Source organism: Camelina sativa, chromosome 17, assembly GCF_030686135.1.
Source record: "Camelina sativa cultivar CO46 ecotype springtype chromosome 17, ASM3068613v1".
NCBI lineage: Eukaryota > Viridiplantae > Streptophyta > Magnoliopsida > Brassicales > Brassicaceae > Camelina > Camelina sativa.
The window spans coordinates 31246787-31318875 of NC_141896.1; the positions used below are offsets into that span (position 1 = coordinate 31246787).

At 39.3% G+C, this 72089-nt stretch overlaps 1 protein-coding gene and 3 non-coding genes across 4 annotated transcripts; 3 read left to right on the top strand and 1 right to left on the bottom strand.

The window, feature by feature from the left end:
* Positions 1-15167: 15167 nt before the first annotated feature.
* LOC104757989 (triacylglycerol lipase OBL1) lies at positions 15168-20824 on the top strand. Its single transcript, XR_002036181.2, has 6 exons — positions 15168-15609; positions 16070-16263; positions 16631-16664; positions 19180-19315; positions 19422-19893; positions 20376-20824. It is a non-coding gene; the product is annotated as a triacylglycerol lipase OBL1 (transcript).
* A 5406-nt stretch (positions 20825-26230) lies between these two features.
* Positions 26231-27271, top strand: LOC147924552 (uncharacterized). Its single transcript, XM_087496832.1, has 2 exons — positions 26231-26895; positions 27070-27271. Exons 1-2 carry the CDS (start codon positions 26231-26233, stop codon positions 27269-27271), a joined length of 867 nt encoding a protein of 288 aa, XP_087352958.1.
* Positions 27272-43819: 16548 nt separating this feature from the next.
* On the top strand, positions 43820-43925 carry LOC147924553 (small nucleolar RNA R71). The gene has a single exon (XR_015587921.1). It is a non-coding gene; the product is annotated as a small nucleolar RNA R71 (small nucleolar RNA).
* An 18637-nt stretch (positions 43926-62562) lies between these two features.
* Positions 62563-62669, bottom strand: LOC147924554 (small nucleolar RNA R71). The gene has a single exon (XR_015587883.1). It is a non-coding gene; the product is annotated as a small nucleolar RNA R71 (small nucleolar RNA).
* Between the last annotated feature and the right edge of the window lie 9420 nt (positions 62670-72089).

The following is a 72089-nucleotide window of genomic DNA, read 5'->3' on the forward strand; positions in this document are numbered from 1 at the left end:
GTACACGATAAGTTGCATCGAGTAATACCTCGAGTTGTTCATATCTCACTTGCATACTCGATCACCCCACTCGATCCTGTACTCGATTGCTTGCATCGAGTGCTTAGGTCGTGTGGTTTACTTGTTTATATTCTTTTATTTTGTTTATTTTAGGATTGTTAGAACCAAAACCTTAATTGCTTGGCTTGACTTGTATTGTACTGATCATATCCTTCCTGCTAGCAATACACAACCATTTGGATTGATAACCCTTTGTACTACAACTGCATAGGGAATTGATATCCTTGGTGAAAACTAGTCTATCAGTAGGATTGATGAAAATGTTCCCTGAGGTTGAATCATTCTAGACAACCCATCTGCTGTTGTATTCTCCACTCCTGGTTTATACAGTATGTCAAAATCATAGTTCAGAAGTTTGATCAGCCATTTTTGATAGTCCATGGTTACTTCTCTCTGCTCTAGTAAAAATTTCAGACTTTTCTGATCTGTATGCACCACAAAGTGTCTACCAAACAAATAGTATTTCCACTTTTAAATGGACGAAACGATGCCCATCAATTCTCTCTCATAAACCGGTTTGAGTTGTTCTTTAGCTGACAACTCATGGCTAAAGTATGCAATTGGTCTTTTATTCTACATTAGAACTGCTCCCAAACCAAAACCTGATGCATTTGCTTCAACTATGAAAACCTCCTCAAAATTTGGTAATGATAATACAGGAGCCGAAGACATCACTTTCTTCAACTTATCAAAAGTCATTTGTGCTTCTGTACTCCACTCAAAGTTATCTTTTCGCAGAAGATTTGTTAGAGGTCTAGCGAGCACATCAGATCCTTTAAGAACCTTCGATAGTACCCAGTCAACCCCAAAAAACCTCTCAATTCTTTCACAGACTTAGGAGTAACCCATTGAGTCATCACCTTTGTTTTTTCTGGATCAGTAGAAACTCCTTCGTTTGAGATGATATGATTCAAATAGTCGACTTGTTATTGTCCAAACAGACACTTCTTCTTGTTGGAAAATAACTGGTTCTCCTCTAGTATTCTCATCACGATCTCCAAATGTTCTATGTGCTTTGCCAAGGAAGAGTTGTAGATCAAGATGTCATCGAAGAACACTAATATGAACTTCCTGAGGTATGGTCGAAATAACTCATTCATCAGAGCCTGGAAGGTTGTCGGTGCGTTTGTTAGACCAAATGGCATAACAAGAAATTTGTAAAGGCCGTCATGAGTTCTGAATGCCGTTTTTGCTACATCTTCCTCTTACATCCTGATCTGATGGTAACCAGCTCGAAGGTCTAACTTGGAGAACATTACTGCACCGTTTAGCTCATCTAGTCATTGATTAATCATTGGAATAGGGAATTTATCTGGTACTGTTACTCGGTTTAAGGCTCGGTAATCAACACAAAATCTCCAACTACCATCCTTCTTTTTGACTAAGAGAATAGGGCTTGAGAAAGGACTTTGACTTAGTCTTATAATACCAAAATCAAGCATCTATTTCACCATTCTCTCCATTATCTCCTTCTGCGCATGAGGATATCTGTAGGGTCTGACGCTAATTGCGTTATTCCCTGGTAAAAGATTGATCGCATGCTCTCTGCCTCTGATCGGAGGAAGGTCTATTGGAATAGCAAATACCATATCGAATCTTGCTAACACTTCTTGAATACCACCATCTAAAGGTTTTATCACCTGAATCACCTGTTGGTTTTATAGAGCAACTTGCACTCCCTTCGTGTTCACTGTATAACCACTGGACAGAGATTTCAGAAACATCTTGGATATTTCCAAATCTGATTCTCCTCTGATTGTAACTATCTTTTCTTTATATAAAAATGACATCTCATTCTTCTGCCAGTTGACTTGGCAATCTCCCAATGTACTTAGCCAATAAACCCCTAAAATGATGTCAATCTGTCCTAGCTCCAAGACAACAAACTCTGTAGTGAATTCCAAGTTTTGGATTGAAAAGCATACCTTCTCACAAACTCCCAACCCTTGAACTAATATGTCTGTTCCCAGCTTAACTGTCAAATTCGGGTCTTCTCTACACTTCAATTTTAGTTTCTTTACTGCCGCAGGTGATATAAAGTTGTGGGTGGCACCACTATCCAACATGATGATCACCTCTGATGCACCCACCGTACCTCTTGTTTTAGTTGTTGAGGGAGATGAAATTCCTATGTATGAGTTGAAGGATAATGCCATACATTCTCCAACTGGTTCTTCAATACACATACTCTCCGTATCAACTCCGTTATCCTCTACCACCTCCACTTCATATCCATTTAAGATTGTTAAAACCCTAAGCTCCTTATTTGGACATTTGTGATCTTTAGAGTATGGTCCATCACACTTAAAACATATTTCCTTCCTTCTTTTCTCATCTAGCTCTGCACCAGTGTTATGTCTCCTTGGTCTCTGTTCATTTCTGTTTATTTGTCTGTCATTTCCTTGTGTTAAGTCTATAGTTATCATATTGACTTTCAAGTATTATTGTTGTGGCTGTAGTTACTCTTATAATAAGAAACGTTTGAATCCTTAAGTTCTTTGTCGACTATTTGCAACTCTCTCTTAACCACTCTTCGCATTAAACTATCTTCCATAGCTCTTGCTTCAGCTATCATTTCTGAGAGATCTCTAAGTTTCTTCATGTGAACCAATTCTTGCATTTCCCTTGTCAATCCATTCAGAAAAATTCTCTCAAGTTTCTGATCATCTAATCTTGTTACTTGTGAAGATACATCTTCAAATCTCTACACATAATCTGATATAGAACCTGTTTGTTTGATGCAAAACAAACTTTGACTTGGTCCTCTAATCTTCAGATTGCCAAACCGTAGCATCATAGCCCCCAGCCCCTCGAGCTATCGGTATTCAGGGGAATCACCATCCCCTCAAGAGCAACAAGCCTTAACGTCTATAACATCTCTCGACCAGAAGAACCCTCGTGGTCCGAGTATAACATTGCTATGTTACAACTGCCCACTAAACTTCTAATATCCAACTGGATTACCCACCAAACAGAGAAATATCTTGTCCAGCTGCATATGTCCACCCATCCGCCTCTCTAGGATTGATACCTCTCGAGAAGAATCTCTTACCGGTCATCTACAACTGCTCCATCCTCCTAACAGATGGAAACTCCTTAACATCTGCAGCCCTCGGCTGCACCCCACCACATGCGGCACAACTAAAGCCTGCACAGGTACCACTCTCGGTAACCGCTCCAACAGCATCCCAACAGATCCGCCTGCTGCAACCCCACACCTGGGTTCCCAGCACGTCTGGCATGCTCACCGGCTAACCCCCCTCTGGTCCCTCCTGATACACTTGCGACCCTCTGACGTACCTCCTCGTGGAACTCTGGACCACACACTCGTTGGCCTCGGGAACCCGCCCAACAACGACCACGACAACGCCCACGTCCACGACCAACAACTCAACCACCTTTAGCCACTGCTCTTCCAAGAACAGAGGCTAAAAAGCATAGAAACAAACCAAAACCAGACAAAGAAACATAACATACCGTGGAATCTCATTGAAGGCTAAAAGAGGATGTTCTAGGACTCCATGCCACACAAAATTGACTAACTCACATAATCAATCAAAGCATGCATATCCACAACATCACAACAGAAACCTAGTGAACCCAAACCTAGAACCGTAAGGGCTCTGATACCAAACTGAAACGACTCAACCCTTTTTTTTTAATAAATAATAAATCTAATAATAATATTAATCTAAATTAGTAGTCCATACCCACTAACCACCTAACCATAAACACACAATAGCGGATAACATAACCAATATCATTAAACAAATAAATATCCAATACTCAAATAACCAGTATTAATTCATAACAATTAAACCAATATTCCAAACAACATGAATCATAGAACCAGCAACCTAAACCACATTCTAATGACTCAACTCTAGCAACCTAGTAAGCCAGACAACATCCAATCGAGTCCCTAGAACATCCTCCTCTTCATCGCCTTGATTCCACGATCACACTTTGCCTTTACCTGCACCACAAACACAAATTTAGATGCATGAGTATTTTATAAACACTCAGTGAGACATTCATCCCATCTACTGGGCTATACACACAAGCAACTGAGATACCAATGTCCAAAACAATCAACAAACAAAGCATACAAACCAGGAAACAACACATATTCTCGCTGGAAGGGAGGTATCGACAGACACCAGCCAAGTGTCGACCGACATTGGCTCTTGGTTTCGACCGACACTACCCCACAGTGTCGACCGATGCTGCTCACTGGTGTCGACCGACACCCTCCTGGTGTCGATCGACACTACCTCTGCAATCGCGTTCCGCTCGAAGCTGAGAGTCGAATCTCGCTTCCTAACACCTCCAATCCATCTAATACTCAATCCCAAAGCCATATGAATCTGTAGGAACCCTATAGCAACCCAAACAAGCAAGAAAACACAACAAACAACACCAAACAAGCAAGACAAAGGAGATCTCTGACTTAGATAAGCCATGGTCATGCACTCACCTCTTTGCTGGAAGTTTATGACCAACAATGAGGAATCGCTCACTCCCAGCAAGCTTCTAGCACCTTCCTAGCTCCAGATCTCCCAAGAACCACCAAGAAATCTCACCAATCTCCCAAAATCTCAAGAACAAAGTTTTCTCTCTTTTCTCTCAAAAACAAGAGAAACGGCGACAAACACAACTTGCCAAAACCCTTCTAGTTGACAAAACACTTAAGTATCTCGGTTCAATGGTTTTCCGTAAACCAAACCGGTCCAAATCGATAATTAAATCGAACTGGTCGAACCAGAAATTATTGGTGTCGATCGACACCTATCCCCAAAACTCATATTTTGGTTCGCGGATGTTACAATTCCGCTCTGGTCACGGTCTTTGCATCTTCGAGGAACCATCTTATCTTTAACCCTACACTCTTAAATTCCACCTTGGTTCTGCACCAACCAAGACCTAACTCCATAATCCATGGAATCTCCTGCAAGGTTCTAGCTCAAACCGAGATAGTTGGCCAAACCAACTGTGCAACTTGTCACAAATTAGTCCATACAAAACCTCCATATCAACACCCGATTAGATCACAAACTAACCGTGCAATTCGAAATCCCTATCGTTGAATACAGAGCTTGTAGGCGACAAAGCTCCCCACAAATTTCAGCCAGATCAGACTCCGTTTTGTCTTTCAAACGGTGCCTCGCAGCAACCATCCCGGGCAAGTTGGGCGATCCCTCTACAGGCCTGCAATCATGGATGTTTTTTATTTTATTTTCTTAGTGTATCTAATGGTAATCATAACTCATAATAAGTAAGCCATTGTTGGGTAGGTTCATTAAAGTTGGCAGTTTCTTTTAATGAAATGTGTTTCGTGAATATTTTCTGTTTGTTTTAAGAATAAAAAAAAACAACGGATGAGGCGTTAAAGACAATTAGTGGTGTGGTGAGATTAAGTGAGGCCTTTCCCATGACAATAAATAATTACTTAAAAAATTACGGATTTTAGTGGTACAGCGAGATTCAGTGAGGTTTCTCGTGTTTTGGTGTAGAGGTTGTAATTATACAATTATTAGGTACACTTATACCCCGATGAGACTAGTGTATTGGTAACATTCTAGATGGTAGTTCCAAAAATTGAAGGGAAACTTGGGAATTTGTGACATATATAAACCATATTTTGCTTTAGTCGAGGCCGTGTGGGGTTGTTGCTCAAAGTTGGTTCCAAGTGAGTCTTGTTTAGAAAGTTTGTTTCTATACAGTCCATGACATGCCAGCTTCACCTCGAAAATGAAGGAATATGATTCTCTAAATTTGAATACTCATAATGATGTTAGGCCATATAATCTATGATAACTCCTAGTTTACTATTTTCTCTCTCTTTTGCCAGTGGAAAATGCTACAAGTCTTCTTCTTTCCTAGATTATCAGTACCAGCATAAGCTTCTCACAGCAGGAGAAAGATCTGCACTGAGCAAGATCTCTTAAAACCTCATCTAGAGAAAGCTACTGGCTCTGGATCCAACACTAGTGTGGTATAATATTTCTATCCAAACCAGACACTCCAATAGTTCCACCAATAGAACAAATATAATTAATTTTTGTAAGTTTCAAACATCCTCTGGCCATTGTTGGTGTCGGATCATGCATGCAGGATCCATGACCCGGGGAAGGATGTCCACATGGTTTCCACATCATAACGTCGGAGGAAAAAAGGGGGCATGCAGCCAAGCAGGTCATCAAGAGTTCGGACATGCGAGGTCGAGGGAGTTATTAGAAGCCCAAAGACGAGCTCAACGATTAGAGGTCCATGAAAGACCCATAAATATTCGAAGTCAAGACGTTATGACACTGAAAGTAGGATCGAAACGGATTTATCTAAAGGAAATCAAGGAATTAATAATCCGAATTATTTCTCTACAATGTACGTATTAGGAATGATAGGGAGGTTTCAATCGTTGGGGTTTCGAATACAGTTTGTCTTTATACATTTTATACGGTTCAAAAGCATACTAAATATTTTAAAGATACGTTCTAGATTTTGTTCTAGAGATTTTTAACCCACAAACATCCTACCATATTAATTAAGAAGTACAAAAATAAAAATAACTTTAAAAGCACCGAAGCTTTTTAAGAATTCATGGTGTATACGCGTTAAAATTCTTTAAATGTGAGGCAATCTTTGATTAGTGCCGGTGATTCCATGGAATTCATCTTAGTGGACGAAGCTGTATGTTATTTTCCATATATAAAAATTAAGGTTTCCTTCTCATTATTGTTTTATTAAACATCCTACTAAGATGAATTCCATGAAATCACCGGCAAACATCCTACTATATTTAATTGAGAAGTACAAAAATAAAAATAACCTTGAAAAGTGTAAAATTTTACATACAAATAACATTAGAAATTATTAAATAAAGGCTAAAACTGTTGAGGGTATAAAAGATAATTAATAATTAATCATTTTATTATCTTATTATTAATCAGTAAAAATGGGGGGTTAGATGTATAATCAATTGACTTAATTAAATCTATTTACTAAATCTTTATCCTCTTAACCAAAAAAAATCTCATAAGATATCCCTTTAACAAAAAATCTCATAAGATTGAACGATTATTTTCTTAACCGAAAATGAGATTACACTCATAATATTTTCATAATTAAAAATAAGAACATACTCATAAAAAACAAATACAGTATTTAGAAAAACTACTCACCACAATATCACTAGAATACGATCCTAACCATATAATCACCCTTAATCCTATAAATACAGGAGTCTATTCTGTTTCACACCATCATCAAATCACACATACAAATATTTACTAAAAAACTTAGCTACAAACATGTTAGCCTTGCCATTACCTTTCACACCTTTGAAAGCACTGAAGCTTTTTAAGAATTCATGGTGTATACGCGTTAAAATTCTTTAAATGTGGAGGCAATCTTTGATTAGTGCCCGTGATTCCATGGAATTCATCATAGTGGACGAAGCTGTATGTTATTTTCCATATATAAAAATTAAGGTTTTTTTGCTTTATTGTTTTATTAAACAATTTCTTTTCCTAAACATATAAAAGGGATGATAGGATGGGCACTGACCTTAAAAAGGATTTAATCAAAAAATTCGAGAATGGAGCTTCTGAATTTTTAATCACAAATCATTATAAATAATATAATGACAAAATAAATTATTATAAATTTCCATAAAATACTTGTTCAGTCTGCGGTCTACCGCGGGTTAATACCTAGTTATTTATAATTAAGTGGTCAGATCCGGTAACCACAGCCATTATCCCAAACTTAGGACAAAAAGAAAATTCGACAACTCCTCTAAGAACATGATGAAAAGAAAATCCTTGCAATCCGGTCAAACAAGTGGGACGCTCATCAAGATCTTTATGTCGGCATTCACATCAACTCAGGAGAATACATTGCAAATATGGATAACAAGTAGCAACAACGGAGAAAAAATAATATGATAAACAATCCTGCGACCTCAACGATTTTCAACTGGATCAGGGAGATTAGGAACATTAGAAGGCTACCACAAATAAAATTTCTTATTTAGAAAGCCATGAAAAATGATCTACTTGATGGTGAAAATCTGAAATCTCTAGGTGTTAATCATTCAGGTCTTTGCTCTCACTGCACCCAAGAGGAGACATGCTTACACTTAATCTTCCATTGCAACTTCGTCAGCCAAATGTGTAACAAGCACCTTTTAAACTCCACTTATCTCGTCACGGATCTCAAGTCTGAGAATGAGAACTGAATCCTCAAATCTTTTGACCTGATTACCGCCTACAAGAATTAAAGAAGGGTCCTTAGTCTTGTGGCCATCATATGGATGCTTTAGTCTTGCCGAAATAAACGAATATTTGAGAAGAAAAAAGTGGTACTGTGCATAACTGTTAGTGTTAAAGTGTCTAGTTCGACCTTATGACCTTTTTGAACATTTTAAAATCTTTTTCATTACTTTTTAGGTCCAAACTTTTTTTTGGAGCTTGCGGTATAATCGAGACCGGCTCTGGATCAGAGATGACACGGTTAAATTATTTACGGCTGATGCAGCTTAGCGTGAGGATCACTGTGACGCAGAATTCAGATTGATCTTTTAATTATATTGTTATCTTTTGAAACCATATAGACGGGGATCATCTGTAGCTCAAAAAGTGAGCTCTCCTACTTAATTTTGGATATTATAAACAGGAAATTATCATCCCAAATAAAATAAAAACGTAAAAAAAACAGTAACATACACACAACCAGTTATCAAACACATAAAATACCCATACGCTCAAATTAATAACGATTGTAGTGTGTAGATGGCTAGATGCTATATCACACACAATAAATGCAAATCTCACCCGCAGATTCATTTTCAATTATTAGTCGAAACGGAGAGGTTTGGACGAATTCACGTGGTTCTATAAAAATTTGATATTTATATGAAAATTACTAATGACACGTTATCGAACACCAAATGGAAATTACTTTTTTTATAGCTCTTTTCCTTTTTTAGCTTATTTCTTTGACTTTTGATATCTTTTAGTTACATAGTGAGAATGACCTAAGTTAACTCTTAACTTTGATCCTGCATACTGACAATACTGTATATCTTTTGAAAACTTATTTTCAAAATTTGATAAAATATTATATTCTTCAATCTTCATGCAACTTCACAACGGTAGTGAGTAAAAACAACGTTTGCCTTTATAAAATAGTACACGAGTTTCCTTTTCATTTTTGATCTCTTCTAAATATTTTCATCGCATATATAATAACTTGAACTTTTTTCTAACACGAACGAAAATCATTTAATCGACTCATTCTATTTGGAAATGTAAGATGACATGTTATATCAATACAATTGCACTAATATTACTATTATACTGTATTTTTTAGCTAGGTTGTTATCCCTGTTTTAGAAATCACTAGGCGCTAGTCGGGCGGTCGGAGTGGGCTTAGCGCCTAACAAGAAAATCGGAGATTAAACGTGGATTAATCGGGGACTAGTTTTAGGGTTATTTTACTAAATTAATAATAAAATAAAAATATATAGTATTAAATATATGTATAGTTCTGTTTATGTTAAAATAAAAATATCAAATAAAATATAAAACTATAGTACTGTCTTTAAAATTACGGTAAACACATAAAAACGTAATTTTAAAAGAAAATTTATGATTTTCATTAAAAAATTGTACATTAGTTATTGTAAAACATCACAAACTCTTAATTTAAATGTCTAAATAACAAAAAAATACATATTTGATTTTTATTTGACTCTAAATATAATCATTATATACAAAATTAAGCAGAAAATAATCGGATTAGACGGTTTATAGTCAAATTAGACAGATAAAATTGGATATCGATGCTAGGCGTGGATAAGTCATTAATCGAGGCAGAAAGGATGGGCCTAACGATTTTGCGGGGTGTAATCGGTGCTAGGCGGGGATTTTTAAAACAGGAGTTGTTATTGTAATATACATTGGTGATATATTATCAAATCATTTATTTTTAAACTCTTATTATGCATAGAAATCGGAATATTACAATTATCCCAGTAACTTCATATTTCTTAAAGTCATAATGATATAATTACCCTCACTCATTGAGTGCCAAAAAGGCAAAAACTACACCCTCGACGATGTGAGCCCAAATGTCGCTAAACGTTTTTCAAGTTATTCTCTTAAATATACATTCCAGATAATATTAATTAGTTGGATAGTTGAAAATGATCATATTAAACGGCTTCAATTAAAAATATCCCAAAATCTTAAGATGGACGTAAAACCTTAATAAATTGATCCAAAAGTGGTTTGGTTTCCGTTCGGTGCAAATATCTTGATATAAAATTCAATCCAAATCTTACAAAATTTCATTCCAAAACCTACTTGAATCCACCAGCTGATGGCTGGAAAACGAGGGTAAAATCACTACAACTATGGCCGGTTCATTCAACGGAATGATAAGATGCGACTAAAAAATCTGACAAACAACGATAGTTTAGTTTTAAGTTTAGTGTTATTTCTTTTTTATAAGTTAATTTGGGTTTTGTATTTCTTTGGACATATTTATTTGTTTATTAAGTTTGGGCTTCCAAATCAAAGTTAAAAAATATAAATTTGAGGGTTTTTCAATATAGATTCAGCATAATTAAATAATATGTATAATGAAAATATTATAAAAAATGTGCTCTTAATTTAGTGGTCTCTGTGCAACTACACTTGTTGCATCTGTCAATCGTCGGAGCTGATTCTCTAGTATATATATAATTCAAATACATATCTGAGCATCAAATTTCTATTCAGCCTAATCTTTTAGTATATTATAAATTCAATATCTCTCAACGTCAAATATCTATTAAGTTTATCTAAGAACAGTAAATAAAATATATTTAGTTTTATCAAAAAACAAAATATAACTTATCTTGTTTCGGTGGCAGCGATTATAAAATCCTACATGTTTGGTGACATGTCAAGTGTCTCGATGATAAAGATTAGAGTAGTAGTGGATATAAGCTTTTTAGTGAAATAATGCCACCCAAATCTCGTCAAAAATCGTATATATAAGTTTATTGGTACAATGGTCAAAACTAAAATGTATAACAATTTCTTACGTATCCGAGAGATGTTACGGTTGATCAGATGTTATTAGATGTCTGTTCACAAATTTGGAATTATATATACGTTTTTAAAATCGTGCCACTGTAGATTAATAAATACAAATTTATCTGAGTTGTTGTGCAAATATAGTGTCATAATCATGTAGGTAAATAAAACTTGCGGCTTTATTCTTTCAAATATCGATATTTGCATTAAGTAAAGTAAAGTTTGGTCGAATTCGTATATACTCCCTCTGTATCATAATAGATGATTTTCTAGAAAAAAAATTTGTATCACAAAGATTGATTTTCTGTATTTTTTACTAATTAATGCTAAGAAATTGTAGTTTTCAAGAATCATTGATTGAGAATTTAAATTTTAATGAATTACTATTGGTTGATAGTTATGAAAATATATTTTTATAAATAAAAATGCATTTATACCTAAACATTCAATGTTTTTCTTAATTTGTGTGAAACTCCTAAAAAATCATCTATTTTGATACAGAGGGAGTACCTTATTGTGTTTTTCCAAGGCCCTTTAAACCGTGCTAATTAATGATATAGTTTGCTGATTTGCTCTCTAATGGACAAAACTCTCGTCCTATGCTCTTTCGTTGTTTTCAACCCATCATTTTTTTCTCGTAATAATATTTTTCCTGGGGATAAGTCCTCGGGTGTTTAACTAAAAAAAAAAACCATGAATTTTCCAACCAACGAACAAATTCAACATTTCAAAAGTAATACTCCTTCTGTTTACTTTTATTTGTCCTTTTAGAGTTAATTTTTTGTTTGATATTACTTATCGTTTTGTATTTACGATATTTTTTATAAATCAAATTTTCAGTTTTATCCCTAATTTTTAACTTATGGAGTAATTACTTATATCAAATGAAATAATGTAGTATAACAGAAAGTTTAATTATTTTTTTAATATGTGTAAAATTGCCTTGATCGACAAATAATATAAAACAAAAAGCATATATGTGTATATGTATATAGAGGATACTGTTGAATTTGTAATGGTCATTATTTAAAAAAACGAGGCATTTTCTATTCAACTAAATTAATCCAATTTTTATATTAATTTTATAACTTTTCTTAGAAAATGGAAACTATGCACCAACACAAATCAATCTATTTCGTGATTATTTGGGTGAGCATGGATTTCATCTTGATAATTTAAATCAAATTATCAAATATATCATACTATATTAATTGAGAAGTACAAATATAAAACTAACTTTAAAATGTGTAAAAAATTACATTCAATTGCCATTAGAAAAAATAATTAAGTTTAATTAACTAATTTAAATAAATATAATTAATTAAAAATAAAAAACACTTACGGATCAAATATTAAAAAATCTAAAAAATAATTTTCTCTCTTTAATAAATTATGGACGAAATTACTAGTTATTTTTTTTAAAAAAATATATAAACCAATCAGAATTTTAAAAACTAAGAATTTATATCCAAGTATACAATACTATTATTTTTAATAACTAAATTCGAAGATTTTGTTAAGTTTTCAAATTATGATTCTCCTATCATCTTTATTTTATTTTATTTACAAATTGTTTGGAATTTTCATATAATATTTATAATTTAAAATGCATATTTTTTTCTGCATATGTTGTGATTTGATTTTTTTTAAAACAAAGATATATTATTTATTGTATGAAATGTGTGTTTTAATTTCCACATTGGCAGGTTGGTAAAACTAAATTTATATAAATAATAAATTAATAATTTTTATTTACTCACAATTATAATATTAAAATTACTATTTTATATTTCACATAATAATGATGCAAATATAACAACAAACAATATAAAACTGTAATAATACATCAAAAATAAAATACTATAATATTCTAAAATAATTAGTATTCAAATAGACTAATAGATTTACATAATAATTTTAAATAAATATTATCTCAAACAAAATAACTTTAAAAAAACAATAATTTTAATTATTATATTATAAATTTTTTAAAAAATGTTGACCCGTGCTTTAAACACGAGATATATCCTAGTATATATGTATATGCATATACATTTTTAACCTAATAAACGATAACTGAATTTATTACATGTGATGTGAGTGTGACTTAGAAAGAATTTTCATGACTTTGTGTTTTTAAAAATCTTGCTGATTTTTAAAATCATAGAAAATTAGAAAGTAAAAATGAAGGATTCTATAAGAGATTGTTTAGGAAGTTATTTTAAATCTTGCTGATTTGTGTTTCCTAATCTTGTAAAATCTTTCATAAAATCTTTCAAAATCTTTCTATTTGATGAAAGAGTTTTCATGACTTTTGTTATGAAGGAAATGATATAAAATCCTAAACCAATAACACCAAACTTGAATTCATTAACAATCCAAGATTCTTTAGTTTTAATTGAATAACATAAAACTTTTAATGACTTTATAAGACTCTTAATCCAATAACACTAAATTTATCAAGATTTTAGATAACTTTTTACAAATCTACAACCAATAACACCAAATTTTTAAAGAGTTTTTAAAAGTCTTGATTGAATAACAACATATTTTACATAACTTTTAAAGTCATTAAAATTCTTTCTAAATCCTAAACCAATAACCCCCTAAGAGTACCATCTCCATCAATGGTACGTTAAGCATATTTTAGCATAAAAAGAAAAAAATAAAATATAAAGAGGAGAGAGAAAGATATGTTTTTTTACATGAAAAGAGAGGAAGGTTTTTTGGACATAAAAAGAGAAATGTAGTTGACAAAAAAAAAAAAGAGAAATGTGGTTTTTTGTTGGACATAAAAAAAGAAATGTGATTTTTTTTTTAACATGAAAAGAGAAAGTTAGATGATCTTCTTAATTAAAACTTCTAAAATACCAATAAAAAATCTCGATACACATGTCAACATATATATGGTTCAAAAACAAAAAGTATGCCTCAAAATTTAATCTTCTAATTAAGATACCTATTATATTGTTATTATAATAAAATCTTAATATTATTTTGTTCGGATTTAACAGTATTTTAATAATATATTTAATACTATAGTTTAGTAATATAATTAAATTTGAAACTGTAACAATAATTGGATCAGTTATAAATGAACAAGTGGCAAAAGAGGGTATCTAGATAAAGAAACGACTGTTTCTCTCTTTTTCCAATTTTACCATTCTTCCTTTTTAATGTTAAGATACCCCTTTCAAAAACTGACGGTGGAGCTGCCCTAACCACCACTACAAGGTTCCGGTCAAATCGAATTTATTTAATGCGCAGTTAAAACGCCGACGAGCATTTTTACCAAAAAAAAAAAAAATTCTTTCCAAATCAATTGAGTGTTCACAAAAATGGTCGGTAAAAAGTGAATATTCAAAGTGATGGGCTGTTAGCTAAGCAAAAGAAATGGGCATGGCTGCATGGGCAACCATGGGCAAAGAAAAGGAGTGTTCGTTTTCACTTTTGATTTCAATTTACTAGTGCCTCATGATAGTAACAAAGTCATCGTTATCCTATGTCTATTATTATTTCATTTTACAACAAACATACATATTATAACCAAAAAGATGGTTTTGGGGTCAAAATGGAAATCTAATCATTATGTCAACAAGTTTTCACACTATTACAAGCTAAGGCATAATTTATACGAATATATTGCAGACAGCTGCCACCAATGCTATCTTACGCAGATCAATCTGATGTAGCAGCTTAGGTTATATCTTCATACAGATAATAGTAAAATCAATAATAATTCGATCGATAGTAGTCAACTTCCATGTTCCAGAACTAGTAACTCGCACATATGAATCATGTATGTGTGTTATATTATCTTACCGACCAGTTTTTCACTTTAATCGGACATTTTTCGTTTTTTTTTTTAAAAAGACAGAACGATTAGGTTTAAATGTGAATCGATCATTTTTATTTAAAAAATTAATTCGCACGTGAAAAACAACTTAGGCTTTTTTTTACCACACGGCGCTGTATGATTGGCTCTACTATAAAGTTAAATAATAAAAATATTATGATCCTAATAATTACTAGCACTATAAATACGTAGCCACACTCTAGGTTGCATGACTCACAAATCAACCATAGTCACTTATTCTTTCTTCTTATTTTTGAGCAAATATTGTTTCTTCCTTTCATATTGTGAGAATGTCGAAAACCAATATGAAAGTATGCAATAATTATTTTCTGGTCGATCCGACCAAAGCAAGTTTTCTTGATCTCCTTCTTCTTTTGTTCTCCTCCAACCTGACCAGCGCAAGATTCATCGATTCTCCTCCGGACACACTCAAAAGTTTCCGGAGAAGTTTCACGAGTCGATGGATCATTGTGTTGGCCATTTTTCTACAGAAGGTTTTAATGCTCTTAAGAAAACCCATGGCAATCCTAGGTGGTTTTCTAACGTATTCGCTCAATCTTCTTACGGCAAATGGTGGCTTCTTCAAGATGATACTAAACCTTTTGACAGGTGAGAAATCTAACAATATAGTTCACCTTTACTTCTACAGTTTTTTTTCCCTTCCTTTTCGTGCATATGATATAAAGTATCCCATTAGATATGTAAAATCATTCCAAAGATTTCAAGGACCAAATTATATAGAGTTCCACATATTAATATTCCCCATGGACTTTTGGACAAGGAGGACCAATGACACTAATTACCTCATATCAAACGGATTCCAGACAGACCGAAGATCTCTACATGCAAGACGCTATAGCACATATCAAAACCCAAAAAGATTTAACAATACTTAATCAAGAACTTAGTTTGGTTAAAAAACAAAAACAGAGTTTAATCTCCTATAAGATCTTAAGATTACTATTTAAATCTTGAGACAAACTAATCCAACTATTTTTGGTTTTTAATTTTGTGGATGGTGTTTCACAAGTATTTTTACAGGACTAACTCAGGCTCGAACTTGTTACAGGAAAGCTGGTGAAGCCTGATAAATCATCCGCGGCATATACGTCGTTTATAGGATGCTCAGATCGAAGAGTTGAACTTGACGAGAAGATAAATGTTGGTACCGTCGAATACAAGGCGATGCTATCAATGATGGCTTCTAAGATCGCTTATGAGAGCAAACCTTTCATCACTTCCGTCGTCAAGAACACTTGGAAGGTTAACTTCAGTCTCCTCTTCTTTTAATTAGGGTTATCTGTCTTGTACTCTCATCAGTATAAATAATCCTTCTTATTATTGAAGAAAATTAAATATAAACAAAAGTTACAGCATCCATAAAGTATAAAAAGCTAATAAACTTTTTCATTCTCTTTCTTATCATAGAATCACAAATTAAGGTTAAAACTCTCAGCAGCTACATCTCTTTGATGATCTGTTTTTTTCTTCCCATATACAAAAATCTTTGCGTTTTGTTTCTCATGGCTAATAATCACATTAAATTATAACCACGGTAAATTAATGTACTTTACTTTCATGTTTGTTTTACGTCTCACTCTCACTGTGTGGTTTCTATCCTGTGATGCAGTTGGACTTGGTGGGTAACTACGACTTTTACAACGGTAAGTTAAAAGCTAATTTTTTTTTTTTTGGGTACCAGCTATGCTTTATATTTCTTTAGGAAATGTTATTATTTTCCCATTTCAGAGTAAGATTTCTTTAGGGCACTATCTGTGTGAGATTTTGAATTAATTTAACTTCTTTCAGTTTACCGTGGTTATAAATAATTAAAGCCAGTTAAATCAATTTAATCATCCATATAGAAAACACATACACAACCTTGAAGTTCTACGTAGGACAAGCATACTCGTAGTAGGGTGAAAAAAAAAAAGAGAGAGACGTAAAGTAAAAACTTTTATCAAAGAAAAGGAAAGAAAAATAAAAGCAAGAAGTAAAGATCTTTCAGTTTTCCAATGAAAAAAAAATCATATAAATGCCTTTCATTTTCTCAATTTTGATAATACGACAGAAACAAGTCTACGAGATCATCATCATGATGCTTATAAATGTCAAATAGCCAAATAGGTCTCTCTATGTTCCATATCGTGTTGTACAAAAATGAATGCCAACTATGCAAGAGACCCTACTGATTATAAATGTGTCATCTGTCGGATAAATAATAGATGCATATTTAATGAATGTAGAATAGAAATAACAATTACAAGTGTCTTCAGTTTTAGTGATAGAACTTTTTTAGATTGCATTTAAATTAACCATCTAAACAAGTTTACTATTTAAATTAATAATATAGTTAAAATAATTCTAGATTAACTCATTTTCTACGAGTACGTATTTGTTGGAATTCCAGTTAAAGTTTAGGAGGCATAAATTTTAATTAAGATTAGGAGTAAGTCAATTACTGTGGGACTAAATTTATCAAAATTTGAAGATGTTTATGTTTTACTTAAAGATGTTTAAAATTTAGATCTGAGTATCCACGGATCTAAAAAGATAGTATGTATATTTATTTAGTTTATAACTTACATACATATTCTACAAAATTTAAACTTGATTTATAATAATATACCGATGATGATAGTAAAATTTCTTAGTGGGGATTATTTATTTAAGATTTGAATAGAGTTTTAAAGATTTTAAATGTTATGTAAAATTTGTTGTTATTAGATGAAGATTTTGTTAAACTCTGTTAAATTTCAGTGTTATTAGTTTGTGATTTATAAAAAGTCATTTAAAATCTTAACAAATCTGAGTTATTGGATTCAGACTTTTATAAAGTCATTAAAAGTTTTGTGTTATTCAATTAAAACAAAAGAATTTAGGATTGTTAATGAGTTCAATTATTATGTTATTGGTTCATGATTTTAGACATTTTCTTTACAAAATAAAGTCATGGAAAGTATCACAAAAATACAGGGATTGTTTGGAGGACTTTACAAGATTTTATAAAACTAATCAACAAAACTCTCTAGCAATCTTTAACAATCTTTCACTTATTCATTTATCATGATTTTGTTGAACTCTTCAAAAATCTGCATAAATCTCAAACCAATACCACCCCTTAGGCTATATAGTCTTTTAAAATTTAATATATATATATAAGTGTTCGCTAAACTTTAGTATTTAGTATATTAAAAAAAAAAATTTCTGAATATTAGAAGTTTATAATTTTTTTTTTTCAAAATTTTAATCTCTGCATAGAACGTAAGAACTTAAGTTTACATATTATTTTAAAACTATGTTTATAATTTTCTTTGTTAGTCTGGTGCATCTGTGGCTAATTTTCTTTGTTGGTTGTAATTTTTGTTAAACCTTTTTTTTTATCATGTCTTAAGTATTCTCAAGAGAACAATTATAAGATCATCAGCAGCCCAGCAACCCAATAAAGGTTTCTTCAAAAAAAAAAATTATTATTTTAATCAAATATGTATATTTATTATGTTTTATTAATAACAACCACTAAAATGTTGATAACTGTCTATATACGCTAAGAAACGTTGCTTGGTGAAGTAATTGAAGAATCGATTCTCTTATTTTTCCCTTTTCTTATTATTATATTAATTTTTGTGAGTAACTCTGGTGATTAATATTTATCACTGCCTTCAGATTCAAAAAAAAAAGAGAGAACAAATATAATAAGAATAAAACTGGTGACCCAAAATCTAAGTCACGTGTTTTGTCCGAGTTTAGCAGCTAAGATTCTTAAAGTCAAATGCTGCATGATAGTAGTTCGATTTTTTTTTTCGAATATTATAGTAGATCAATTTTACAGAAAAAAGGAAAAAATAAAATAGTAACTTTTTCTCTTCAAAATTAATCGTTACTTTAACGATTAAACAAAAAAGTTATATATTGAAAACATGCAGAGGAAATATATGATTAACGTCAATCAATATTTCTTTTTTTCCATGCAATTATTGATTCTAAAATTCTTGTTTCTTTTTTTTTTTCTTTTCTAAAAGATCTTATAAATGTTACTATCTTTTCTATTCCTACAACATCAAATTTACTTCTCGATATATATTTATGTATTTATGCATAACCTTGAAATAGTTTATTTGAATATTTAAATAACATTTGAAAAATCCCTAAATTCTAAGTTTGTATTTCTGTGGTCAGCTTTCCAAGAAAGTAAATTGACGCAAGCCTTCGTGTTTAAGACGTCGAGCACCAACCCAAACCTCATCGTCATCAGCTTCAGAGGAACTGAACCTTTCGAGACTGCTGATTGGTGCACTGATCTCGACGTCTCTTGGTACGTACTATATATACGTTCTATATATAGGTCTACATTAATACATAGTTACTCTTATTAATATATATATATATATATATATATATACTTCCAAATTTTAAATTAGGTACGAGATGAAGAACGTTGGCAAAGTCCACGCAGGGTTCTCGAGAGCTTTAGGCCTCCAAAAAAATGGATGGCCCAAGGAAAACCTAAGTCTCCTACACCAATATGCTTACTACACCATCAGACAGATGCTTAGGGACAAGCTTGCCAAAGACAAGAACCTTAAGTTTATTCTAACAGGTCACAGCCTCGGGGGAGCACTAGCTGCTCTTTTTCCGGCGATTCTAGCGATTCACGGTGAGGATGAGCTGCTAGATAAGCTAGAGGGAGTCTACACGTTTGGACAGCCACGTGTAGGGGATGAAGACTTTGGGGAGTTTATGAAGGATGTCGTGAAAAAGCATGGGATAGAGTATGAGAGATTTGTCTATAACAATGATGTTGTGCCTAGAGTGCCTTTTGATGACAAGATTTTGTTCTCATACAAGCACTATGGACCTTGCAATTGGTTCAACAGTCTTTACAAAGGAAAGGTAAATTAAAGTAGCCTCAATCCAATTATTTGTTTTTTTCTTGCTAAATTATTTAAAAAGACGTAGAAAAAAAGAGAGTGAATATTTAAAGTTGACATGAAGAAACTTTAAATTTTTTTTTTTAAAGAATTGTCCATTTTCACATGAGATTGACATGATAGTTTCCTAATTGTCTTTTTCTTTTAAGAGAGGAAATTAGGCAATATTTTTTACTAAAACTAATTACAATGCGGTCCGTATTTTAAAAGGTTAACAAAGTACGTACGTCTGTAATTAAATCCTAAACACTCTCTATATATAAAGCTATATGTTATGAATCCAAAAATTAGATCCTAAATCCGAAAACTGTATTTCTTATTTTTTTTTTAATATAGAAAATAGTCTAATTTTTAGTATACACGTTTTTAGCATTTTTTTTCTAGATTGTTCCTTTTCATATTTATTATTGGTGCATAATTATGAATGTTTACGCTGGTTATTAGGTAAGAGAAGATGCACCGAATGCGAACTACTTCAACTTGTTGTGGTTAATACCGAAGCTGTTGATTGGTTTGTGGGAGTTTATAAGAAGTTTCATATTACAGTTTTGGAAAGGTAAAGAGTACAAAGAGAATTGGATGATGAGATCGGTTAGGATTTTGGGAATAGTAATCCCTGGCGGCTCTAACCATTTCCCATTTGACTATGTCAACTCCACCCGTTTAGGAGGCTTGGTTCGACCTCCTCCTACTACTACTACTCCTGAGGATAAACTTGCTCTCATTGCTTGAATATTGCAAATTGAATAATCCTATCCACTTTATCTGCTCTTAATGAGTTCAATAATTGTACAAGAGCTTTAATTTATTATCTGTTATATGTCTTGTGTATATGTGTGAGTTTCTTTATACCATATGTATGTTGTTAACACTATATATCTACCTTTCTTCAAGTTCTGAATTAGAATAAGATAGAACCAGGTACAAAGTAATTCTCATGGATTACACTGTCACCTTTTGTTTATTTTTTTAATGATAAGGGCACCACACTATCTCCATTTAATTTCGTTTTCCTACATACAATTTCTAAGCTTTGAATCGAGTGATTATACATAAATAAAATAAAATAAAAATCATCTAAAAATTTGCATTCATTTATTTTAACCCCTGGTAATGGTAATAAAATTGCACCTGAATCTTGCAAGATTGATTAGAGAATAATTTTTTTTTTTGGGTGGCAAATAAACTATAGAAGGTCATGTCCTGGTCTCCTTGAGATTCTTATCTTCGTTAGATGCCTCTTATATGTGGTAGATCTTTCAATGAAAAATTGATGTATATATGCGATATGCCTCTCTTTTTTTGGCTAAAAATGCGATGCCTCTTTTATGTGGTGGACTGGTGGGTCTTACGCTGACATGATGCCTAATGAATATATGCATGGCGTTACAATGATATCTATCTAATTGTGGAATCATCCTAAATTATTACAAATTTCATTTCACATATACACAATAGAAAATTAAAACTAAAATGTAATGATCGACTCTAGACTTTAGTCTTGATTGGTAAGGCGTGTAGAAAATGCGTATAGCACTTTCGTCTATATTTTTAATTACTGCTTCGAATTCAACTAATTATGATGTAGAACATTATTTTGTTTTGACTTTTTGACATCCAAATTTCCACATCACTCAAGGCTCTGAGTTTTTTTCTTTTTTTTTGTTCAGATGCGTCTTTGCTGTGTGGTAGATCTTTCTAACTCTCTCCGTCGTTCTCTCACATTGCCATCATTTCGTTTTTTAAACAAAGCTATATATTTTTGTTTTTCAAATAAACTATACTCTTATGATAAACTTTCGGAAAGTCTAAAAACATTAACCAATTAGATTTAGACATTTTGTCATCACATATATAAGAAATTCCAAATTCAAAAGGATTGCTTTGATCTCTTTTTTTTTTTGGGAAAGGTAAATAAAACATCTCTTTATCCTCAAAACTAAATTAAGCAACAAATTAATAATAACAATCCGAATAAATGCGACCAATAGTTGTGTTTTTTCAATTGTACATTTTGAATATTTTCTGAAAAGTCGTGATGGATCATTAGAACGGTTATTTATGAAAAGTTATAACTGTTCACTGTAAAATTGTGTTGATTGGACATTTGTATCTTTTAAAATCTATATATTCGTCTGATTGAACTGTTTTCATTTTTTTGCCATGACACAAAATCAACTAAAATTTAAATCTCAACGATTTATACATTTTTCTAAATTATTTTCTAGCATTCATTCTTTTAAAAGTCAAGAAATTCCTCTAATTCTTGATTTAACAAAAGTTTTTTGGAATATGAATGTAATTTACATCTTTTAGTTTATTTTAAATATAAAAGTTTAATGAAAATACCTATAGTGTTTTTTCAAAATTTAGATGGATTACATAGTGAGTTTTTGGATTTGACATTTCAATATATTTAAATCCAATCTGAATAAGTGCCACCAAAAGTTATGTTTTTTCAACCGTACCTTTTGAATAATTTTTCTAAAAAATATGTAGAAAATTTAAATTGTATATTTTACAAAAAGTTGCGATTCTTCATTGTAACGGTTTTTTTTGTAAAGTTGCAACTGTTCATTGTAGAGTTGTGTTTATTCGAATATTCGTATCTTTTAAAATTTAGATATATTTATCTTTTTGAACTATTTTCATTTTTTTTTCATGACACAAAATAATATAAAATTTCAATATCAACAGCTTCTACATCTTTCTAAATTGTTCTCTGGCATTCATTTTTTTAAAAGTAAAAATATTCCTTCAATTCTTGATTTAACAAAAGCTTTTTGGAATGACGAATCTAATTTACAACTTTTAGTTAATTTTAAATATAAAAATTTCATGAAAATACTTAGAGATTTTTTTTCAATAGTTAGATGGATTATATAGTGAGTTTTTGAATTTGACTTCTTAATATGGTTATAAAGATGTTTTCTATTTAAAAACAGTTTATATGGGTTATTAGGTGAAATCAAGTGCAGACACAACATTTGCGATTTTTCATAGCACCTTTTTATAATTATTTTTTTAATTCAAACCGCTGTATCTGTTTATTGTAAAGTTGTGTCTCTTCACTATATTTTATTTATATATTTTCATCACAACTTTTCGGTCTAATAGGTGTATCTATTTAAATAGTCATGTCTTTTAGTCCATTTTATGTTGAATCTAAATAATTAAATATCTAATATTCAACGTTATTCTATAAACTAATTAAAATTTTAGAAATGTTTTTAGCAATAGAGAAATTTAATACAACTTAATATATAATTTACAGTTGCGTCTATTTTTATCATAACTTTTTGTTAAAAAAATATTTTTATATTTAAAAATAAGAATAACAATCTGAATAAATACGAAAAACAGTTGCGACTTTGCTTAATATTTTTTTGTAAGAAAATTGTTTTACCTTTTTTTTAAACTCAAACAGTTGTATCTGTTCATTTCAGAGTTGTGTCTTTTCACTATATTTAATTCATATTTTTTCATCACAATTTTTCGTTCTAAAAATCCAAACATTTAAAAACCCGCATATAACCGGAAAAATCCAGCTTAAACCGGCTAACCGGCAGTTGAACCGGCGGTTTGGGTTAATTCCAAGCACTAAAATTTTAACTTAGACGAGTTTGAAGATTGTGATGCAGGTACCAACTAATATAGTAAAGCAATTATGTACTTTTTCCTCCATCTTTGGATGTGGGAAGACATATATTATTAAACTGAAGATGATTTATTGTTTTGTTTCTATTGTGATTTTCTTTTCTCCTTCCAATCTCATTTTTTTTTTGTTTTCCTGTAAACACCAATCTCTATTTTCGTTTGGATTTACATAATTATGTATGGAAATTTATAATTATGTTTTAAAATAAAACCAATGTCAAAAAAATATTAATAAAAAACCAAAATATACATATATAAGAATAATATGTATTGAAATTCAGTAAACTTTTGACCCGCGGTCGGACTGGATTGACCCAGTAACCCAGTGACCTGGAAGACTTTCCGGTTTTGCTTTCCGGATTGGGTTTAAAAACAGGAAAAATGTCATAAAAATCCTCAACTTTTAAATTTGGGACATTTTAATCACCAACTTTCAAGATGCCATTTTAATCACAAACTTTTTGTTGACTTGACCATAAAATAGCAAAGTTCTGTTAACCTTGCCATTTTAGGCACGACGTTTATTAAATCCCTAATCCTATAAAGAAAACCCCAAATTCTCTCTATAATACCAAAATCTCTTGCAATCTCTCTATTCCGATGAGTTTAAGTTCAAGCTTTGACACATCTGGTTGCATCGGTGAGTGTGGTGTGTCATCGATGGTGTAGAGAGAATTTAGGGTTTCCTTTCTAGGGTTATGTATTTGTGAAATTGGAATCAATTTGGGGATTTAGTGTCTTCAATTTGGTAAACGATGTTGTTTTTGGTGTTAAAAACGTGGTTGTTTATGCTAATTGGTAGCAGATAACCTGCAATTTACTCTGTTTTCTAGATTTTTAACAGAGAATAAATGACGTGTCTAAAACGGTGAAGTCAACAAAACTTTGCTATTTTATGGCCAATTCAATGAAAACTTTGTGATTAAAATGACATCTTGAAAGTTGGTGATTAAAATGTTCTAAATTTGAAAGTTGAGGATTTTCTTGACATTTTTCCCCTTTAAAAACATTGCTTTTTCATCAATAACTAACAAATCAATCCTTGAAACAAATTTTCCGTTTTTATGTTTAATCTAAATAATGAGAAATTCCTTTAAATACCACTAAAAAGGTTTTTTTTCCAAAAATACCACATTTTAGGTTTTTTTTCCAAAAATACCACAAAAGTTTTCTTCCAAAATTACCACAAACAAAAAAAAAATGAATTTTACGGATGTAGAATTATTATTTTTTATGTTTGGGTTGAAAAATTTAGTTTTAGGGTATAGTTTTTAGGGGTAGGGTTTAGTATTTATAATTTAGGAATTAGTTTTTAGTATTAGAACTTTAATTTAATTATGTGGTATTTTTGGAAAAAATACATTTTAGTGGTACTTTTGGAAAAATAAACTAAATTGTGGTATTTTTGGAATAAAAACCTATTTTAGTGGTATTTATGACAATTGCCCCTAAATAATTTGAATATTTATATCTAATATTCAACGTTATTCTATAATCTAACTTAAATTTTAGAAATAAGTATAGCAATATAGAAATTTAATAAAACTTAATATAGAATTTATAGTTGCGTTGTATCTATTCATCGTAACTTTTCATTAAAAATTATTTTAATATTTAAAATTTATACTTCTTCCGTTTCAAAATATAGGATGTTTAAGGTAAATGCACACATATTAAAATAGTTTGTTTTTCTTTTAAAAATTATCATATATATTTAAATTAAAAAAAAATCAACTAATCATAAAGATGACTGTAAAAAAAATGATTACAGATTATTAAATATATATTAAAATTTGCATGGAAAATTACAAAAACATCTTATACTTTGAAACTAAAAAGAGAGGCCAAAACATCTTATATATTGAAACGGAGGAAATATTATTTTGTTTTCAATTATATTTATTTAATAAAAAAATTATATTTACTCATTACAACCATTAGTTCAATATTCTAAGTTAGGATTATTTTGTCATAATAATTTTTTTAATTGTAGTTTTACCATAATTCTTCATAAAAACTTATATTTATAATAAATTAAATAATATTTTTTTTTGCAAAGTTGCATCTATTCTACATAATATTTTTTATTATAAATTTTCATATTGATCGTTGTGTTTTTTGTAACAGTTTATGTTTAATGTTTATGTATTCAAACTATTTTATTACATTCAAATGATTTTATAATGTATATTTTTAAATTTATTTTATTTTTTTTTCTAAAATACTTCCCCCGCGATATCGCGGGGGATCTGAGTCCTAGTATTTACAATAATATTAGCTAATTATAACTACAAGGTCAATTAGTTTTCTTCTATCTTTTTTTTTTTTTGTCATCTGGATTTTCCATTCATATAAGAAAGGATTACATAAGTATAGCTTTGTAGTGTAATCAAAAGCTACTACGGGAAAGTGATTTAAACAAAATCAACTTAACCCTCCAAAAAATAGGCTATAACATGAAAACACGAAGATTACCGATTCTGGTAGGGAAAATGTGCGCTGAAATCTGTTCAGTAGTTGGATCAACCAACATGGGGATACCACCTTTGGCTTCCCAAAGGATGATGCCAGATAAGTTTGATGGCAAATCTGGATTCAAAACGTAGCAAAACAAGATGCACTACTACTTGGCCAGCATGAATATGGAAAGATACCTCACAGAGGATCCACCAACGCTTCCACAAGGCGACACAGATGTGTTAGTGGTTGGAAGTATGGATAGTTGGGCTCAAGGAGACTATTGTTGCAAAGGCCAGATTTTGAAATGTTTGGTCAATGAACTGTATGACCTCTACAATATGTACAAGACATCAAAAACATTATGGCTGGCTTTCGAGAACAAGTACAAGACTGATGAGTCTAAGATGCAGAAATTCTCAACTACAAAGTTTCTAAACTTCAAGATGGTGGATTCCAAGCCAATTATGGAACAAGTGGAGGCTCTTCAACACATCTTTCAAGAGATAGAGTGGGAAGGTATGTCGATCTGCAATGTCTTCAAAACGAATTGCTTGATCGAGAAGCTACCACCAGACTGGTCGGATTTCAAGCATTACCTTAACTTTAAACGTAAGGCAATGTCTCTTGATGATCTCATCCGAAGGCTGAGGATTGAGGACAACAATCGTGGAGCTCTTTCAAGTGCTCAAAACCAGGGGCATGATGTAAATGTAGCTGAGTATAAAGCCAAGCTGAAAGGCAAGGGAAAAGGAACCTCTATTCCTCATAAGGCTTTGACGGTATCATCTACAACAAACTTCAAGAAGAGCAATCTTGAGAGGAAGTCCAAAGAAGTGTCATCATTGTGGCAAGATTGGACAAAAGGCTGAAGTTTGCAAAAGCAAAGCCAGAGATCTCAAGAACCAGGCAAACCTAACCGAAGAAGACATGGTTGCGGTGGTTACTGAATGTAACATGGTGGCAGAAATCCAGTGGAGTGGTACTATGACACTGGTGTTACCACACACATATGCTCTGATAGGACCATATTCACCACCTACATGCAGAACAAGTCAAATGAGCAGCTTTTCATGGGCAACACGGTGGTGTCCAAGATTGAAAATAAAGGCAAAGTAGTTCTGAAGCTAACTTCTGATCGTGAGCTCACCCTGGAGAACGTGAAACACGTACCTAACATGCGGAAGAATCTTCTCTCTGGAACAGTGCTAAGCAATAATGGTTAAAGTTAGTTCTTAAGAAAAACAGAGTGTATTTCGGAAAGGGTTTTGTTAAGGGTGGACTGATTAACATGTCTGTAATGACCTTCCTCCCGAAAAATGTTGCTTATGTTTCTCTTACTGAAATGAAAGAAAACCCTATTGCTTACTTGGTTGAGCCATTTACTACTTGGCATGAACGTTTAGGACATGTCATATATAAAACAATGCGAAAAATGCAAAACTTGAATTTAATTCCAAAACTCAAAACTAACCAAGAAAAATGTGAAGTGTGCATACATGCCAAACTCACTAAAACTCCATCACCACGCGTTGAAAGAACAACCGAACCTCTAGGTTTAATTCACAGAGATTTATGTGATTTAAAATATGTGCAAACTAGAGGCGGTAAGAAATATGTGATTTAAAATATGTGCAAACAACCGCTCCCTACTCGCCCGAATCTAACGGAGTAGCTGATAATAGGATTTTCACCCAGAGTATCAATTCCCTATGCAGTTGTAGTCCAAAGGGTTATCAATTCTAATGGTTGTTATGCTACCAGATAAGATATGATCAGAAGCAAGCAAGTCAAGCCAATCAATAATTGGGATTTAATCTAACAATCCTAAAATAATCAAAAGTAAATAAAAAGGTAAGAACCACATGACCTAAGCACTCGATGCAAGCATTCGAGTACAGGATCGGGTGGAGTGATCGGGTCAAGAAGTCAAGGATGAACATTTCAAAGGTATACACGAAACTGGTGATCGAGTACCAGTTCGGGTAAGAAGTCGAGTTATAGAATAATGTTAAACAATCAAGTTAAGAAAGCTCCTAAGGATGGGGTAATCGACTCATAAGTGTTCCTGACCAGTATGGATGTCCTACATGCCTCAAGCAAATATTCCCTAGATAATAAATCTCTAAAATCTTGTTAAAACACTCTCGTGATAGAAACAATCAACCTTGGTCACTCCCCTACCCAACTCTCGTTGGAGAAACATGACCAAGCAGACATTACAAACCGGTTCATTATTGTCAATAAACTCCTTACACATCTAATCTCTTAGGCTAAGTGAGTAAATCTCTAGCATTGATTGATTCAAGCATTTCAACAACATCTCTCGATGGCAAAACACCCTACATCTAATCTCAACCTCTCGGTCTGAAAATAGCATTAAGAACATCAATCTAGAAAGAAATTTATATAAAATAAACAATCAAGCTAAGACATCCTAACCGATTAAGAACACATATTTGTCTATCCCATCCCTAGAAATTTTATTTCACAACTCAGAGTTCATTGCAGAAAACATAAAAACGAAAATGAATGAAAATTGCATGTATTGAAAATAAGATAAAAATAGAAGAGTACAAAATCGAAAACTAAAAGAATAGCAAAAGAAAATAAAACGAATCCTATCAAAGTGGAAAAAGTGTTTTAGTCGCTCAAAATCTCTCTCAGAAGCTCCCGCTCTCTGTATTGAGTGTCTGCGGTGTGCTAGGGCGAGAGGAAGAAGAGGGGGGTTTATATATGGAAACCCTTCTAACCTAGCTGCCCAGTCCTACCCAAGGGTCTGTTCGATGCGGTGCACGAGGATAAGGTCGGGTTGTTCCTCGGGTAGGTCTTCGGGTTGTTCTTCCTGCCCTTTGATCCTCTTTGATTGGGTTGAGGTTCAGACTGTTCTTCCTGCTCATTGGCTCCTTTGGGTACATGCTCGGATTTGACCTTGTTTTTCCCTATTTCAGGCTCTAAAACACCTGTTTTCATCCAAAATGCACAAATGCAAGAATGCAGCACCCCAAATAGCCTAAATGCAAATTCCTACAGTTAATGAGCTAAAAATGCTAAGGTTGGGGTATATATAATGCAAAATATAGACAAAAAGGTGTCTAAAACATGTAAGTTAGAGAGTTATCACACCCCCAAACTTAAATCTTGCTAGTCCTCTAGCAAGGAAGTAGGAGGATTAGGTTTAAAAATGGGGACTCATAACCTTTTTGTGCTAAGCGAAGGATTCAAGCTATAGTCCTTAAAGATAGTTTAATGGTGCTAAGATCAATCAACATACTTACAAATATTTTTCTATGCTTATCACCATGCGTCGATCTAGTTCATCCTCCAACTAACAGTAAAGACTAACGATTCCAAAGAACATCTCTTTCACATTCATTAAAGTGTTTGGCAAATTCTTGCAAATGGGAAGTGAATCAAGCTCAATCGGTTTCAAGGGTAAGGCTTTTTGGTAGGTGGGTTTCAACCAATTTCTTTGGGTGGCTTACTCTCAAAATAAGGAATGCTAGACAGTTGTGAAAACTATCTAAGATTGAGAACAATTAGGGCATAGAAAGCTTAACTCTTGATAATCTACCATTTTCTCATTCACTTTCTTTATGTCCAACACCCTAGAGTAAAACTACCCATACCCTTGATTTTAACTCTTTTTTTCTTTACAATGCCTAAGATTTAAACTTTATTCTAGCTCTTTTTTTTTTCTTTGCTACACTCTTAATAATATTTCTATATTGTTTTTTTCTTCTTTTTCTAGGAGACTATAGCAAGATCTGTTTTTTTTTTTTTTTTTACTTAGAGACTTAGAGTTAATTAAACCGAATCTTAGGGACTTTCTTCTTTAATTTCTCTTTTATTCCTCAACCCAACCCCAAATAATCATGCTAACCACCTATCTTTCAAAACCGATTCTATTAGCTAGTCCAAATAATTCTAAACTTAGCTAATACAAGAGCCAGTTCTTTGTCGTTCTCAATACTCTCAAGGTTTCACAACCTATAGAAAGGCCTCACTCAATAATTCACAACAAGGCTTGAAAGAAAGGTTTGGGTTCAAGGGTAGGGAAAAAAAATCGGGTTAAACGAAAATATTGACAAAAATGGAGTGTTAACCCGAGTTTAGAGTTACCATGAGCAAGCATTCAAATTCCATAAGCAAGATAATTTAAGTTCATGTTAAGTCCAATAATATAGAGATGATGCAATGTTCAAGCAAGTTTCACACAAGTGGAGGAAGCTTTCAAAAGACACAAGGTTTTAAACAAAGATTTTTCATTTTTTCCAAAGATTGATCTAGCAACAATGAACTGTGATTAAGGGGTATAGCTTCAATCCTAAGGTGTGACTTTAAACAAGGTGGTTTTAATCATTGTCCCCTAAAATGCATATGCAACAATCCTATATGAAACAGTTTAGACTCAATCCTAATATGTAAATGCAACTATATGAACACTTTAAAAAAAAAAAATCAGAATTTTTTTGGGTTTTTTATGCAAATAGATGCAGACTCAAATGAATAGAACTATTATGCAAAAATTTGAAATAAGAAAATAAGAAAATAAAACACAATGTTATATACATTCTCAGACCCTCCCCCAAACTTAAATTACACAGTCCCTTGTGTAAATCAAATTCTAAAAAAGAAGTCTGAGAATCACACAAAATGAAACAAAATAAAATGCAATGGTATAAACAATGGTTTGGATGAAAGTGGTACCTCATGGGTTGGTGAAGAAGGAGGTTGTGGCAGCCTCCATGCTTGCCAACGTGTACCCAGGATCGTCACCGGCTTCAGCAGGCACAGATATTCGCTCATCAGAGAGCTCGTTTAAGTGCACGGATGACTTGCCCGGACTAGGTAGGGCATCGGGTAGTATGACGGATATGGTGGGAGAGGTCCGGAATGGTCACCCGTGTAGCTGCTCGCAGGGTGCATCGAGTAGGGCATTGGATACGGAATTTGATAGGTCTGAGGGAAAGGACCCGAGTGTTCACCCGGATGTGTGATCGATGGAGACGTCGGGTATGACATCGTGTACCCCGTCGGGTGGGCGTCGGATAGGCATCTGAGTGGCTTCTTCGCAATCTATCGGGTCAGGTGACACCCTCCTCTGCTTGGGGCTCGTAGGATGACGCCCTGTGAGGCTATGGAGGTGCCAATCCTCGGATTCCTCCTAGTGGTCCGCTCCTCCCCATCCATTTGGGTGCATAAACTGAAGTGGTAGCTGAGGCACAGCTTGCCTTGTCTTGCAACTCCTTTATCTGTCCTCCCATCACCTTCACTGTGCCGGTAAGGTCCCTCACTTTCCTAGCTAGGAACTTGTTCATCCTCTTCAACCATCTGATCCTCTTGTGAGCTTCTCTCACCCCCACTGGTTGCTTTTGAGAGCAAACATACGCCTCAAAATCATAGTCCTCTAAATTGTCTCCCTGTCCTTGCCATATTGGCTCTATCTCTTCAGCTTTTGATTCCCTCTCAGGGTTGTACAGCTCCTCCGATGGTGGCATGAAGTCTATGTTCTCCCCTAGTCGGATCTTTGTGCACACGACATTGGGCAGAATCATTTGAGTAGCTCCAACTGATGGATGAACAAACTTGAAAAGCAACCTATCATTTGGCCTCTCATAAGCTAAGAATCTCGCCAATGTGAGGTAGGTGATGTTTAGCCATCTCGGATCATGTACCAATCCCTTCAGGGGCAAATCGCAAGCTTGGTGTGACCAAACCTCCTATGGAGATCTCTCCAGATCCTTCTCGCCTCTCGGCTTTCGTTGCCCATGATTTCAGATACAAGAACTGATCAAACAAGACAAAAACCAAACTTGTATCCGCAACATCCCCTACTAGCGGTCTACTATCTCTAGCATTATCCAAGATTCCACACAAGGCTATGTCTAGCAGTTGGAGCTCATGATCATTCACATTCCCAGTTTTCTTCCTAGCAAATAGAGTGCAGGCTAGGGACTTGTGAAAATACCTCAAAACATGGCTCCTTATTTGAGCAGATTTGGAGCTTGTAGAATTGTAGGGAAGCTTATCTCCTATTGTCAGCCATAGGGATTTCATCTCCTCTTTGCTCACTTCCATCTTTTCTCCACTACCAGCCTTGAAACCATACAGCTCATCCATCTCCTTGAAGGTGAGTCAGTATTCCTTGTTGCGCACGGAGATGATGAACCCAATACCCCCATCGGGTAGTAGGGTCGGGTGGTCTTTGAAGTAATGTAACCGCAGCATGGAAAGGAAGTGAACCGTCTCCTAATCATAGGCTTCAAGGTTGGCTCGCATCATTTGGCCCAGGTGGCACATGTCAAAAAGGAACTCTACATCTCTAGCGATTCTCAACTGTTTCATCGTTTCACGGTGGAGGTAGCGGGTCCCAACAAAGCTCATCTTGCGGAGGACCTTGAATAGCTTGGCCAGAGTCTCCACCTCTCTTTGCTTCAGCCTCCTTGATGCCAACCAGGTGCGCTCTCTCTGCTCCTCTTCGCGGTCATGACTCTCACCCTCCGTGTCTTGATCTTCTTTTTCTGCCGCCCTCTCAGCTACCTCCTCAGCCTTTTCAGAAGCTGGTCTCTTCCCTCTTGCAACCGCGACTCTGCTCCTTAACCGTGAGGTTTGGTCCTCCTCCAGTTCTAATCCATCGGCATCTGAATCGACCTCCATTGGGTCAGTGATGGTTCGCTCGGACGTAGACAGGTCCCTACGTCGAGGAGATCTGCGGACAGCACTCGCTATTGGGCTTGGTGAGCGAACTCGGGGGTCTACACGATCGGTTGCTCGAGCACACGCTCGGGTGACAGATCGGGTTGAGCATTGGGTTGGGGATTGGAAACGTCCACTCAGCGGTTGGGAACGTGAATCGTCTCCTCCTCCCAGGGAATCACGAGCATCCACGCCGTCACCTCCGGTTCTAGCAGTGGCGGAGGTTGATCTGCTCCCCTTCTTTTTGTAAGTCTTCATCTTTGGATCCATTAGTGAATCCTTGAAAAGAAAGAAAGACTAAACTCGAGATCAATAGGGTTTGTTCACGAAAATCTTAGAGCACTCGATTTTGAGAGACTTATCGATTTAATGTAGGAAAAAAGGGTTTGGTCCTCTTAAATAGAAAAGGCTGCCGCTAGGGTTTTACTGAGAGTGGGCTAGGGTTTGTGGAATTCGGACTTTACTCGCCACCCGAGTAGGAACACGATCAGGCGCGTCGGCGACGGATTCGGGTATAGTGTAACGACCCGGAACCTCGGTAGGGGAGGGTCGAGAAATCCGAGTCGAGGATTCTCTCGAGGATTCTCTCGAGGATTCTCTCGAAGATTCTCTCGAGGATTCTCTCGAGGATTCTCTCGAGGATTCTCTCAAGGATTCTATCGAGGAATTTCATCGAGGATCGAGGATTCTATCGAGGAATTTCATCGAGGATCGAGGAATGGTATCGAGGAATTTCATCGAGGATCGAGAAATTATATCGAGGATTTTTATCGAGGAGTATCGAGAGTTGCCGATACTTGGTATCGAGAGTTGCCGATAGAACGCGGCAACCGGCGACGATAGAGCCTGACGTTAAGACTCGATAAATTATGGGGATTGGGCGATAGAAATGGAGAGTTCCAGACTACTGAAGTAGTGAGCAGATGTTGGAACTAAGGGAATGGAATCCCAAGTTTACAGTGATCAGATCATTCAGGCTTGCAAGTTTCTGGATGAAAATTGGTTCGGACGAACGGGTCTGTAAATTGCCGAGAAATGGGATGGGAGGTTTCGGTACTTAGTCTGGGAGACAGTCCGAGTAAAATAGGAATGAAAGTCCTAGTGATAGTGATAGTGATAGTGATAGTGTAGTGATAGTGGTAGTGAAGTGATAGTGATAGTGAAGTGCACTATCCGGAAATGGTTGCATCGGCGATCGATGGACCGGGCCGATGGACAAGGTGGCATGGTTTGGCCGATGGGCCGATAGTGGACTAAAAGGACTCGAAATCTCGCGGAGATTTAAGCCGACCTACGGGAAAGGAAACCCGAGAGAAATGGAAACTCGCGGTAATGGAAAGGTGATCGGATAAGGATAGATGCGAGAATTATGGGAAGTTATGGGCGGTGAGACTTATCGTTCCAAGGAAACTTAGGGCGGTTCGTGGATCCTATATAAGGGATAAAACCCTTAAGAATTTTCCCTAGTTCCGCATAAGAATCCGAGAGCCGCCGCGAGAGAGAAAGAGGAGAGTTTTGGTCGAGCGAGAGAAATCCTAAGTCTAAAGTCGAGAAGAACGGTAAGTGTTCTTCCACCTTGATCCGTCGATGGTATGGTTATAGTTAGGGGATTTATCTCAGATATTAATGGTATTGATCTGTCCGTGTAGAAGCGGGGATCAGATCCGAGCATAGAAACCGAGAGATCAACACCTTAGGTCGATACTGAAGGTGAGTGCGTGACTGTGGCCGAGTTCCATAGTTGATTCTCTTGACCCGTGGTTTATTTAATCTTGTTAATTGCTTGTCTTATGGTTATGGTTTCTATTGCAATATGAATGATGGTTGGTCTAAGAGATTTAGGCGACTATCCATGGTATTTGATTGACTTGCGTGACTTGATTGGAATATTCCCTGTGTTAGATTGAGATCGTTGAACTGAGCCTAGTGAGACGGGATGACCGCTCCACTAAGTAAACTTTGTTTGCTTACGCCTCCTTTTTATGGACGCAGGAAAAGATAGGTCCGATGATCGGGACTTTAGTGGCTGACCAGCTCGTGTGACGGAGGCAAGGGAGGAGGAAGGATGGTGTGGCTTTGGGTAGAAATATTCATGGCGTTATTTTTATTTAGTTTTCGTTATTTCCATGCATGGGACAAGTTGTTATTCGTTGAATTGAACCTCTTAATAATTTAATAAATTCGCAAGTTTAAGTTAGTTCACCTGTTATTCATATCCGCTGTTGTACTTAGTTAATTATCGCATAGAATTCGTCGGCCCTAGAAAATTTTTATCGGCCAGTTTTGGTCCGAGTATGGGTTTTTAGGGTCAGGGTCTTACATTTGGTATCAGAGCACGGTTATAGTTCTAGGACATGTTCATATAATGGGTGCATGGGTTATTGTTACGGAAAAGCCATCCCTTCCTTGCCGATAACGTCTCACGGTAAGACTGGTCATGTATAGATTATAGGGTGATAGGCTAAGTTGGTTTGGACGCTAACTTAGAATCGGTTATGGTATTTCAGATGGCACCTAACACTCGCAACTCGGCTAATACCTCGGCTAGACCAGGAGTCGGAGGGAACACTGAGGAAGCACCGAACACTGCTGCGGTGAATGTTGAGCAAGTGGGTGCGAGGACCGGGACGGCAACCGAAGGGCATGGAACCCAGGGAGTCGGTACGAGAGCGATACCAGTAGGGGGTACAGGTGCTAATGCGACTGTGAACGTGGGGATGGGGCAAGTATTGGAGACCTTGGTCCAAATACTGAACCAAATGACACCACCTCAGGCCGCAAACCCGCCTGTACCTAATGTGGTGCCAGTGGTGGCAGCTCTTTCGTACTTGACTATCATGGACCACATGCTTAAGTTGGGTACGCAGTATTTTAGTGGGGGAGCGAATCCGACCGAGGCTGACGAATGGAGAAGTCGCCTCGAAAGGAACTTCGACTCGGTGCATTGTCCGATGGAGTATCGGAAGGACATCGCTACCCACTACCTGTCCGGAGAAGCCCATGCGTGATGGACAGGCATGGCGAACCGTATGGTCAACCCGAATTGTTCTTGGGAGACTTTTCGCGGGTTGTTTCTTGCGAAATATTTTCCGCAAGAAGCTATCGACCGTCTTGAGTCGGAATTCTTAGACTTGAAGCAAGGGGACCGGTCCATGCGAGAGTATGAGACCGAGTTCAACCGACTCAAGAGGTACGGTGGGAATGAGATGGTAGAGGAGCAAGTTCAGATTTGTCGGTTCTTGCGGGGCATGAGGGTGGATGTCCGTAACCGGTGTATGATTCGGAACTTTGGGAGTCTTGCTGAGCTGGTGGAGAAGGCAACCATGTTGGAGGACGGACTGGCTGAGGAAGCTCGGCAGAATCCTGGAGGAATCACGGTGCAGCAGGCGCCGATGGTGAAAATTGAACCGGGAACCGGGGGTAAGCAGACTGGGAGTCGGAAACCTATGGGTAAGGGCAGTGTGCGCTTGTGTCCGACTTGCCGTAAGAGACACTCGGGTCAGTGCCGACAGTTGATGGGCGCTTGTTTCAATTGCGGTGAGAAGGGTCACATGGCAAGCAGCTGTCCGAAGAGGGGGAGCGACACACGAGTGTGCTACCAATGTGGACAGCCGGGTCATATTCGGCCGGATTGTCCGCAGTTGGGAACGCAAGGGCAGAAACGGGCCAGCGAGGTGCTGCCGTTGCCACCACCGCCGAAACGGCCGGTGATTATGCCTAGGGTGTATTCGATCGCGGACGGGCAGGTGGAAGCGAGCACTTCACAGCAGATCACTGGTAAGTTGGATACTCCCCTTAGTGAATTTCTTGCGTGAATATTGTGTGCGTGTGTGCGTGTGTTTGTTTGTGTGTGTATAGGTTCTTAGCAAGTAGAATTGTGTAGGGACCTTAGTCATGGGCGGTGTGGAAACTCATGTGATGTTTGACACCGGGGCTACGCATTGTTTTGTGAGTCCAGACATGATTGGTAAGGGTGGTTTCCGGAAGGAACCCGGGGATCACTTCGGTTTAGTACAAGCAGCGGGCGGTCAAGTGATGTTTACGTACGGAGTGGTGCGTAATATCTCGGTCATGGTATGCGGCATGGATTCGCCGGCGGACTTAATCATATGTCGAGTAAAGGCACACGATGTGAAATTGGGTATGGACTGGCTAAGCAAACACCGAGCTCACTTGGACTGCTATCGCGGGCGAGTATTGTTTGAGACTGCTAAGGAGATGGTAGTATATCAGGGCATCAGGCCATTTCCGGGAAACTTGTTAGTCTCGGCGACGCAGGCCGAACAGTTTATTAGTAATGGGTGCGAAGCTTACTTGGCTTCGATCATGATAGAGGAAGTAGGCACAGGTACAGAAATTGCAGAGATTCCAGTGGTACGAGAGTTTGGGAGCGTGTTCGGACCTTTGTCCGGGTTACCACCATCACGGTCAGATCCGTTCACTATTGAGTTGGAACCTGGTACGGCTCCGATATCGAAAGCTCCATATCGCATGGCACCGGCAGAGATGGCCGAGTTAAAGAAACAGTTGGGAGAACTGATGGAGAAAGGATTCGTGAGACCGAGTAGCTCACCATGGGGTGCACCGGTACTCTTTGTAAAGAAGAAGGACGGTACCTTTCGACTTTGCATCGACTACCGAGGATTGAATAAGGTTACGGTAAAGAACCGGTATCCTTTACCAAGGATCGACGAGTTGTTAGATCAACTTCGAGGAGCCACATATTTCTCGAAGATTGATTTGGCTTCGGGATATCACCAAATCCCTATAGAGGAGTCCGACATTCGGAAGACAGCTTTTAGGACAAGGTACAGCCATTACAAGTTTGTGGTCATGCCGTTTGGGTTAACCAACGCCCCATCAGCATTCATGAAGCTCATGAATAATGTTTTCCGAGAATATCTGGACGAGTTTGTGATTGTGTTCATAGATGACATTTTGGTTTACTCGAAGAGTAAAGAGGAGCATGCCGCGCATTTGAGGACAGTGCTAGAAAAATTGAAGGAGCAGAAGCTTTTCGCCAAGCTAAGCAAATGCAGCTTTTGGAAGCGCGAGATTGGGTTCTTAGGACATGTAGTATCGGACAAAGGAGTGTCCGTGGATCAGGAGAAGATTCGGTCCATAGCAGAGTGGCCTAGACCGCGAAACGCCTCGGAAATCAGAAGCTTCCTAGGACTGGCTGGATACTATCGTAGATTTGTGAAAGGTTTCGCGAGTATGGCGCAGCCGCTGACCAAGCTAACGGGAAAGGACGAACCGTATGTGTGGTCGGCTGAGTGCGAGAAGAGTTTCTCAAGACTTAAGGATATGTTGACTAGTGTGCCGGTGTTGGCACTACCGGATCCGGACGAGCCGTACGTGGTGTACACGGACGCGTCGGGTCGAGGTTTGGGATGTGTACTTATGCAGAATGGGAAGGTGATAGCTTATGCTTCTAGACAATTGAGGAAGCATGAAGCGAATTATCCAACCCATGATTTGGAAATGGTGGTCGTAGTATTTGCATTAAAGATTTGGAGGTCCTACTTGTATGGAGGTAAGGTGCAAATATACACGGACCACAAGAGTCTACAGTACATCTTCACTCAGTCAGAGCTGAACCTACGCCAGCGGAGATGGATGGAATTAGTCGCGGACTACGACTTAGAGATTAGTTACCACCCGGGTAAAGCCAATTCAGTAGCGGACGCCTTGAGTAGGAGAGGGTCGGCTATCAGTGCTGAAAAAGAAGTTGAGGAATTAGTTGGTATGATCAGAACCTTGCGGTTGAATGCGTTGACAGAGCAGTTAGAACCGTTGGGCCTTGGGGCCGCGAACCAGGCAGATTTGCTAACACGGGTACGGTTAGCACAGGAGAAAGACGCAGAGCTGATACGGTTGTCCAAGGTGGACGGAACCGAGTATGAGACAGCGAATAACGGTACCATTTTGGTTAAGGGACGAGTGTGTGTTCCTTCGGATAAAAACCTTCGGGGTGAAATCCTTAGGGAGGCGCATCAGTCTCAGTTGGCGATCCATCCTGGATCCACCAAAATGTACCAAGACTTGAAGAGGTATTACCATTGGTCGGGCATGAAGAGAGATGTGGCAGAATGGGTCGCAGCTTGTTCGACATGTCAGAGAGTTAAGGCAGAAAATCAGGTCCCGGGCGGTTTGTTGCAAAGTTTACCGATACCCGAGTGGAAATGGGACATGATAACCATGGATTTCGTCACGAGCTTGCCGCCGTGCGACAAGAAGGACGCCATCTGGGTAGTCGTGGATAGACTGACCAAATCGGCACATTTCTTGGCCATCAACAAAAAGGACGGGGCCGAGAAATTGGCCGAGGTGTACGTACAAGAGATAGTACGGTTGCATGGTGTTCCAGCGAGCATAGTGTCGGATAGGGACTCGAAGTTTACTTCGGGGATATGGAAGGCCTTACAAAAGCGTTTTGGGACGCGAATGGATTTGAGTATGGCCAACCATCCGCAAACGGACGGGCAGTCCGAGCGTACCATACGGACGCTCGAGGATCTCTTGCGAGCAAGTGTCCTGGATTGGGGAGACAGATGGGTAAGGCATTTGCCGTTAGCAGAATTCGCCTACAACAATAGCTTCCATGCTAGTATAGGCATGTCACCGTACGAAGCTTTATACGGCCGACCTTGCAGAACACCCTTGTGCTGGACACAAGTAGGTGAGCAAAGTGTTTACGGTCGAGATTTCGTGGACGAAACGACCGAGAAGATCAAAATCTTGAAGCTGAAGATGAAGAAAGCTCAAGATAGACAGAAAAGTTATGCGGATAAGCGCCAAAGGGAGTTGGAATTTCAGGTTGGAGATATGGTTTATCTCAAAACCGTGACTTATAAGGGTAAGGATCGGGTAGCACTGAACACTAAGTTGACACCTAGGTACATGGGACCGTACCGAATCCTGGAGAGGATTGGTCCGATGGCCTACAAGTTGGAGTTGCCTCCGGCTATGTCAGCTTTTCATCCGGTGTTTCACGTGTCGATGCTAAGGAAGTGCATCACGGGACGGGAGAATGTGATCTCCGAACCCCCACCTGACCTACAAGTCAATATGACCATCATCGGTCGGCCAGTTCGGATAACTGGTACGAAGATGAGGGGTCCGCATAAGAAGAAAAAGACGAAGTTAATTCAGGTCGTATGGGATTGTGAAGGGATAGAGGAGACGACGTGGGAACCAGAAGAAGTTATGAAAGTAAACTTCAAGAAGTGGTTCGACAAGAGAGAGATCCCTCGTAAGGAGAGTAAAGATTCGACGACGAATCAGTCCTAAGTAGGGGAGAAATGTAACGACCCGGAACCTCGGTAGGGGAGGGTCGAGAAATCCGAGTCGAGTTATCGAGGATTCTCTCGAGTATCGAGGATTCTCTCGAGGAGTATCGAGAGTTGCCGATACTTGGTATCGAGAGTTGCCGATAGAACGCGGCAACCAGCGACGATAGAGTCCGACGTTAAGACTCGATAAATTATGGGGATTGGGCGACAGAAATGGAGAGTTCCAGACTACTGAAGTAGTGAGCAGATGTTGGAACTAAGGGAATGGAATCCCAAGTTTACAGTGATCAGATCATTCAGGCTTGCAAGTTTCTGGATGAAAATTGGTTCGGACGAACGGGTCTGTAAATTGCCGAGAAATGGGATGGGAGGTTTCGGTACTTAGTCTGGGAGACAGTCCGAGTAAAATAGGAATGAAAGTCCTAGTGATAGTGATAGTGATAGTGATAGTGTAGTGATAGTGGTAGTGAAGTGATAGAGATAGTGAAGTGCACTATCCGGAAATGGTTGCATCGGCGATCGATGGACCGGGCCGATGGACAAGGTGGCATGGTTTGGCCGATGGGCCGATAGTGGACTAAAAGGACTCGAAATCTCGCGGAGATTTAAGCCGACCTACGGGAAAGGAAACCCGAGAGAAATGGAAACTCGTGGTAATGGAAAGGTGATCGGATAAGGATAGATGCGAGAATGATGGGAAGTTATGGGCGGTGAGACTTATCGTTCCAAGGAAACTTAGGGCGGTTCGTGGATCCTATATAAGGGATAAAACCCTTAAGAATTTTCCCTAGTTCCGCATAAGAATCCGAGAGCCGCCGCGAGAGAGAAAGAGGAGAGTTTTGGTCGAGCGAGAGAAATCCTAAGTCTAGAGTCGAGAAGAACGGTAAGTGTTCTTCCACCTTGATCCGTCGATGGTATGGTTATAGTTAGGGGATTTATCTCAGATATTAATGGTATTGATCTGTCCGTGTAGAAGCGGGGATCAGATCCGAGCATAGAAACCGAGAGATCAACACCTTAGGTCGATACTGAAGGTGAGTGCGTGACTGTGGCCGAGTTCCATAGTTGATTCTCTTGACCCGTGGTTTATTTAATCTTGTTAATTGCTTGTCTTATGGTTATGGTTTCTATTGCAATATGAATGATGGTTGGTCTAAGAGATTTAGGCGACTATCCATGGTATTTGATTGACTTGCGTGACTTGATTGGAATATTCCCTGTGTTAGATTGAGATCGTTGAACTGAGCCTAGTGAGACGGGATGACCGCTCCACTAAGTAAACTTTGTTTGCTTACGCCTCCTTTTTATGGACGCAGGAAAAGATAGGTCCGATGATCGGGACTTTAGTGGCTGACCAGCTCGTGTGACGGAGGCAAGGGAGGAGGAAGGATGGTGTGGCTTTGGGTAGAAATATTCATGGCGTTATTTTTATTTAGTTTTTGTTATTTCCATGCATGGGACAAGTTGTTATTCGTTGAATTGAACCTCTTAATAATTTAATAAATTCGCAAGTTTAAGTTAGTTCACCTGTTATTCATATCCGCTGTTGTACTTAGTTAATTATCGCATAGAATTCGTCGGCCCTAGAAAATTTTTATCGGCCAGTTTTGGTCCGAGTATGGGTTTTTAGGGTCGGGGTCTTACATATAGCCTCGGGGTCCCCAAAATTTCCTTTTTCCTTTTTTTTTTCTTTAGAGTAAACTTACACAAACAATAAATTATAAAAAAATCCAAATTAAACAAGACAAAATAAATAAAATGAAATTAAAAGAAAGCAAGAGATACCTTCGAGACTTCCTCCGAAGTGAGCTTGTTTTAAGTCACTAAGCTTGACACTTCATGCATGGTTTAGGTGAGGGAGAGGTTTTAGAATCCTCTCCAATGTAGCAGACTGATTCAATGGAGTTTCCAGGTCGTTTCCATGTTCCACAACAAATGTAGTATTAGCTTGATGCTTGATTCCTCTTGCTTTTGTCGGGGTGGAGAAAACTTGACCATCAATGGTTGGTTTTTTAATTCCTTTCTTGATGCCAAATTTCATTTTGAAGTGCTCTCCATGCTCAATGCTGATCTGTCCCCTTTTTACATCAATCACTGCCTAATGTTGCCAAGAATGGTCTTCCTAGGATCAGTGGATCGTCTGGTTCCTTATCCATGTCCAGGATCATGAAATCGGTAGGAACCTCCACTCTTCCAATCCTGAGAGGCAAGTTTTCCAGGATACCAATGGGGTGTCTTATTGTTCTGTCAGCAAGGACCAAATACATGCTACTTGGTTTAAAACTGCTGAAACCCATCTTGTTGGCAACTGAAAGTAGCATGATGCTGGCCGAAGCTCCCAAATCGCACAAGAAGTTGTTGAAAATTCGAAGACCTATTGAACATGGCAATGTAAAAGAGCCGGGATCCTCCTTCAGGATCTAAACACACTCCACTCCTAAGAATTGCATTCCCAATCTCTTTGACAGCTTCCTTTACTTCAATCTCCAGCTGAGCTGTCTCCTTGATGATTTCCTCTCGAAGTTTGTGTGGTGGCAAGAGTTTAGGAGGTGGGCTTTTCGTTTGGACATACGCTCTTCAAGCGCCTCTAATTGGATGTCAAGAGCTGCTCTAAACCTTTCCTCTAATTCCCCTTCCTCAGCTGTAGGCAGTTGAGATTGATCTGTCATTTGAACATCTACCCGATGGATCATCCGATCACCATCATCGGGTATGTCATCGGGTTCAGCCTCGAGTGGTGCATCGATTTGCGATTCTTAAACCGGTGCTCGGTCATCAGCAAGATCACCCTCCTCGGGTGAAGGATCAGCTTCATACTCGGAGATGTAGTATTGGTGCTCATACATCCCATAGTGATCCATATCCTTACCATCTTGAACATCGCTGTCCTCAGTGAGGTAGTCATCAACATCATCAAGAAAGATGGCCTGGACAGTAGCATAGTCTTTTGGGTTCTGAACAGCTTTACTTGGAAGCTGGTTAAGTTTTGGAGGTGGCTGGGTGTTGTGTTGGCCTTCTAGGTATCACAGCTTAGTGTTGAGAGAATCATACTTGGCATTCAGGTCATTATACCCAGAGTCGATCTTGTTGCTTATTTTTCGCGAACCGTTTTGCATTGTCCATTGCAGCCGATGCTTGACTTTGTATCATCTGCTGAATTAGGCCTCGTAGATCAGCTTCTTGAGATTGGTTCTGCGGTCCTTGCGGTTGTGGGAATCTAGGTGGTGCAATTGGTTGATAGTAATTGCCAGGATACTGCTGCTTAGGAGCATAGCTTTGATTGTATTGAAAACAGGTCTTTTGCTGGCCTTGGTTGCCTTGGACTGCGGAAGGGTAGATCTAGTCTTGAGGATTTGCAACATTCGGGTTATGGTAGGAGAGATTCGGGTTCGATTTGTAGTTGTTGTACCCTTTATTGTACCTCCTTGATTGTTGATGTAGTTCACATCCTCTAGCTGAGCACTCTCCCCATCTTGTTGCTGAAACTGGTCTTCCTCTGAGATGAAATGGACATGTTACTGTTGGTTGAGGAGCTTGTCCAATATGTCATTGAGGGCTTTCATGTCTCTCTTGTACTTGACATCATCCCCTCCAGAAGATCGTATAGTGCGATCATACTCCTCATTGTAGTGCCCATCAGATTGGGCTAAGTTCTCCACTAGATCCCAGCCTTCATCAACATCCTTGTTGAGAAAATTTCCATTACTAGCGGTATCCAGCAACATATGTATCTTAGGGACCACTCCTCGGTATAGTGTACTTAGCAACGAAGCATTGTTGAATCCATGGTGCGGGCATCTGCTTGTGTATCCCTTGAAACGTTCCCAAGCTTCACTGAACGTCTCATTGTGTTTCTAAACAAAGCGGAGATGTCATTTCGCAGCCTTTCGGTTCTAGAGTTAGAGAAGAATTTGGCTAGAAACGGCTTTTTGCATGATTTCCAAGTGGTGATGGACTCTTTGGAAAGTGATTTCTCCCAAATGTGTGCTTTGTCTCCCAAAGAAAATGGGAAAAGCTGGAGTTTGAATCCATCTTCACTAACTCCATTTGTCTTGGTTAGGCTACAGAGCCTATCAAACTCATCCAGATGGTCCAATGGGTCCTCCATTGGCAGTCCATGACACTTGTTGCTCTGTATCATCTAGATGAGACTACTCTTGATCTCAAAGTTGTTGTTTTGAACAGCAGGTGGCACAATGCCCTGTCTTTGAGTGTGAGTAGATGGAGCATCTCCTGCTCCTATGTTGGTCCTCTCTTGAGGAGCTGGTGGACCATTCTGATTATTCATGACCTCCTCAATTGTGGTTGGTTGCGGTTGTTGTACTTGTTGTTGACGGAGTAACTTTGGTCTGTCGATGTTGTTGATGAAAGTACTCAAGTGTTGGCTACCCTTGGATCGTGTTTGCATGCACAATCAATGAACCGAGTGAGTACACGAAGGTCTACTATATTCAGGTGATCGAGTGACGGGTAGTGATGGAACCAGGGACGACAGCCAGAACGAGGACACGGACGAGAACGGAGCCGCACAAAGGATCATAGACGCGGACACGACTGGACCAAGACGGCCATCGACCCAAGCACCAAATTTGACGCCTGGGGCCACAACAAGGAGCCGAACAGCATCTAGGACCGCCATAAAGAAGTGTCTCATCTTTGTCCAAGCTTTTGTCCGAGAGCAAGAGACGTTCGGCCACAGACCCATTCAACCAGCCGGACAACCGACCGAGGTTCTTTTCTCGGTCTTCACCATTACCCAAGGGTGAAGACCTCCAAGTCATTAGGGAAGTAGTACTCTTTTTTCTACCTTGGGTTTGTCCCAATGGGTTTACCAAGGGAGGTTTTAACGAGGCTATGATCCCTAGTGCATGGCCATGGCCGTGGACCACCTTCGGCCATGTGGTCATCCTATCTTTCTTTCTTTTCCGCTTATGACCGTTGTTTTTAAAACTATTTTCTGGACGCTGCGTTTCATTTTAACCCACATGTTTAGGATTTAGAGTTCCCTTGTAATGGCAAGCCTATTTAAAGGGCCTAGACTCCATAATGTAAAGGTTAGACTGATAATAAAAATCAAAGGTGTTCCTTTATCTCTCGTTTTCAGTGATTGAAACGAAACCCTAGAAGCTTCACGAACCGGGTACGTAATCTTCTAGTTAGCCGTATCACAAGGAGAGTCATCCCTTGTGTGTCGCTACCTTATCTCACTTCTATCCTCACTCGCCGGAGACTAACGAGTCGAGTATCTCCTCGTGAACCTCTATTTTGTCCGTTCCTATCTTTCGCTAGCATGGCTCAAGTCTGCATCATGCCATTCCTACCAATCGCTAGTGCCACTCGAGTCCGCAACTTGCCGTCTTTATTGTTTCCTGTCTGATCTGCAACCTAGCCGAGACGTCTGTTGGTTCCGTATCGCTGGCCAAAGTTCCGTCGGTACGTCCGTTTTTCACGGTCGTGGTCCAAGGTCATATCAGTTGGTATCAGAGCCAAAAGGTTCCTCACAAGATTGTATCTTTCTTTTCCTTATGTTCTTAGAGTCTAGTTTAAGTTTTGAGTCGTAGCTTTTAAAGTTTTGTTCTTGCTGGATTCGTTAGTGTTCTTGCTTGTTCTTAGTCTTGGTAGTGTAGATCCTTAAAGTTGTTTCCTTTGCGTTTGGTCTTTGTTTGTGGTGGCCTAAAAATCACGTGTAGCGTTTAGAGTCTTAGCGCGTGAAGGCCATCTTTTGTTTTAGTCTTAGGTTGTGTCTTGTAGTGCTTTTGCTTTTTGCTTTTGCTTTTGCTTTTTGTTCCAATCATTAGCTGTCCAAGTCTGTCTCTTTTGTTGATCTTATCGAGCAGAAAACCCACATGTGTTTCTTTTTATTGTGTAGATTTCACCCGAGCACGTCACGGATCGTCCAACGAGACTGCACACCGCCGGCCGAACTTGCCGTACACCCGGAGATACAACGACCACAATTGTTCTAGTCCGACCACCGGCACCGGAAAACGACCGCTGTTGGTATCACTTCTCCGGCCAACCCATCCGGAGGCCGCCGTCCGACCAATACTTAGCCGCCGTCCTTACAGCCGCTAACCATACGACTGCCGTCCGTACAATGGCTGAGCAACCATTACCGGGAGAACCGCTACCACCACCCGAGATTGGTGTAGTGTTAGCCGAGATACGTACGCAAATGAACCACCTTGGAGAACGTCTCCAAAGACTCGAGATCGGGCAACGTCAACAAGCGGCTCAAGTACCGCCGAACCGTCCGCAACGACACATACCAGATCCGGGAGGTAAGACTGACAAAGAAGAGCATGCCTACCGAAGAAGGCGTCACAACCCAGCGAACGATCGACTTGATGATCGACCTTATCAACCGGTCGAACCAGGGCATAAGCTCACGGCTCCAACGTTAGACCCCGAAGCATACCTCGATTGGGAAGGAAGGATGGACCATAAATTCGCTTGCTACAATTACCCTGAACCTGAGAAGATCGCCTTTGTCGTAGCCCAGTTCATGGATCACGCCCTTACGTGGTGGGATCGGAATGAAGAAGACCAAAGGAGGAATGGTGAACGAGCCTTACCACACTGGGAGGCCATGAAGAACGAGATGTGACGCCGGTACGTGCCACCACTGTATCACTGTGAGCTCCCGCGAAGGTTCCAAAATTGTCCCAAGGAACCAAGAGTGTAGAAGACTACTATGAGGAATTCGAGCACCTCTGCAACCGGTTGGAGGTCGATGATATCAAAGAGGGACTGATGGCACAGTTCTTGGACGATCTTCAAGAACGTATAGCAAGGTAGGTGGAGCGCCTGTCATATGACACCTTCGAAGAGCTTTTGCATTTCGCCATGCAAGTAGAACAACAGATCAAGAGGAAAGTTAGCAGCGCCAACCGCACCAGAGCTCAAGGGACACCAAGCTGGTCGCCTAATGTGTCACCAACATCCGGAGGACACCACAGCCAAGACAAGTCTAAGGCCGTCGCAATTGACTCTCGGTTCAAGACAAGGGACGCGAACAAGGACACTCGCCCCAAACCAAAGCCGCAACCGACCGAGGGCAGAAGTCGAGATATCATCTGCTTCAAGTGCCAATGCCGAGGACACTATGCTCGAGAATGGCCGAACCCTCAAACCATGACCATCACTGCGTCCGGTGATATCGAGTCCGTGAATGGTGACGATCCGACCGAGCAGGACGACACCATGGAGATCGAAGAAGTCGTAGCTGAGCCGGACGAAGGAGAGCTTCTTATGATTCGGCGAGTCCTCAACACTAGTCAATCTCCGGATGACACGCACCAGCGAGATAACATCTTCCACACGCGTTGCACTGTAATTGGGAAGGTTTGTGGCTTGATCATCGATGGTGGATCTTGCACTAATGTTGCAAGTTCTTACATGGTCAAGAAATTATCCCTCAACACCACAAACCATCCTAAACCCTACAAACTCAAATGGTTGAATGACAAGACCGTGATTCAAGTCACCGAACAGGTCACGGTCCCGTTTAGTGTTGGACCCTATAAAGACCAAGTCTTATGTGACGTGGTTCCTATGCAAGCTAGCCACCTCCTTTTAGGGCAACCTTGGCAGTTTGATAAAAGGACCTCTCACTGTGGCCACACCAACCAATACTCGCATCTGTTTGAAGCAGTTGAGTCCCACGCAAGTATGCGAGTTACAATCGAAATTGTATAAGGATCCGGACTCTAAAATAAACTTTCTGATCAATGTTAGTGTTGTTAGGAGATCAATTAGTGACTCCACCTGCCAAGTATTATTGATGTTGTTCAAGGATGTTATGGACGCAGGTGGTGAACTAGACACTATTCTGGCCGTGATCAAATCGCTTTTGCGGTGATATCAAGACGTATTCCCGGACGAGTTACCGCACGGTCTACCACCAATGTGGAGAATAGAACACCAGATCGATCTTCTGCCTGGTGCTCAACTACCAAACGTCCAGCGTACCGTGTAAACCCAGAGGAAGCCAAGGAACTCGAGCACCAAGTTTCCGAGCAAAGTTACGTACGCGAGAGCCTCAGCCCGTGTGCGGTTCCGGTCTTATTGGTTCCAAAGAAGGACGGGACATGGCGAATGTGTGTGGAATGTCAATCAGTGAACAACTTCGCCATCAAATACCGCCATCCAATCCCACGCCTAGACAACATGCTTGATGAACTAAGCGGTTCCACCATTTTCTCCAAGATAGACCTTAAAACTGGCTATCATCAAGTGAGGATGAAAGAGGGAGATGAGTGGAAAACCGCGTTCAAAACCAAGCAAGGTTTGTATGAATGGTATGGTTGGTAATGCTATTCGGTTTATCCAATGCTCCCTCTACCTTTATGAGACTGATGAATCATGTTCTTAGAGCTTTTATTAACAAGTTTGCGGTAGTTTACTTTGATGATATCCTTGTTTATAGTAGAAATCTTGAAGAGCACCTAGATCATCTGTCTTTAGTCTCTTAGGGAAAATAAACTATACGCGAACCTAAAGAAATGCGTGTTTGGAGCTAATGAGCTTGTTTTCGTAGGATTTGTTGTGAGTGCGCAGGGTCTTAAAGTGGATAATGACAAGATCAAGGCCATCGAGGAATGGCCAACACCGACCAACATCAGTCAGGTTCAAAGTTTCCACGGCTTGGCCAGTTTCTATAGGCGGTTCGTGCGAGACTTCAGTTCGGTGGTAGCACCATTTACAGCCACCATTAAGAAGAGTGTTGAGTTCAAATGGGGACCAGCCCAAGAATCGGCTTTCCGCGAGCTTAAGAACCGGTTGACACATGCACCATTGTTGGCGTTACCAGATTTCAATAAAACCTTCGAGGTGGAGTGCGATGCATCCGAAGTAGGCATTGGAGCTGTGCTGACACAAGGAGGCAAACCTATCGCCTATTTCAGTGAGAAGCTATGTGGACCAACTCTCACCTACCCGACATACGACAAAGAGTTATATGCGCTGGTTTTTTCCATGGAGACTTGGCAACATTACCTATTGGCCAAGGAGTGTGTCATTCATACCGACCATGAGACGCTGAAGCATCTACGCGGGCAGACTAACCTCAAGAAGAGACAAGCCAAATGGTTAGAGTTCATTGAAACCTTCCCTTATGTTATCAAGTACAAGAAAGGGAAAGAAAACGTCGTGGTCAACGCGTTATTAAGACGTCATGCGCTGATCACAACCATGGACGCAAGGATCCTTGGATTTGAGAGCATCAAGGTCGCTTATTCAACGGATCCAGAGTTTGAAGTATGTTACCGGGAGCATGGCAAAGGCAACTATACCAAGTTCTTTGTGCATGATGGCTTCCTATTCAAGGAGAGACGGCTGTGCATTCCAGACGGCTCCATACGAGAGTTGCTGATAAGAGAAGCGCATGGTGGAGGAATCACGGGTCACTTTGGCGTGGCCAAAACCATGGATATTCTTAAGGATCACTTTTACTGGCCCAAAATGAAAAGCATGGCTGAAACGTTTTGTGGGCGGTGCATCACTTGCAGAATGACCAAGGCAACCTCGCAACCTTATGGCCTTTACACGCCACTACCAATCACATCAAGCCCATGGGTTGACTTGTCCATGGACTTTGTTCTTAGACTTCATCTTTTTGGTAGTAGACCGATTCTCCAAGATGGCACACTTCATACCATGCAACAAGACTAATGACGCCATGTATAGCAGAGCTGTTCTTTCGGGAAGTAGTGAGACTACACGGTCTTCCCCGCACCATTGTCTCTGATCGAGAGCCCAAGTTCCTCGGTCACTTATGGAGAATTTTATGGAGGAAGCTCGGTACTCGCCTCCTGTACTCCACCGCATGCCACACGCAAACAGATGGACAAACTGAGGTCGTCAACCGCACTCTTGGAGCCTTTGCTGCGGACCACCATCAACAGCAATAGAAGGAACTGGATCGAGTGCTTACAATTTGTGGAGTTCACCTATAACTTGGCCACACACTCGACCACTAGGAAGTCACCGTTCGAAGTCGCATATGGATTCAAGCCGCTGACTCCAATGGACGTGCTACCGTTACCACCCGGCAAATTGGTAAACCAAGACAGAGAAAACAAGGCTAAGCTCATAAAAAGGATCCATGTGGAAAGCAGAGCCAACATCAAGAGGCGAACCGAAATTATGCGCGGACAGCCAACAAGAACCGCAAACCCATGGTTTACCAAGAGGGCGACTGGGTTTGGTTGCACCTACGGACAGAGCGGTTTTCCCTGAAGAGAAAAGACAAGCTGAGCTCCCGAGGAGATGGACCATTCTGATTCATCGAAAGAATCAACGACAACGCCTACCACCTCGAACTGCCAGGTGAGTATTTGACATCAACTTCGTTTAACGTTTCTGACTTGGCTCCGTTTGATGTAGGTACCGAAGAAGATGTTTTTAGGGCAAAACATTTTCAAGGGGGAGGGAATGATGGAACCTAGGACGACGGCCAGAACGAGGACACGGACGAGGACGGAGCCGCACAAAGGATCACGGACGCGGCCACAACCAGACAAAGACAGCCATCGATCCAAGCAACAAATTTGACGCCCGGGGCCGCAACAATGAGCCAAACAGCATCTAGGACCGCCAAAAATAAGTGTCTCATCTTTGTCCAAGCTTTTGTCCGAGAGCAAGAGACGTTCGGCCATGGACCCATTCAACCAGCCAGACAACCGACCGAGGTTCTTTTCTCGGTCTTCACCATTACCCAAGGGTGAAGACCTCCAAGTCATTAGGGAAGTAGTACTCTTTTTCCTACCTTGGGTTTGTCCCAATAGGTTTACCAAGGGAGGTTTTAATGAGGCTATGATCCCGAGTGCATGGCCATGACCGTGGACCACCTTCGGCCACATGGCCATCCTATCTTTCTTTTTTTTCCGCTTATGACTGTTGTCTTTTAAAACTATTTTCTGGATGCTGCGTTTCATTTTAACCCACGTGTTTAGGGTTTAGAGTTCCCTTGTAATGGTTAGCCTATATAAAGGGCCTAGACTCCATAATGTAAAGGTTAGACTGGTAATAAAAATCAAAGGTGTTCCTTTATCTCTCGTTTTCAGTGATTGAAACAAAACCCTAGAAGCTTCACGAACCGGGTTCATAATCTTCTAGTTATTCATATCACAAGAAGAGCCATCCCTCGTGTGTCGCTACCTCGTCTCACTTCTATCCTCACTCGCCGGAGACTAACGAGTCGAGTATCTCCTCTTGAACCTCTATCCATCCGTTCCTATCATTCGCTAGCATCGCTCGAGTCTGCATCTTGCCGTTCCTACCGATCGCTAGTGCCACTCGAGTCTGCAACTTGCCGTATTTACCGTTTCCTGTCTGATCCGCAACCTAGCCGAGACGTCGGTTCATTTTGTATAGCTTGTCAGAGTTCCGTCCGTACGTTCGTTGTTCATGGTCGTGGTCCGAGGTCATATCAGGTCGGGTGGGTACTCGGGTTGTACCTGAAATGCAAAACAAACAAACACGAAAGTAAACAAATCAGTTTTGAACCAAAGTATATAATAGAACTTGATCTAGCAAATGCTGAAATCTTAAACGTAGCAAACCAAATTCAACCAAATGGCAACGGCGCCAAATTGATAACAAAATTTTCACTCAGGGTATCAATTCCCTATACAATTGTAGTATAAAGGGTTATCAATCCTAATGGTTGTTATGCTAGCAGATAAGATATGATCATAAGCAAGCAAGTCAAGCCAAGCAATAATTGGGGTTTAATCTAACAATCCTAAAATAATCAAAAGTATATAAAAAGGTAAGAATCACAAGACCTAAACACTCGATGCAAGCATTCGAGTACAGGATCGGGTGGAGTGATCGGGTCAAGAAGTCAAGGATGAACAGCTCGAAGGTATACACGAAGCTGGTGATCAAGTACCAGTTCGGGTAAGTGGTCGAGTTATAGAATAAAGTTAAACAATAAAGATAAGAAAGCTCCTAAGGATGGGGTAATCGACTCATAAGTGTTCCTGACCAGTATGGATGTCCTACATGCCTCAAGCAAATATTTCCTAGACAATGAATCTCTAAAATCTTGTTAAAACACTCTCGTGATATAAACAATCAACCTTGGTCACTCCCCTACCCAACTCTCGTTGGAGAAACATGACCAAGAAGGCATTACAAACCGATTCACTATTGTCAATAAACTCCTTACACATCTAATCTCTTAGGCTAAGTGAGCAAATCTCTAGCATTGATTGATACAAGCATTTCAACAACATCTCTCGATGGCAAAACACCCTAGATCTAATCTCAACCTCTCGGTCTGAAAATAGCATTAAGAACACCATTCTAGAAAGGAATTTATATAAAATTATCAATCAAGCTAAGACATCCTAACCGATCAAGAACACATATTAATCTATCCCATACCTAGAAACTTTATTTCACAACTCAAAGCTCATTGCAGAAAACATAAAAACGCATATGAATAAAAATTGCATTGTATTGAAAATAAAATAAAAATGGAAGAGTACAAAATTGAAAACTAAAAGAATAGCAAAAGAAAATAAAACGAATCCTAACAAAGTGGAAAAAGTGTTTTAGTCGCTCAAAATCTCTCTCAGAAGTTCTCGGTCTGCGGCGTGCTAGGCCGAGAGGAAGAAGAGGGGGGGGGTTTATATATGGAAACCCCTTTAACCTAGCTGCCCAGTCCTGCCCGAGGGTCTGCTCGATTCGGTGCACGAGGATAAGATCGGGTTGTTCCTTGGGTAGGTCTTCAGGTTTTTCTTCTTGCCCTTGGATCCTCTTCGATCGAGTTGAGGTTCGAACTGTTCTTCCTGCTCATTGGCTCCTTCGGGTACATGCTCAGATTTAACCTTGTTTTCCCCCATTTTAGGCTCTAAAGCACCTGTTTTCATCCAAAATGCACAAATGCAAGAATGCAGCACCCTAAATGGCCTAAATGCAAATTCCTACAGTTAATGACCTAAAAATGCCAAGGTTAGGGTATATATAATGCAAAATATGGACAAAAAGGGTGTCTAAAACATGTAAATTAGAGAGTTATCAGTAGCAGAACGAAAGAATCAAACTCTTAAAGAGATGATGAATGCGTTGCTTACCACTAATTATATCCTCAACAGGATACCGCATAAGGTGACTGGCAAGTCACCACATGAACTTTGGATAGATACAATATCTTTGTACAAATACCTCAAATTGTGGGGGTGTCTAGCAAAAGTGGATGTACCACCTCCTAAAAAGATAGTATCTTCACCGGATATTCGCATAACAGTAGTGCGTATCGATTTCTGGTTCATAAATCTAAGATTCCAGATGTCCATGTGAATAGTTATGGAATCAAGAAATGCTTCATTTTTTGAAGATATTTTCCCCTGCAGGAAAACTCAAAAAAGGACTCATGAACAACAAGATGCAACGACCGCGAAAGCTGGCAATACTTTGAGTACTACTTCTCTGGAAACAGAAGTGGAACCTGAAGAGGAACCTAGATGGAGCAAAAGAGCTCACAAAAGTAAATCATTTGGTGAAGATTTTCTGAGGATGGCATTTCTAACTGAAAATCTACCAAGAACATATGCAGAAGCTATGTCTACATCTGATGCACCTTATTGGAAGGAAGCAGTCAAAACTGAAATAGACTCTATCTTGCAACATCATACTTACGAGATAGCATATCTACCACAAGGATTTAAACCTTTGGGGTGTAAATGGATTTTTATGATAAAATAAAAAACCCAATGGCGATATTGAGCTGTACAAGGTTAGGCTTGTAGTGCAAAGATTTCGGCAAAAAGAAGGCTTAGATTTCTTTAATACCTATTCACCGGTAACAAGACTATCTTCGATCAGGATGCTCATAGGCATTGCAGCCTTGAGAAATCTTGAAATCAATCAAATAGATGTAAAAACTGTTTTTCTTCATGGAGATTTAGAAGAGGAGATCTACATGAAACAACCTGAAGGGTTTGTTATCCCAAGACAAGAAGACAAAGTGTGTAAACTTTTAAAGTCATTATATGGACTCAAACATGCTCCTAAGCAGTGGCATGAGAAGTTTGACAATAAGATGATCTCTAATGGTTTTAGCATTAATGATTGCGACAAAATGCATATACTACAAAACTACTCCATCAGGGTATATTTTGTTATGCTTATATGTAGATGATATGCTCATCATTGGAAGCAACAAAGGCATCACAACTCAAACAAAAAACATGCTCAAAAATGTTTTGACATGAAAAACTTGGGTTTAGCAGATGTAATTTTGGGGATTAAAATCATCAGAACTAATGAGGGCCTTATCTTGTCTCAAATCCACTATGCTGAAAATATACTTGATCGATTCAAGCATTACTCATATGAGACTGCAAAACTCCAGAGGATCCTCAACTTCACTTGACCAAAAATTCTGGTGAACCTATGCAACATGTGGAGTATGCAACGGTAATTGGCAGTCTAATGTACTTGACAAACTGTACAAGACCAGATTTAGCGCTCTCTATAAATGTACTTATTCGCTACACAAATAATCCAGGACATAAGCATTGGATGGCTATACTAGATTTTTTGACTATCTATGTTATACCAAAGATCATGGTTTTCACTATAGTAGAGAACCCATAGTTTTAGAAGGTTACAGTGATGCCAAATGGATCTCAGACTCGAGGAACTAAAAATCCACAAGTGGATACGTTTCTTCACTTGGAGATGCAGCAGTGTCCTAGAAGTCTTCCAAACAAACTTTGGCGGCTAAATCAACTATGGAATCTGAATTCATAGCTTTGGAGATAACTATGTCGGAAGCTGAATCGCTTCGTAATCTCTTGGAAGACATCCCAATGTGGGGGAACCTGTGCCTGCAATACTTGTACACTGTGATAGCCAATCGGCTTTAGGCAGGGCAAGGAATACTCATTATAATGGTAAATCTTGTCACATTAGACGGAGACATAAAATTATTAGACAACTTATCTCAACTGGTGTAGTTACGATTGATTACATCCCGACGCAAGACAACCTAGCGGATCCATTAACAAAATGTTTGGCGCGAGATCAAGTTATAAAGTCATCAAGAAGAATGGGTTTAAAGCCTACAAATTAAGAGAAGGTTTGATGGTAACTGTAGTGGATTTTTCCAAAGGAATTAGTCTGGGAAGGGATCAAGAAGGAAAAGATTGGAAGCAGAGAAGAACTACTGAGAAATAACCCGCTAAAAATAATATTTTATTAAGCGGAGTTAGTGGAGAGAGGTGGAGACTAATTAATTATTATTTAATTAATTAGTGGAGACTCCACTAGCAATTATTTAATTACGAAAGAGTAATTGGAGAGGAATATTCCTCCACCACTCGATTTGTCTCTTGGAGATAATGGAGAAGAATTGAAGATAGTGGGATAGTATATGCCACTCGATTTTGTGAGAGATGGAGTTAGTGGGAGAGAATATTCCTCACTCATGCATGCAAGGAGCGATGAGAGAGTGACACCTCACTCCTTTGTTTTTGCCAAGTGCGAGATGAGTGAATGTGGTGATGACACCTAATCCCTGCGTGTGTCAAGAAGAGCTCGCCCAAACTCTCTATAAATAGCCTCTCATTTTCTCAATTGGAGAGAAAAGGAGAGAAAGGCGCCAAGAGGCTGCTAGCGAGAGAAAGAGAAGAGAAAAGAGAGATTTTTCTTCTAAGTGTGAGAAGAGAGAGTTGAGAGAGCTTCATCTGCGTGAAGAGAGGTTGAAGCAAGGGGGAGATCGGGTTGCAGAGGTTGAAGATCTGCAGAAATCTGTGAGTTTCAGGGTGCATTTATGTCGATTTAGCTTGGTGTGGTAGATCCAGGCTAGGGTCGACTTGTATGTGCATGTAGTTGCATTCTTCTTGATTTTTTGTTATTTCTTGAAGTTTTGCATGTGTGGTTGGGGGATTCCATAGTAGATCTCAAGCGTTGAAGTGGGACTTCCGCTTGATTGATGTGTTTCATGCTAGATATCAACTGGAAATGGGATTTCCACTTGATTGATGAATTGCATGTTGGATCTCAAGTGTGGAAATGGGATTTTCCGCTTGATTGATGTGTCCCATGGTAAATCCAAAGCATGATGGGATCCGCTTGTTGGATTTATTGTATGTGAGGAATCCCCTAGTTGATCTCAAGCGTTGAAGTGGGACTTCCGTTTGATTGATGTGTTGCATGCTAGATATCAAGCTTGAAATGAGATTTCCTCTTGGTTGATGCATTGCATGTTGGATCTCAAGTGTGAAAATGGGATTTTCCGCTTGATTGATGTGTTGCATGGTAGACCTCAAGTGTGATGGGATCTGCTTGATGGTTCTAGTGCAAGTGAGTTTAACCATGGTAAACCTCAAGAGTTGATGGGATCCGCTTGATGGATTTATTGCATGTGTTGTTGTGTGTTGTTTTTGTTTAGGTTTATGATTCTTTAAGGTCATAAACCTACAACCTTGAATTGTTGTCTTAGTGGTGGAGTTTGTGATGGGATCCGACGGCCAGAAGCGCACTAAGAGAGATATGTCCGTCCTTCCCTGAGTTTCCGTTGCGGCATGCATCCTGGCTATATATGTCGTGGCGAAGAGCTAGGTCTGGCTCGCTACCAGGACCGATGCTTACACGACGGTGTATTTGGTGTTTTATTCTGATTGCGTGCCTTTGTGGCTGCAAGGCAGAAATAAAAGTGAGAGGGAAATGAAGACGGAATATATGGGCCCTAGTAAAACTTGTTAAAATACTTTTTCTTGTTTCTTTTCAAGTTTTGCTTGTTGTGTGTTTAGAGTTATACGTGCTCCTGCATGTATTCCTTGCTTGTTTGTTGTGTGTTGCTTGCTTGTTGTGTGTTGCTTTCTTGCTTGTTGTGTGTTGCTTGCTTGCTTGTTGTGTGATTGCTTGCTTGCTTGTTGTGTGTTTCCTTGTGATTTGGGGTTGGGATGGGGAAACTAACGTTTGCAGGACCTTAAGACTCACTAGGTAATCTTAGATTACTTACGATAGAACTCTCTCCTGCAGGTAACCAATAGTGGGGAATTAGATGGCGTATTGGATGATAGGAGCCGGGAGATAGTTTTGTGCCTTGTGTAAAATCAAAGTATGTATATTTATAAGATATTATGTAAAAATCTTTTTGGCATTAGACCTGGCCATAAACTCTATTTATCTTTTGTTAAACTTTTTCAAATATTTATTAAGTTAATAAAGTATTCAGTTTTATATTCGTGTACGAGTTACGGTTGATGGAGACCTATTGTGGGTTGCTCAACACTTGGTTCTCACAAGGGTTGCAAAGCCTAAGTGATGGCTAAAGTGGTGGAAATATCATCAATGTACTGGCTAGGGCCGAAATGTGTTTTAGGTCCTCAGCTGGATCGTTGATGATTATTTCCAAGTGACGTTACCGGGTCGGTTTGGGACGGTTTAGTCCTAGAACGGTTCAGGGGCGTTACAGTAACCCCACCTACTAAGATTGGAGATCCCATGATCTAGGTTCAAAATGACAACTTAATCAAGCTGAATCTGCTACAAGCATTAAGAGGCTGCTGTCTTTTCCCAGTTCTTAAAATGATGTAAAGTGCTTCCTATATGTTAGAGGTTAAGCATATGGTTTTAATGATTGGAAATCTAACTTTGTAAAATATTTGAAATACTTACAGGATATTTCTTTAAGTACAAGCAGCTATTAAAATAACCTTGTGAAACATGTGTTTTTCTACCTTAACCTATGAATGAATGGATGATAACAAACAAATAGACTTAGGCTAAGATGATCAGACTGTATGCAAGCTGAATCTGCTACAGGCACCAAGAGACTGCTGTCTTTTCCCAATTCTTAAAATGATGTAAAGTGCTTCATATATGTTAGAGGTTAAGTATATGCTTTTAATGATTTGAAATCTAACTTTGTAAAATATTTGAAATACTTACAGGATATTTCTTTAAATACAAGCAGCTATTAAAAATTACCTTGTGAAACATGTGTTTTTCTACCTTAACCTATGAATGAATGGATGATAACAAACAAACAAACTTAGGCTAAGATGATCATACTGGATGCAAGGAGTTTCAATACCCTTATGTGTTGTAATATAAGAGATGTCAATCCATAAAGGGTGATATGCAAACACTCAAGATATGAACACTTATCCAAGTTAAGCCAGATATGAAAGTGGTTTTGATTCTAACAATTCTATTGACAGAGTTATAAATGAAATGGACCAACAACTTAAACAATACTAGATGCAATAAGAACTAAGATGAACAATGCATATACTACACTTAAACAGAAACAATTACTAAACAGATGCAAGAAAATGAAACTAGAGAGATGCAAAACATAAACAAAGTAAACGAGATTGTGCTCGATCAAGCTCTTGACCGAGCTCAGTAAGAGTGTGGTCGAGTGACTAGGTCAAGTGGTGCTAAAGGGATGAACAGAGACTATAAAACAATAAAACAGACAATCAATATATAAAACAGGTCCTAGAGATGGAATCTGTGGGCTAGTATTAAGCTATAACTACCTAGACAGATCAACAAAACTCAATCAATATGAGATATATCTAGACAATGACCTCTAATACTTACTAATCCACTCTCATGTCAATAGTAATCAGGTTTAAGCACTCTTAGACCTAGTTCTGACTAGCTAAGACATGAATAAACATGCATTAAATATCCAGATCGTTACTTGTCAAAACCCACCATAGACAACTAATCTCTTAGGCTAGGCACAATAATCTCCATTATTAGTCTATTCTAGCATCCTAAACATCTTTTGGAAGAAAGGAAACCTGAGATCTATCCTTAACTTCTCGAAACAAAGATTGCATAGAGGACTCCTAATCTGGAAGAGATTTAGAAACAAACAAGCTTGAACAGTCTAGATAATCATAACTCATTACCAGCCTAACCCATCTCTAAGATCCTAGTTCACTACTCAGATCTACACATGATCATGAAGAACAAAAACCCAAAAAATGATGAAATAAGCATAGATAGATAGATGATGAAGTGATCTACAACTTAATACAAAGAAGCAAGATCAAAATCCAAACAGATCAAAAGTTATGAGAACTACAAAGTGCTAAAATTACTTAAAAGATGCAAAAAGAACAAGCTATGCTAAATAAAGTAAAAACTAGGTTTTTAGTGCTTTTTGGGGTCTGACTATCTCTCGGACGGCTGCACGGTACATTTTCCTTTTATAGGAGGAAGGGGTAGCCCTACTTAGCTAGCAAACAAAATACAAAGTCGGCTGGAAGTGCTCGACCATGTGCTCAATCGAGTGAATGGTCGAGTGCCTTCTGCTTCTTGTTGCCTCTTGGTCGAGTCCCTCTCCCAGCTCGGTCGAGTGGGTTGGTTGAGTGACTTCAAGACTTTGGCTTTCTTTCATTCCAACCTTGATTTGCTCCACTAGATGTACTCTCTTCTTCCTAAGCTCACTTCCAGGCTCCAAAGAACCTAAATCACCTGTTTATGCAAGAAAACATGTAAATGCCATGCAATTTCTAGCCTAATGCACAAACAGAGGCTAAACTACACAAAAATGACAAAACTAGCTAGTAAACATGGTAAAATAGAAGGATAAACTATGCATAAACAGGGTAAAATATATATACATCACCTTGTGAATGTAAAATGGGGCCATTTCTAGGAGAATATGTGAGGCTATACTCTCCAAGTTCACTCATGATTAACCAGACATGTTCAATGCCACAATGAACACAATAGAGAACCTTGTTCTACGAGAAAACGAAGCTATGATATACCTGCTGTCTAAGTTTACATACAACTTCGGATGGTACAAGACATCATGTTCACCATCTCGCCGAGTAAACTCGACAGGTATAACAATGAGTCGGTTCAAGGTTGGAAAACGCCACCAACTCAGATACAGTTAGTTTTTGCATATACTCTTGATGTTCATATATTTTACCATGTTTTCCCTTAGTATATTCACATCTTTTGCATCTTTTGCTATCCATTTTTACCATTATTGCATAGCTTTAGGACTAATCATGCATTAGAGTTTAGTTGCATTGCATTTGCATCTTTTCATGCATAAACAGGTGATTTTCGAGCTTAAGGAGCATGGAAGCAATGCTGAGGACAAGTGAGGCATTCATGAAGGAAAAGCAAGAGAGTTAAGGCTGAAGAACCAAGGTCCAGAGTCCCACTCGATCCCACACTCGACCAGACACTCGACCGTGTGCAGAGAGGGACTCGACCGAGTGGAAGCTGCACGAGAGAAGCCAACTCGACCGGTCACTCGACCGAGCACCGGGTCGAGTTGGCCGAGCCGCCTAGATATTTTGTCTTTTAGCATTTTTAGGGCTTCCACTACTTTTTCTATTTAAAGACCTTGTACCCAGCAGCCACCAAGAGTCCAGCTTTTTAGAATAGTCAGAAACCTAGTTTTTACCCTTTTGGGAATTATTCCTTTCGCACTTTTATTTTTCTTAGATCTTGTACTCCTTTAAGAGAGAAAACATAAGATTCTTGGATTTTGTTGGTTTCATAACTTTCAAGATATTAAGAATTCTTGTTTGATTCCTTCTTGAATATTGTAGATCTTTGTTTTATCTTTCATTTGATGCAAGTTTCAATATTTTCTGGGTTTATGACTTTGATGTTCATCATGTGTTCTTGTGAGTAGTAGCTTAGGATCTTGATGATGGGTTAGGCTGGGCTGTGTTTGAGGTTTGTTTGCTTTGGTCAAGCTTGATTGTGGTAGAATCTCTTCTAGGCTAGATGTTCTTAATGCTAATCCTGAACTGAGAGGTTAGGGTTTGATTTCAAGCATCTTAGCATCACACCAATGTTTAAGGAGCATAGATAAGGCTAGATCTAGAGCTTACCATTAGGCTTGGTAAGAGATTAGAGGTCTTGTTTGGTATGAGACATATTGCTTAATGCTGCTTGTGTAGATTCTTTTCCTTGTGAGAACAAGTCTAGAGATGCATAGGTTTGATTGTTTCTTGCCATGAGAGTGGATTAAACATGTCTTAGATTTATATGTCTAGAGATTAGCTTAAAGTTTGCTTGAGATTTGTTGACCAAGTTAGATGACCTTAATCATTAGTCCAGCCCATGAATCCCACCTCAAGGCCTTCCCTGTTTATTGATTTTTAAGTCTTAATCCTGCTGTTTGATTGTTGTTTGATTCGTTCTTGTGTTGCTCTGTTTTTCTTGCATTGCTCTGTTTCACGGATTTGTCCAGCTCGACCCTGCACTCGACCTACACTCGATCGAGTGCTTGCTCGAGTTCATCCCCAGAACTCTTGTTTATGATTTGTAGTTTTCCTGTCTTATCTCTAGTCTCATTCTATTTGCATTTCTGTTGCATTTACTTATTGTCCTGTTCATTATTGTCTTGCATTAGTTCATTAGTATAGTTTCTATTTCTCTTCTAGCTTCATATTAGTGATAATCATTCTGTTCCATTTACATTTAGCATCTAGTTCTAGTAGCTTTACTTTCTGCTCTTTACATTTCATTAATAGGATTGTTAGTGACAAACATCCTTTGCATAATTGGCTTAACTTAGGCTCATATACACATCTTGATTGTTCACAACTCTCAGATTGGATTGACACCTCTTATACTGCAACTGCATAAGGGGAATTGAAACACCCTGCCATCCATTCATTTCATATCTCACCATTGCATACATCCATCAATCCACATCTCTCACACCCACAAACATATGTGTTTCAATTTGGCGCTGTTGCCCATTTGAGAGTGTTTTTGTGACATTTAGGATCATCATTAGTCTAAGATTAAGTTCGTTTATACACTTGTGAAGTTGCTGAACTCGAATCTTCTTTTCCTTGGTTGTCTTGAGTTTCAGGTTCTACTCGACCACCCACTCGACCACCACTCGACCGAGTAGTGATCGAGCACTTAATCGAGTCAGACAGCGTATCTAAATAGACACCAGTTCCCAGTCGACTCGACCACTCACTCGAGCCTGCGCTCGACCGTGCACCTGTTCGAGTCAGTATCTCAGTTTGTTGATGCACACAAGGTCCAAGGGGAAAGACAATCTTCAAAGGCCTATTGACAACATCCACAGACTGCAAAAGGGTTTGAGACATAAGCAAAGAAGAGTAGTTCAAGAACAGCAAGGAGATCAAGTGGTAATGGAGCAACAAGATCCAGTTCCAAGACCAAGGAACATTGGTGCTGGAGATGCACCCAATACCCACAACCAGAGAGCTGGCATTGTGCCTCCCACAGTGCCAAACAACAACTTTGAGATCAAGAGTGAATTGATCTCCATGATTCAAGCCAACAAGTTCCATGGATTGCCAATAGAGGATCCTCTAGACCACCTTGATTAATTTGATAGAATCTGTGGTCTTACCAAGATTAATGGAGTGAGTGAGGATGGATTCAAGTTGAGGCTCTTCCCATTTTCACTTGGAGATAAGGCTCACCTTTGGGAGAAGACTCTTCCTACTGGAGCAATAACCACATGGGATGCTTGCAAGAAGGCTTTCTTGGCAAAATTCTTCTCAAATGCAAGGACTGCTAGATTGAGGAATGAAATTTCTGGGTTTGCTCAAAGAAACAATGAGAGCTTTTGTGAAGCTTGGGAGAGGTTCAAAGGATTTCAGACTCAGTGTCCTCACCATGGCTTCATCAATGAGTCACTCCTAAGCACCTTGTATAGAGGAGTGCTTCCCAAGATCAGGATGCTTCTTGACACAGCTTCAAATGGCAACTTCCTCAACAAGAATGTGGAAGAAGGATGGGAATTAGTTGAGAACCTTGCTCAGTCAGATGGCAATTACAATGAGGACTATGACAGAACCATAAGGTCCACCTCCACTGACCAAGAGGACAAATACAAGAAGGATTTGAAGATGGTCAATGAGAAGCTTGACAAGATCCTTCTTAGCCAACAAAAGTCCATTCACTTCATTGGTGAGGAAGAGGTTCAAGTTCAAGAGGGGGAGAATGAGTTTGCTGAGCTCTGTTATATGCAAAACCAGGGTGGATTCAAAGGCTACAACCAAGGAGGATTCAAGAACAACAACCTCTCCTATAGAAGCACCAATGTAGCTAATCCACAAGACCAAGTGTATCCACCTCAACAGCCTCAACAGCAACAAAACTATGTCCCCAAACAACAACATCAAGTGTTCCAGCCTCAGTTGTGTCCCCCACCAGGGTTTCAGACTAACCAAGACCAAGAACAAGACTTAAGAGCTATGATGCAACAGTTGTTGATTGGGCAAACACAAAGAAAGATTGAGGAAGCCAAACAGTTTGCTGAGTTTAATCAAAGGCTCACATCCTAGTATAATGACATGAACATGAAGTTTGAAGGTCTCAACTCTAAAGTGAAGTATATGGAGAGCAACATTGCCTCTACTTCTGCTCCTAAACCCAACCAACTCCCTAGAAAAGCTGTTCAAAATCCAAGGGAGTTCACTGCAAAAGCCATCCATATCTCTGATGAGGAAGTCACTGAGGACAGTGATATTCAAGATGGGGAGGATTGGTCAGTTATTGAAGCTTTGACTGAAGTTTGTGCAAAGAAATCTGAATCCGCCATTGCACTCGACCAGGTACTCGAGCCAGCACTCGACCGAGTGCCTGATCGAGTGGTTGATCGAGCTGAAGGATCAGGAGCTGTTAAACCTGCTAAGTACATTCCTCCTGCTTACAAACCACCTCTACCATTCCCAGGACGTTTCAAAGCACAGAGGATTAAGGAATTAAGAGAAATAATTGAGAAAAAGGAGATGATGGCTAAGCAACAAAAGGATGAGAAAGCTTTGAAGGAAGAAGTTGTGGTTGAGAAACAAGAGGAAGTGATGGCCATTCAAGAGATCATCATTGCTTATCAAGAGGAAGAGAGAGGACCTGCCTTGGAACAGTATGAACCATATCTCCTCTATAGAATTTTTTTGCTTGATTTGTCAAAGAAGAAGGCTCAAGCTCAAGATGAGAAGGATCTTGAGGACCTTGGAGGAGTGATCATCCCAATTAAGCTTAAGGATCCAGGGCCATTCTATCTGCCTTGCACACTTAGCTATCTCCACTACAACCAGTGCCTATGTGACTTGGGAGCATCAATCAGTGTGATGCCATACTCCATAGCACAAAAACTTGGGCACACTGATTTCAAGTCCATCAACCTTCATGTATGCCTAGCTGATGGGTCAAATAGAGATGTGGTTGGCAAGTTGGAGAACATTCCAGTGAAGATAGGGAGAGCAAAGGTTCACACTGATTTTGTGGTCCTAGAGATGGATAAGGAGCCTGAAGATCTTATCATTCTAGGGAGGCCATTGTAATGACCCTCACCAAGGATAAAAATTCCAAAATAAAAATTCAAGGAAATGACTCAGGAAGGACTCAAAAAGAAAGAAGATATAAAACGAAGAAGAACGACCAGAAGAAGTCCGAGAAAATATTTGTGAGTCGGGGAATGACCGAGCCAAGACTGGAGTGACCGGAGGTGAGATCGAGGCCTTAAAACCGATCAAAAATTAATAGTTTATGCGGAAACGGCATCCGCGGGAAAGTCAGGTAAGTACCGGGGAAGAATACCGAGACGTTTAAGGGATGTTCGGGTAATGACCGGGAAGAAAATCGAGAAGACCGGGAATGGTTGAGAAGATTGTCCGAGGGGTCGAGAAAATTGACCGGGAAGTCGAGGAAAGTGGTCCGGGGAATACCGGGAGTCCGAGAGACCAAGAAAAGGTTGTCCAAGAAATTATCGGGAGAACCGATAAGGTCTGGGAAATGCCGAGAGGGACGTCCAGGTGAGACCGAAAAAGACCGAGGGACAGGTTTTTGTCGAGAAACGTCGACCGAAAGATGGGTTTTACCGGGAAATATCGGACAAGAGACAAGGAGTGCCGATAAACCTCGACCGAGAGACGAATTTGGCCGAGAAAAATAAAATTTTTATTTTCTCAAAATTCTGGCCAATCGGATTACATACAATCGCATGCACTAATAAAAAGATTTACATGCACTAATAGAGTGGAGTTAGTGGGATTAATGGCGATTAGCGATTGGGAGGTGTTAATCACGCTCAACATGCAAGGCATGAGCTAGCCACTTGTCAAGAAGCACTAAGGGAGAAGAGGAAGAGTTCGAGCCTATAAATAGAGGGTGTGAGGCTTCACTCTCTCATTTTCCTCATTTCTCAAATTTCTCTTAAGTCTTAAGCTCTCTTCTCTCACTTAAAAATCAAGAAAGATCAAGAGAGAAGTCTAGATAGAGGTCGAATGAGAGAACTTATCGACACTGTGTCGAGAAGAGATCGAGGGGAGAAGGTTATTGCGAGAGAGAGATCACCGAAGAAAGACGAGAGGGTGATCGACGAGAATTATCACTTTGTCGAGAGCTCTATCGAGGAGTTCGTCAAGAGTAGACGGAGTTTGTGGCGAAGAATTGTCGAGAAGATCCGGTGATAGTGATCGAAGAAGGTCGAGAGCTAGACGCGGTTTTCGGTCAAGAACGAGTCGAGAAAAGAAGTTGGTTGCGGTGGTTGCGGTCGAAGAAGCGGGAAGCTGATCGACGCGATGGAGAAGCAGAGTGTCTGATCGAGTGGTGCGGTGAGATCCAGTAATCATTGACGTGTGAAAAAGGTGAGTTTGTGGTAAGCATGTAGAGTAACATGCATTTTGTTGCGGTTTAAAGTTTGATTCATGCATGCATAAAAGGGATGATTTGCATGCTAATAAATGGGACTCACTCGATAATCGGTTAAAGAGGAAATTGGGTGGATTTTTAAGTAATTTGAAACCCTTAAAAATACGGTTTAAGGGTTGCATGCATGAATAAATGAGAAGAATATTTTGCATTTTATTGCATAATATTGGTGGAGGATTGGTTGCATGCGTGAAGTGGATTTAAGGGATTTAAATGGTTAAATCGAGTGAGCTTGCATGCGTAATTGGGATGAGAAGGATTTAAATGATTTTAATCAATTGGATTGCATGCATGATGAAACATGTTGCATGTGTTGCTTAAGTGGATGAATGTGGCTACGTGCATGTAGATTAATCATCGGTTACTTGAATTTCTATTCTTGTTTCTTGATGATTAAGGTGGATTCTCTTGCTCGAAGTTTCTTGCGTGTTCACGCTTGATTTTCTTGCTTGAGACGTTGTTGGTATTTTAGCGAGTCTCTTGAATTTGTTTCTTGAGTCTTAACTAGAATAAGTGTGTCGATCTTCTGTTCCAACTGAGGATGTCACGCGTGAGTTTCCAATGACCACTCGCGCGGGACACTGTCACGGCTAGCTAGGTACTAGCGTGACCGCTACATGACGATGTAGCATGTTGTGGGCTCATGTTGGTGACCTTTGTGGTCTCAGCATGGAGCAGTGTTGGGGGAACGGAACAGAATTTTGTGGGCCATTAGGTGAAAAGAGTTTAGAGTATTTCAAGCGATCCATGCTGTAATCGAGATGACTTTGTTCGGATGATTGGAGAAGGAAACTAGGGCATTTAAGGTGTCCCTTGTGTATTCTAGTTGGCCTTGAGAGGCGTGTATGAGTTAAAATGTCTAAAGTGAACGATGGGCGTATTTGGCGTTTATAGCGAGTCTAGATCAATGAGATGAGTCATATGGGTCTAACCTCACTCGCTTGTGGTGGTTTAAGTTGCTTCCGCTATGGTTTCCGGCTGTGTTGCTTTGATCACTTGCTAACCATTTGCGTTGCTTGTTTTCTTTGCTTGCCGGGTAGTTGGGTTGGGGAAAGTAGAATCCTGTGTAGGTGAAAAAGGTACCCAGGCTCACTGAGTAATCTTAGATTACTCATGTTTTGTTTATTTTTGTGGTCTTACAGGGAAGCCTAAGTGAGTCTAGAGCCGGAGCAAACGTTAGGGTACCGGATTGGGTTTTCTTGTGTTCTTTGTAAAACCCTATATTTTCATAAACGGTTATGTAAAATTACCCAAGTATCTATATATATTACTTTGATGATTTATTTTCGATGAAATATTTTATTAAAGTGATATATACGGTTATGAGGGAAAGCATGGCAAGTTGCAAATGATACTCGGCCTTGTCCGGGCTAACACAACGCACCAGGGCACGAGGGTTGCAAAGCCTAAGTAACCTCGGTTGCGGGTGGAATTGTACTGAGGAGGACTGGTCTGGAAGTCTGCAGCTTCCGTCCAACGACCGGATCTCTTCGGTGCAGTTCCCATCGTAGCGTCCCGTGGCTGTCCGATGGCCTTTGTGGTAATAGAACGGTTTGGGGGCGTTACAACGGTGGTATCAGAGCTGTGTTTTCGAACCCGCGAGCACTTGTGCATTTCAAAGTTTTATCAAGTAAATCAGTCGCAAAGACACAAAACTTTTATCCGATAGTTTGCTTGTCTAGTTTTAAGTTGAACCTTAGAATGGACTAAACATCTTACCTTGTTTCTTGTGGATTTTAGGATGTCTTCAGGTGATTCAGGTTGCGGATACGGTTCAGGGAGTGAGGGGCCGAGACATGAGGATTGTGGGCATCACAATGGGTTCTTGTCGACGGAATCAGAAAACAGCCAAGGGCCAAATGATTCGAATGATTGGGATGAGGACGGGGTGTTCGATGCTAACGACACCAATAGGTCTATCGAGACCGATCCGTCTGAGTGTTTAGAGGAAACAGAGGAGTTGGAAGCTGATCAAGATGACCAAACGATAGTGTTGGAGATCGGTAAGCCAAGTCGTCTTCAAGTGCGAATGGACGCGCAAGGGAAGTTCGAAACTATCCCTGTGGGGGATCATGGAGAGGCGGAGGTGGAGCTCGCCGACAAGTTACAAAAGTTATTGTTGGATCTTGTGGAGGATCAGGGCAAGGATATCAGCCCTGAGAACTATATGAGGGAGTACCCGGAGGCGATTGATAAGATTTTGGATTTCTTGACGGACGTGTACGTGCCGGACGAGGAAGGAGCTGCGAGTGGTGCAAGAGTTGTACCCGAGACCGGAGGTCCATGTGGAGAGCAACCGGCAGAGGAGAGGCCAAAAACGGTTGCAAGAATTCTTTTGATGCTAAACGAGATGTGTTCACCGGAGAGAGCGGATGAAGGTGATGGGGAAGTTTTTATACCGGAGGCTAAGAGAGAGGAGGATCCAGCCGATGGAGACTCAAGGATTAGAGAACCCGCGATGGGGAGAGAGCGGTGTGTAGAGGTGATTGACCTCTTATCAAGTGATGATGAAGGGATTCCCACTTTTGTGGTGGAGTCAAGAGATGATCAAGACCCGATACCAAAAAATCGAGAACAAGAAGCTGATGCGAGTGCGGAGCTTAGAGAAGACGCGAGGTTGAGGCCTAGCGCAAGTCGTGTTACAAGAGAACAAGGAGAACCAAGTCGTGTTGTGAGAGAACGAGGAGAACCAAGTCAAATTGCAAGAGATCAAGGTGAACGAGACCAAGTTGTACCAGATCAAGCGGAGTCAAACCAGATCGTGTTGAGGCGAGATAGTCCCATTCAAGCGGTGCCATTACGGATGGTGTTACCGGGACAAGAGGAGGAACCAATGGACCGAGATTTGGAGAAGGTCGCGAGGATGTATGAGTTAAGGAGGGAGAACCGAGAATGGGTGAGGCTCGAGATAGGTGAGAGTAATGCGAACCTGAAGAGGCCAAGGATGTCGTACCAGGAGTTTCAGGCAAGGGAGCAGCCAGAGACGCGACCAATGACCTTTCAACCAAGAGGCAGGCTAAGAGTGAGAGCCACTGCCAGGAAGAGGGTGGTCTACCCGAACCAAGTCCATATGAGGAACACACCTTATTGCGAGCTATGTGGGGGCATTGGACATTGGACAAGGAATTGCTGCAGGACGTTGTTGAGGCGTATGTTCGCACCGGAGAACGTGGAGTGCGATTGGTAATGGTATGGGAGGACATTTTTCTTATCGTTGCCCGAACCCTGACCGCATGAGATGTTGGAGGCGGTGTGAGTCGTGTGGAGAACCAGGGCACTTGAACAACCATTGCTGGAGGACAAGACTTCAACATTTTCCGGATTCGGAGCGAGTTGTGTGTACCGTGTGTGGTGGAAGTGGACACTATCTCCATAGTTGTCCGTATCGGATTGTGCGCGAGAGATTGAACCCAACCAATCAATTCGAGGAAACGGGAGAGAACCCGGTAGGTCGAATTGAACGAGTGGATGTGAACCCGACGAGCCAAGCTGGAACCTCTACGCCTGCTGCCTCTACCTCAACCGTATCTCCCGCAGAACCGCCACCTAATGAGCCAGCTAGAGAGTGTGTGTGCACGTGCGAGGCGTGTACTAGGCTCAGGAATCAGTAGAACTTTCGGGGAGTAAGGGAAGTTCTTTTGGGGTTATGTGTAAGGGTTGGATAGTATTTGTTTTTTTTCCTAGACCTAACTTTGTGGTGTTTGTCTAGAATCCGAACCCTTAAGATTAACGGCTAAGTGGTGTAGAACCTTTGTCTTTTGTGAACGTACTTTGTGTTCTTTAGCCGTGTGATGATTGTGGTGTTATTTAACTACCTGCTAATCTTTGCTTGTTTGAATTACTTGCTTTGATTGTGCTTGAGTTCTATAGGTTGAATAGTTAATTATTTGCATAATTAACTCTCACACGATCGATGAGGATTCACATAAGTCACCACCAAGCGCGATCAGACACAAGAGTAAAAGTTCAAGAAAGTTTAAGAGAGAGCTCGACCAAGATAGAACAGCCGGTTTGGGTTAATAATCGAAACATGGAGAAGAGAAAAGAAAGAAGAATGATGAAGAAGGTTGAGACAAATTTGAAGAGATCGAGAGAACAAGAGAGTAGTGCAAATCAATTGACAGTGGCAAATTAGGGTCAAACCAAACATGACCAAGAAAGTGCAAAGCAAAAGAGTGCATGGTCCAAGGAGTAGGACAAAGAGGGTGCAAGAAGATAATGCGTAAGAAGAGAGAATAGTCTATAAATAGACAAAGAGGGTGCAAGAAAATAATGAGCGGTAACGGAGAAGCACTAAGATGCTAAGAGGCGAGAATTGGAAAATTGGGTTTGATGAATTTCGTTGGTAAGGAAGTTGAAGAAGAAATTCAAAGTAATTTCTGGGAGAGGAGCTAAGCGAAGCCGAAGGAAATCGAAAGAGGATCAAATCCTAAGAAGTGTGATGTTAAGGAAGTCGGAGGAAGAGAGAAGAGTCAGGAACAAGCTGAAGAAAGAAAAGTATGGAGTCAAGAAAATTAAGTGGTGGTCAAGTCATGATGCATTAAGGCAAAAGCCTTAGTATGTGAAAAGCGTAAAGGTTATAAGGGATAAGGTGAATGCTGGAGATGGAGAAGCTTTCCAAAAACACCAGCAACGGTGGTATGAGTGTGGAGTGAAATTGTGGAGACAAAACTATCAAGAAAAGAGGGATCCCAATAAAGATACCGATGTGATGGTGATTGCAAGGCAATAACACCTAAGTTAAGGAGTAACGACATCACAAGTAGAGAAGGAGAAGGTGTGAGAATTTGGGGACGAATTCTTACAAGGGGGGGAGAATGTAATGACCCTCACCAAGGATAAAAATTCCAAAATAAAAATTCAAGGAAATGACTCAGGAAGGACTCAAAAAGAAAGAAGATATAAAACGAAGAAGAACGACCAGAAGAAGTCCGAGAAAATATTCGTGAGTCGGAGAATGACCGAGCCAAGATTAGAGTGATCGGAGGTGAGATCGAGGCCTTAAAACCGATCAAAAATTAATAGTTTATGCGGAAACGGCATCCGCGGGAAAGTCGGGTAAGTACCGGGGAAGAATACCGAGACATTTAAGGGATGTTCAAGTAATGTCCGGGAAGAGATCAAGATGACCGTAGAAAATCGAGAAGACTAGGAATGGTCGAGAAGATTGTCCGAGGGGTCGAGAAAATTGACCGGGAAGTCGAGGAAAGTGGTCCGGGGAATACCGGGAGTCCGAGAGACCAAGAAAAGATTGTCCGAGAAATTATCGGGAGAACCAATATGGTCCGGAAAATGCCGAGAGGGACATCCGGGTGAGACCGAAAAAGACCGAGGGACGGGTTTTTGTCGAGAAACGTCGACCGAAAGACGGGTTTTACCGGGAAACATCGGACAAGAGACGAGGAGTGCCGAGAAACCTCGACCGAGAGACGAATTTGGCCGAGAAAAATAAAATTTTTATTTTCTCAAAATTCTGGCCAATCGGATTACATGCAATCGCATGCACTAATAAAAAGATTTACATGCACTAATAGAGTGGAGTTAGTGGGATTAATGGCGATTAACGATTGGGAGGTGTTAATCACGCTCAACATGCAAGGCATGAGCTAGCCACAAGTCAAGAAGCTCTAAGGGAGAAGAGGAAGAGTTTGAGCCTATAAATAGAGGGTGTGAGGCTTCACTCTCTCATTTTCCTCATTTCTCAAATTTCTCTTAAGTCTTAAGCTCTCTTCTCTCACTTAAAAATCAAGAAAGATCAAGAGAGAAGCCGAGAGAGAGGGAGAGAGAGAACTTATCGACACTGTGTCGAGAAGAGATCGAGGGGAGAAGGTTATTGCGAGAGAGAGATCACCGAAGAAAGACGAGAGGATGATCGACGATAATTATCACTTTGTCGAGAGCTCTATCAAGGAGTTCGTCGAGAGTAGACGGAGTTTGTGGCAAAGAATTGTCGAGAAGATCCGGTGATAGTGATCGAAGAAGGTCAAGAGCTAGACACGGTTTTCGGTCAAGAACAAGTCGAGAAAAGAAGTTGGTTGCGGTGGTTGCGGTCGAAGAAGCGGGAAGCTAATCGACGCAAAGGAGAAGCGGAGTGTCTGATCGAGTGGTGCGGTGAGATACGGTAATCATCGATGTGTGGAAAAGGTGAGTCTGTGGTAAGCATGTAGAGTAACATGCATTTTGTTGCGGTTTAAAGTTTGATGCATGCATGCGTAAAAGGGATGATTTGCATGCTAATAAATGGGACTCACTCGATAATCAATTAAAGAGGAAATTGGGTGGATTTTTAAGTAATTTGAAACCCTTAAAAATACGGTTTAAGGGTTGCATGCATGAATAAATGAGAAGGATATTTTGCATTTTATTGCATAATATTGGTGGAGGA

Bases quoted from the DNA above. Each gene is read 5' to 3' on its own strand.
- LOC147924552 (XM_087496832.1), top strand. From the start codon at position 26,231: ATGGAAAGATACCTCACAGAGGATCCACCAACGCTTCCACAAGGCGAC. The intron at 26,896-27,069 runs GCAAGATTGGAC...ATGCTCTGATAG, and splicing joins AAAGAAGTGTCATCATTGTG to GACCATATTCACCACCTACA.